The sequence below is a fragment of the Trachurus trachurus genome (genome assembly GCF_905171665.1).
Source record: "Trachurus trachurus genome assembly, chromosome: 15".
Classification (NCBI taxonomy): Eukaryota; Metazoa; Chordata; class Actinopteri; order Carangiformes; family Carangidae; genus Trachurus; species Trachurus trachurus.
Window position 1 is genome coordinate 14,736,415 of NC_139906.1, and position 72,089 is coordinate 14,808,503.

The window sequence follows — 72,089 nt, forward strand, 5'->3', positions numbered from 1 at the left end:
AAAGAGACTTTTTCACCAACAGCCAACATGACCTCTGTCCGAACATTAATGCAGGTGGCTGTACAAGAGGATCTTACCCTACACCAAATGGACGTAAAGACTGCTTACCTCCATGCTCCGATGGACTGTGAGGTATATATGGAGCAACCTGAAGGTTTTGAAATCGAGTCAAAAGCAGGAGAACACTTAGTGTGTAAACTCAACAAATCACTGTACGGTTTAAAACAGTCCGGGCGTAACTGGAACATGTTACTGCATGAGCACCTTACAGAAAATGGTTTTGTACAAAATGATGCTGATCATTGTGTCTACAGCAAGAAATCTGAAAATGAGAAAGTGATTCTGTTAGTGTGGGTAGACGACTTAATCATAGCAGCGAGTAACAACACCCTACTCAGTGATGTCAAAGAAATGTTGAAGAGAAGGTTTAAGATGAAAGATATGGGTCCACTTAAACACTTCCTGGGTATCAACTTTGAACAGAGTGAGGGAGAGATCAAAATGACTCAAAAGAGACACATAGAGAAAATGTTAGCAAAGTTTGGAATGTCTGAATGCAAACCAAGATTCACTCCGTGTGAACAAAAGTTAAACTTTGACAATGAGGGTGAAATTATTGACTCAACAGGATACAGAGAGATAGTAGGTAGTTTGATATACATTATGACATGTACTAGACCTGACCTGAGCTGGGTTGTCAGTAAACTATCACAACACCTAGCAGAACCCAGGCAACAGCATTGGACTGCAGCAAAACACCTACTGAGGTACTTAAAGGGTACTATAGATCAAGAACTACACTATCAAAAATGTGAGGAAAACCTACAGCTTGAGGGATACAGCGATGCTGATTGGGCAGCTGATAAAAACGATAGGAGAAGCACAACTGGATACAGTTTCAGCTTGACTAAGAATGGTCCAGTTATATCTTGGAAGAGTAGGAAACAGCCAACTGTGGCACTATCTACCTGCGAAGCTGAGTATATGGCACTAGCAGCCACTACTCAAGAAAGTATGTACCTTGTACAACTACTTAAAGGGATAGATAGTAGTAACCAGCATATACCAGTCAAGATATATGAGGATAATCAGGGAGCGATAGCTTTATCTAAGAACCCAGTATGCAGGCAGAGAAGCAAACACGTAGATATAAAGTATCACTTTGTACGGTCTGCACACATGGAAGGGAAAATATCAATAGAGTATTGCCCTACTACAGACATGGTAGCTGATGTATTTACAAAGCCAGTGACAAAGGCTAAACTTGAGAGGTTCAAGGAGTATTTGTTTGGAGAGTAATGTGAACTGGAAAATGTGAATGTTTTTTGAAGTTTTCAGAACACTGCCAGTATGCAAAATGTTTTATGTTGGGGTTATATATACTGTATGTATATATATATATTTGTTTATTTGCATTTGTTTATTGCTATAGAGAGTTATAAACATGTCCTTGAGTGGGAGTGTTAAGCATATAATAATATGAGTAGCAAAGCCATGTTAAATAAGTCACGCAGTGACGTCATACGAGAACAGATGTACCTGCGAGATTACGATGTTGTTGTGAGCATGCGCAATAAACGGTCAGTGAGTGAGTTCTTCCGGACCAGAAAGAAGCATGGTTGTCTGTCCATTTCTCCCGTGAATAATAACTACTTTGGTGACTGTCTTACGATAGACTGCTGCAGAGATGTCTAGTAGTGCTACAATCACAATTCGGCATATTTAAACAAAACCAACCACAACTACCAACAGTCACAGCCCTTCCACTCTGGGCTAATATGTTATCACATGTTCATTTATCAAAGTTAGAAAAATAACGGCTTTAATCCCTGAGGAGCTATGTTAGCTGCAGCTGCAGCTGCATTCACCAGCAGCCTATGCAGTTATCACCATCACATTCAATGTAAAAACGTTTTTTACTTTGTTTTGGACATGTCTCAGAAGTGTAGCCAGCCCCAGGCTAATGTTACTTACCATGTCTGCCTCCACTCGCTCATCATCGTCGGGTCCTCCTCGCTCGTCTCCCGGCGCAGCAGCACCTGTGGCTGCTGGGGGGTGGGGGGGTGGCGGTGGTGATCCCCAGCACTAAAGATCCGTCAATTTAGCAGCCTCCACTACTCCAGAGACTCCGGCTTTTTGATCGCTGTTTCTCAGCGCCACCCGGGCGTTTCTTACACTAAATACATTTTCAAGTTAGGGAACAGTTTCGAAGACGTTCACTACTCTTTAACTGGCTCAGCAGCAGCAGCCCGTCCACCGGCCCATTGAGGTCCCGCCCCACCCTGGTTCGTGTAGTGATTGACAGCACTGTCAGGGCTCTCTGAGCCTGTCAGCCCATGATTGATTGACAATGACAAACAATAGACCAATAATATGTGTCGATGCTGGCACACACGGCTAGCCCTCTGTAGCCTGGCCCAATTAGAAAGAATTTAGAAAGAAAGAAAAAAAAACACAAAAAAAACACAGCGGACCGGCCAGGCCGGCCCACATTGGGTCAACGGCCCACCGGGCATTGCCCGGTATGCCCGATGGCCAGTCCAGCCCTGATGATTAGTTCTTTCAGATAGGTTGGAGCTTTATCATTAAGAGCCTTATAAATCAGCAGAAGGATTTTGAAGTCTATTCTAAATCCTACAGGAAGCCAGTGGAGAGAAGCTAAGGTGAGAGAGATGTGCTCTCTCTTCCTAACTCCTGTCAAAACCCTCGCTGCGGCATTCTGGACCAGCTGGAGACTCTTTAGAGAGTTTTTCGGACATCCTGACAGGAGAGAGTTGCAGTAGTCTAGCCTAGAAGTGATAAATGCATGCACTAGTTTCTCAGCATCACTCTGGGAGAGGATATTCCTTATCTTAGTGATACTGCGCAGATGGAAGAAGGCGGTCCTAGTCACGTGTTTTATGTGGGAGCTACAGGAAAGGTCCTGGCCAAAATGACTAAGCGTCGCTTGTTTATTTACTTTAAATAGTTTTTTTCTTTTTTTTATGAACCAGAAACATGATACCAAAGACGGTATAGAGCTTTTAACTGCATCTAGTGATACGGTTGAAAACGCGGGGTCAGCCCTATGTTCCCACAGCCCAATGATCCCACAGCCCTATGTTCCCTCATTTCTAAGAATTTTTTTTTCACTGAAAATTTTGAAAATTAGGCCCTATGTTTCCTCAGGTTTATGTTGCCTCATTTCTAAGATTTTTCTTATTTCTAAGAATTTTCTCAAAATGAAACTCTAAGTCAAGTCATTTTTATTTTAAAGGGATGATTCGGAGTAATTTCAACCTAGGGTCCTTTGCACCATGATCTACAAACTTTCTAATGCTTTGTTTACCACTACTAACACTATTTGTACTACTGTAGAAGTTTGTTGTCTAAATTGCACTTACTCATGGAGGTGAGTTTAATTTTGGTATAAGGGTTTGTCACTCAACCCTATGTTGGAGTAGCGATGTTGGAAGGGGTCCGCCCTGTGTTCCCAGGGCCCTGTGTTCCCAGATTTAGCTAAAAGCTACATTACATCTGTAGTCAACTGCTACTGGATAATAGGTTGGGTGTAATTGACTACCAAATTGGGAGAAATGGGGATAAAATCTGATGCAAATTGATCATTAAGGAAATGTGGGAACATAGGGCCTAATTTTGGAAAGGAAAAAAAAAACCTAGAAATGAGGGAACATAGGTCTGTGGGAACTTAGGGCTGAGGGAACAAAGGGCTGAGGGAACATAGGGCTGTGGGAACATAGGGCTGAGGGAACAAAGGGCTGAGGGAACATAGGGCTGTGGGAACATAGGCACGCTCCCGAAAACGCGGGAGCGTGCCTATGTTCCCACAGCCCTATGTTCCCACTGGACTCTCTCTACCTATCTTTTTTACTAAACTTAACCAAATCTTTTCTTCATTGCCTAAACCCAACCAATGGTGGGACCAAAGGGCTGTGGGAACATAGGGCCTAATTTTCAGTGACAACAAAAGTTAGAAATGTGGGAACATAGGGCTGAGGGAACATAGGAATGACCCCGTTTTTAATTATGCTATTAAATTCAGCATTAAAGATACGCTTTGCTTTATAGCTGTGGCTTTTTTTGTGTGTCGTTCTCAGGTATGTTTTGCCCGGTGTGTCAGTCCCACCGGCAGCGGGTAGCGCAAGGATCATCAACGAGAATTTTCATTGAAGCTCCTTGCACAACGTATAGGCAAGATGTGCTAAATGCACATATTGGGTCTCTATACCATCACACTAGCATTGAGATGGCAGCAAGCAAAAGTAAACAATAAATTATGTAAATATATTACACTGACTAATACTAAATATCTATTATGAAATAACTAATAGCTTGTTTGTGTTTCATGTTCTAGGCTTGTCAATCACTGAAGCCTTTGAGCCAGTGATTAACATGGAGCACGCGGCAATAATTGGTGAGTTTAAATGCCTTTACTGGCTGCTAAAACATGAAATTGCCCACCATACAAATTATGGAGCCTTGCTTGATCTTGCCAAATTACTTGGCTGTGACGACTTCTCCAAACTTAAATTAAAACGTAAATTATTTAAATGTATATTCTGTGGTGTTGACAAAGTTTTCAAAACACTATAAATGTTATGTGTTATATTTACTATTTCTATCTTTTTTTTTAGATTGACAAAAGAGCCAATTATAGATCCCACAAAATTGTCGATGAGATGTTGGAGATCCTGGCCAGTGTTGTGGAAAAACCAATTCTAGAGGCTATCAGACTCTCTACTGCCATTGGCCTTGAGGTGGATGAGTCCACAGATAAGTCCATGACCAGGCAACTGGATATACATATTAGGTGCTTCTACGGTACTACTAATTTTACAATGAATATAATCTGACTTTATGCTGGATAAATGAAAATAATATTAATAAAATATTTTTTAGGTACCTGGACAGAGAAGGCCAACTTTTTTTTGCCAGTTTCTTGACATTGTGCCACTAAATGATGGGAAGGCAGATACCATTGCAGATGCCATCCGTGAGGTGATCACAGTCAAAGCCATACCAACAGATCGGATTTTTGGTTTGGGGACAGATGGTGCTACTTTTCTCCGCCAAATTTGGGATCTATCAAGCCAAAACCTGACGGGGAAAAGTGCGGACATTTACACCCATTTTGACCCTGGCGTACCGTGATTTACACCTTTTTTGAGGAACAGAAGGAATTGGCGACACCGTTGCTGAGTCAGAGAACTGCAGTGAGAGGGAGAGAGGGGCGCAGAGTACATTTAGAAGAGCACAGTAGGATTTTTTTAAGTAGTAGGCTAGTGGTAGTGGTGGACCATTGATGCTGGCAATCCAACCCGCTCTATAATAACACTAGGCTCTATGTTAATTGATGAACAGTGCGGATTGAGGATTTTGCTTTTTTGCTTATACACACTCTAGTGTGACGTCCGACAAGGATCAAACCCTCCAAGTTTAAAAACACACCGGCAGCAGCGCACACTGATCTGCAGCCTAGACTGTTATTATTCTGTCACCTGAGTTAACGAGGTGCACGTGTATTTGGAGCTGACGAGAGGAGAGAATAAAGAGTGAGACAACGCGGCCCTGAGGAGGAACTGTGAAGGACTCAGCTGTAATGGAAAATGACCTAAACCGAGTCCAGTAGAGCTGTAACTGTGTAGTGGAAAGGCGTGCAAAGTAATGGTATCCTGGAAATCCTGCTTTACATTGTTTTAACATCTAGGTAAAAAAAAAAGAGAAGCTTTTCAGGGATAAAGGGGCAGATTACATTAGATTATTCTTCTTTCTGCTCCCTTTTGTTGAGATTTGGGAGGTTTTTATTTTTATTGTAGCGTATTAAAATGCAAGATCATTTTTCTGACAGGTGGAGCCTATATTAATATAAATGCATAGTGAACGGTAAGAATGGAGAGTTGGACTAATGCTAATAACTAGTCCAGTTCGAACTAATGAGGACCTCCCATTAGTTCGAACTCTCATTACTCCGATTGTCGGACCAATGGGAGTTCGAACCAATGGGAAGTCGGACTAATGGGAGGTCGGACCAGTGCCATGGACCCCGAACCCGCAACCTCCCGCACCGGAGGCGACGATGCTGGGGTCCGCCCGCTATTCCGACATGTCTCTATTTAGACATCCCGCTATTACGACATCCCTCTATCTAGACATGCCGCTATTCCGACACTTTTTGGTACCGCTATTCCGACACGTCATCTTTTTTTTCTTTTTCTTTTTACAGCTGTGATACCCAGGCGCGTCTCTCTCTCTTTTTTCTTTTCAGCATGTCTATCACCGGTTTGATGAGGGAGTGATGTTCTTAATCTCAACAACTAAACTATCAAGTCACACACAAAACTGACACACACATGATAAACAAACAGAACTATGCTGCAGTTTGTTTGTCAAGTTAACCTGTCACCTTCAGCACCACAGACAGCGCCGCGGATGAGCCGCAGAGAAGCTGCAGCTGTGAGCGTCTGGGCTCTGGGCTTAGGGCCTGGGGCCTCATTTATCAAAACTGTAAGTAAGCAGTGTAAAACTGCTGCTACTACATTTTTTGCTTAGGCCTACGGCGAAAAGACACCCAAAATATTTACACCTTTTTCAGATCTATCAAACTGTGCGTGCACAACTCTCCGCAATTTCTCTTTGATAAATCACACTGGACCCAAGAATGGTGCGCACGTGAACACACCTCCTATTTTGCCACCAGAACGCCTAGACACAACCATATGTGGTCAGCACGTGCATATTAATTAGCCATGTGCGCTCTGTGGAGCGGCTACAAAGTGACGATGCTAACGGCTTCGCCAAGAGGTTGACAACCGCTTGACAAATTGGTTAGCACGTCTTTTATGGGGGAGTGAGTTTACTTCCGGTACCGCTACTGCTCACAACCTGTCACTTCTCCTTTGGTACCTCGTGACTGTGGCACAGGCCTGCGGACCTCCGTTACTTTTTCCCAGTCTTTGATATTTAATTGACTGTCTATCCGTCAATATGACGGAGAGATGGTGATGATTAAGGAATTTTGATTTTGAATTTTCAGTTCGATTCTAAGATGTTTCTGAAACACCAGTCTGATACAAAATAAGGGCGCTGTTGAATTAAATCACCGCGGTAACATGGATCTAACGCATACGGGTTGAAATTAAATGTGTGACGGCCGATAATAAAAACATAATTGTTCTTCTCACTACATTTCCTGAGTCTGACTTCAGTTCACCACCACACCGTCTGTGTCACCAATTCCCCTTTTCCTCCAAACCATGCGTACGCATGGCTCAGAGTTTGCTTAGAGCTGCGCACATTCTCCCGTCAAGTTTGTTTTTTATAGATCACAACCTTGGCGTGGAAAGTCACGTACGCCACTTTCAGCCCCGTTTTGTGCGTACGCACTTTTCTCCACCTAATTTGGGATCTATCAAACCAAAACCTGTCGGGAGAAAGTGCAGAAATTTACGACCAGTCTGACCATGGCGTACCGGCATTTACACGCTTTTTGAAGAACAGGAGGAATTGCCGACGCCGATGCAGAGTCAGAGAACTGCAGTATGCGAGGGAGAGAGGAGCGGAGTACACACTGTTTGAAGCTTTTTCATACAGTCTATGTCATTTATACTAGTTTGCTCCTTAATACTGGCTTTATAAAACAAATTTTGTTTTCTTTTGATATCATATTGATATTTTTCCCTTGCATGTAGGCTACACCTCTTCCACAACCAGTCTGGAAAATAATTTTTGCGCCGTGCGTGAGTGTTAAAGGGATAGTTCAACATTTTGGCAAATTGGCCCATTGAAAATCCCATGAGCCTCCGTAGCGTAGCTCTGAGCAGCCTGCTGCTCCGCTCCGCCGTTCTAAAAATAGCTTACACCAACAATTAAAGGTAACGAACCTACTGCTAAGACTATAGGGATTATGGCAATGGGCCAATTTGCCAAAATGTTGAACTATCCCTTTAAGTAGCCAGACTGGAGACACACACACACACAGCGCAGCAAGCCCAACAGGAGGAACGTGTGGCAGCGTTGATGGGCTCCCCGACCATCATGGGGATAAGAGGCGGTGGGGACACTGATGAGCCTGAGCTGGATGACGGTAAGCAAGTTGAGACAGTCTGCAAAGTGCAACGTTTGTTGTATTTTATTAGTATCACTTATACTGGGTGCCATGCAAAACAAAGTAAAATAAAAATACCCCCCCCCCCCCCCCGAACAGCCAGGTCCAAGGGGGGAGAGGAGGGAGAGCCCACTTGCTCAGCTCCACCACGCGCTGCTCCACCACCACGAGCCCGGTTCATCACCCAAGAGGTTTTGGACAGGCAGGACGAAATATGTCAGTTGTTAGGACATATAAACAATAACCTGGTTGCAATAAATGACACACTAAAAACAATAAAACCATTAACATTAAATGTTGTGCTGTGTTTCTCTACTGACCGTTTTTAAAAACGCTGAATAAAGTTCTCTCTCCTCTGCACAGCTCTCAGGTGTGGCTGTGCCGGGCAGGGCTCATCTGGCTGTGCTGGGACATCAAATGGCACGCGGTGCCATAATGATGTCACATACCTTTTCGGGTGTGTACAGCAGGGTTCCCCCTGCTGCACCCAGACAGCCATCTGCCCTTCAGTAGCCCGATGCAGCGCTCCACTGTGCCCCGTGTGCACACGTGCGCAATGTTATATCTGCGCTCCTGCTCAGTTGCAGGATGGGCCAGTGGAGTTAAGAGGTACACGGTTAGGGGATAGCCTTTGTCACCTAGTAAACGATGCACACCAAATGTTAGCATTGTAACTGGAATACTTGTATAAAAGTACTTTAACCGCTAGGCTACTCACCAAGGAGATGACTGTGGCCCTGCAGTGCGCCCCTCTGAAGCCGAGTCCCCACGCTGCTGTTTTGGAAGATGTAAGAATCGTGGGTGCCCCCAGGCCACCGGGCTACCACATTCAACAGGGAGAGGTTGGCATCACAAATGACCTGTACATTAATCGAATGGTAACTTTTGCGATTCACGTATGTGTAATCGTTGTCTGATGGGGGCTTCAGACGCACATGTGTGCAATCGATCGCACCGATTACATTAGGAAACCATAAAAGGCTCTTTTAATCACAGTTTGCTGAGCATCCGCATACAGGAAATTAATGTACTGCCGTGAGAGGGACTTTATTGCCGCCAGCACTGACGGCATGGTTCCCGTTGAAAGGTCCCGGTGGCCAAAAACCCCAACGTGGAGAGCACCTGCACCGGCACAGGTATAGCACAGGAGCTACTGAGACTGTTATTATTCTGTCACCTGAGTTAACGAGGTGCACGTGTGTTTGGAGCTGACGAGAGGAGAGAATAAAGAGTGAGACAACGCGGCCCTGAGGAGGAACTGTGAAGGACTCAGCTGTAATGGAAAATGACCTAAACCGAGTCCAGTAGAGCTGTAACTGTGTGGAAAGGTGTTCAAAGTAACTATCCTGGAAATCCTGCTTTAACATAGGTAAAAGAAAAAAAAAAGATTTTCTGGGATAAAGGGGCAGATTACATAAGATTCTTCTTCTTTCTGCTCCCTTTTGTTGAGATTTGGGAGGTTTTTGTTTTTATTGTAGCTTATTAAAATGCAAGATAATTTTTCTGACTGATTTATTGCCCGATGCCATGTATCCAGGGTTCAAACTTAACTTTTTTGCTCACTGGCCAACTGGCTAGTGAGCTTTAAAAATCTACTGGCCAGAAAGATTTTTTACTGGCCAAAAATTATGTATAGCTGTTTTGTATATTTTTCATTGTGTTGAACTGTTATAATACACTCATAAGCATTTTTAACACATATCATAGCTATTAGCATTTTTGTGTGGAATAAAGGAGTCAAGTTTGCCTTTTTTCCCTAAAAGGTTTATTTTAGGGATGCACATGGTTAACCGTTTAACCATTAACCTATAACAAGAACTTGACCGAATAATACTATCAGTTATTTATATATATTTATTTATTAGCTCCTTATGTCGTCAACTCATGGGGGCGTGTCGACATGTGCAGACTTCCACTGCCTTCAGTCATATTTAGTAGCTAAAAGTTTCACAGGAGGACTGACACTGTGCACCATGAAGGAAGATCAGACAATAAATGTAGCTACACGGACATAGATGTGCATCACCTGTAATAACGGCGCTGCAATAAAAAAAAAAAAAAAGACGTGGCAGCTCTCCTGCAGCTCCACAGAGGAGCTGTCAGAGGAGCTGCTGCTCCTCCCTCTTCAGTCTGGTGTTTGGCTGCACTTTCAATAAGAGAAGTTCCATATGAGCGCGATCAGCTGAGACAGAGCACAATGGATGTGGCATTGATCACATATCGCAGCGCACATGTTTATTTAACGACAAAAAAAAAAAAAAAAATTGGAGCGAATTGACACATTAGATATTTATTGCTGAATTATATTAAACTACATATATTTGGTGGGCATATTGCTTTACAATAGGCTATTTGACAGACCACAATCGATATAACTGCATTTTCAACCTATATCCAGCACAGATCACTGAAGAAACATACTGTATTATGATATAAATATGGACTCGAGGCAGATTGATACTATCATCAAAACTTACTGAGCATTAAGTAAATGACTGCATCAATGAATAATATTCACAGACACCTTATCAACTCAGATCCTTTCAGTTCTGATTCAGTGAGACTGTTCTATTTCTGTAAATAACCCAAACTTTAACAGACCTGCATCACTTAATGAAGAAAATATTAGGCTAATATGTTTTATTTATGAAGAAACACACAACTCCTTTGCTGCTGCTTTACTGTAACTAACAGCACCATCATGAAAATGATTCAAACTGTGAAAAATAACTGATCTGATTACAAGCATTACCATTGGTGGATGGAGGCTTCAGACGCACGTGGCTACAATCAGTCACGGTTGCACCTTTCACGTCAGAATGAGATCGCCAGCGATCTCATAAAATGCTCTTTTAATCACAGTTTGTTAAATTTCAGTGTTTGGGAAGTTATGTCATGATGGCGCTTAGTAACCAGTTATGACGTGATTCGGCTGACGGAGGGTTGTGAAACACCGGCTCGGTCCCCGGTCCCCCGCTGACAGGTCGGGGTGATCAGAAACTCCGCTGTGGAGAAAACCTGCAGCAGAGCGGCTCCTCTCTCTCCTCCGCCGGACCTCCGGTGTCTGACAGAGAAAGAGACTGAACACTGAGCAGCCGTTCATAACTGTCCTGGAGGAGATCTTCTACCTGGAGGAGGTTTCTGTCTGCGATGTGTAGGCTACTGCTCCGCGGGGCGTCACTGTTTCAAACAGCTGATTAACGCGCATCAATAAACGCATCTTCTCTCTTCTTTTTTTTCTTTGTGCACGTCGCGGGCCGGATTGAGATGGTCCACGAGCCGGGTCCGGCCCGCGGGCCGTAAAATGCCCAGGTCTGAGATAGAGGGATGTCGTAATAGCGGGATGTCTAAATAGCGGGCGGACCCCCACCTGGTCAGAGCTGGCATGAGATTTGTGCGTACCGTACGCTCACGCTCAGATTGATAAATGCCGATCCATGTGGTGAATTTGGTCTACACCCATTTTTTTGGTGTACGCAAGTTTGATAAATGAGGGCCACTGACTCTAAGGACCCCGGAATGTAAACATAGCTGCCCCGGGCGGCTGGGTGTAGAGGGCACGCTCTCCGGGGGGGGAACCGCCAGAGGCGGTTCTGGTGAAGAGAGCCCTCCCCACCCAGTCCTGCTGCTCCTCTGGGAGAGTCTGCCTTCAGCCTGGAGGCAGCAGCTGCAACCATCAAACATCTCTGTCAGCGGCGGCAGCACTTGCCTCTCGGTCCCGGCCCAGCACATATGCCTGCAGGCTGTGTAGTCTGGTTCCTGGCTGCACAGACATGGTCCTCACCCACTGCACATAGCTACAGAGAGACACGGGGACAAGACAGAGTCAGCCGACTGATCAACACAGGAGGCTGTGATGGCGGCTGCGTAGCCGACATCGTTGGCCAGGAGCCACCTGAAGGTCTGCCCCCGGTACTGGCCAAACTGCAGCTCGCTCTCACTGAGCACAAGTTTGCCGCACCGGGGGTCCCCGCCTGCCTCCTCGATACGGCCTCTGGCCTCCAACCTGACCGCATCGGGCTTCTTCACCTGAGCAGCCGTGGCTGACCCGCCCTCCTTGTCCCCCCGGGCCTGGCCGCTTCAGGCGAAGGATGGAGGGTCAGGTCGGAGGCCACCGACGCCACCGTGGCCTGGCGCCGGAAAATCGGACGGTAATCCATCCTAAAAAAAAAGAGTGAGAGCTGAAAAACAACATGACAGAGGGGGCCAGGATCCTTTAATAACAGTCGGTGGCTCCAAGCAGATTAAACACTGTGACAGCACTGCCTTTAATGTGTGTCTGCTTTGTGAAACCTGTCATGCACTGTGTTGGGACAGTAACTTCTTCATATGTGAGTGACAACCATCAACTACAATACTTTTAACTGTTACTGTACATGAATAACAAAAGAAGCAAAATCCAATGTAAACATATCAAATGTGCTGCATCACACCAGAAGCAACCCTAAGCATGTCAAATACAATGTAAATATGTAGCGAGTGATGCGTTAATCGACGTTTTGTGTAACCTTAAGCGTTTGAACAGAGGGTTAAATAACTTTAAGCGCAACAACAAGTGACAGTGGCGTTGGTGGGTGGATGGGCGACAACACAACTTGTGTAGCTAGGGTCACACTATGACAGCACTATCTTTAATGTGTCTCTGCTTTGTGAAACCTGTCATGCACACTGTGTTGGGGCAGTAACTTCTTCATATGTGACTGACAACCACCAAGTACAATACTTACTGTACATACTTACGGTTACTGTAGGCTACATGAATAACAACAAAAGCAACGTTAAAAAAAACACGTCAAATCCAACGTCAATATATCAAATGTGCTGCATCACAACAGAAGCAACGTCAAACATGTCAAATCCAATGTAAATATGTCAAATGTGCCACGTTATTACTCGACTTTTGGTGTAAAGTTACACGACGTTTGCACAGAGGGTAAAATGACTTAGAGCTAGCTCTAGCCTAGCTATCGCCGCACCGTTGGCCCCGAGTCCAACACGATGAAAATACTCACTCGGTATTACCAAAGTCCTTCTAGGCATACATATAGAACGTCTCTGGTATTATATCTGAATTATTACAACGTTGTCGACCAAGACCCCGCTAACTAAAGTACCGTGAAGTTGAACCGGAGCACCCGTGCGGCAGCGAGCTGAGGACAGAGCGCTGTCTGCCGGAATACGGATAACGAGCGGCCGGGTGCTACGGTAACGGGGGAAAACATTCATTTTGCCGTATATATGTTCAATTTTCGTTTTTATCCGGTTCATATGTGACACATTTCATTTACTTACGTTTGTTTGTCGCGCTGACCAACAAAAACAACAAAGTCGCTGGCTGTCTCGCTCGCTCGCTTGCTTCTCCGTCTCCTGACGCTGAGTGACTGTCAGTGCCCTGCCTGCCAAAGAGGGGGGCGTTGCCTAGAGTGTGTCCGGCCAATCGGCCATGTAAACAGTTTGGTGACTGTTCAGCGTGTATGTGGAGCAAGGCGGGACCTCTGGATTACGGCACGGCCAATCTGCGAGGAATGCCCTCTGGCCCCGTTCATTGTCTATGCGGGTCCCGGGAGCCAATGGAAGTACGCGAAGGTGTGCTTTGGGCCAATGAGGAGCAGGTGTAACCGATAGGTTCTTTTCATTTCATTTCACCAAAAATCACTTTATTTTACAACTGTTAGTTTTAATACATGTTTTTCTTTAATATTCGGTTTTGGGGGCTTTTATTTTGTTAGTTTTATTTTGGTAACGTAAACCTTCCTTTCCGTCAACATCCTGTGCACGTCGCGCCGTTTCTCTCAGTCTGGAAAATGGCTGATGAGAAGAGGTAGGGGTAAAACGTGCTAGTGCTTAAAATATTTGTTAATAGTGTGAAATGTATGTTTTCTTTATGTTTTAACCATGCGGTTTTAAATACCATGGTTCTTTTTGAGCTACTTGAGTGAATGGGTATAGTATGTGTGCAGTTGTGAGTGTATTTTGCACGGCGCTCCGAGTGACGGTCGTGAGTCTAAACTAAGCTAGTCTCTCATGCAGTTGTTATTCCTCCCCTCCTCTAGAGGTGTGTGAGACTGAGAAGAAGAGTGCTGTGCTGTACTAACAATAATATTGCTGTACGCAGGTGAGCTCCCATTTGCTTTTGTGTATTTTTGTAATTGCATTTGTAATGATTTCACATTTCTTATTCACCCTTTTGGTGTTGATGTTCATATGTGTTCTTATTTACTTACTAAAATATTGCCAGTGGGTCATGGGGGGTTGTTTGGTGATTGTATTATGACTATGAGAATGAGATTAGGAGTTACACATGCAGTCCCGAAAATGGCTGATGAGAAGAGAGATGTGTGAGACTGAGAAGAAGAGTGCTGTGCTGTACTAACAATAATATTGCTGTACGCAGAATAAATCTCCCCCTGCTGGCCGAAAACGAGAACTGTGGTCCTTCTTTCCTCAACAACACAACACAACGCAGACCGGTTACACAGGCTGCAATTGTGGGTGAAGTACGAGGAAGGGGAGGGTTACATGCTGCCATTCCGACATGCTGCCACTCCGACATATAGCCATTCCGACATTTTACTATTCAGACATGTCACCACTCAGACATACCACCATTCCGACATGCAAACGTCATGCCATTCCGACAGTTTCGTCCCGCCATTCCGACAAGGCTTTAATTTCCATAAGGAAATGTGCGTTACTCCGAGCGGCGGTTAGGTGTATGTGTGTATGTTTTTTGTTTTTTTTTCATGTTTTAAGACATGTGTACAGATGTGATACAGTCAGTGGAAGCTTAATAAATAAACAAACACAAAGTCTCGCCATGTACAATCACACACTCCGATGTCAGTTTGTAACAATTTCCCTTACAATAAGGATATAAGGGGAACTGGCACAACTGCTGCAGGCGGATCTAGGCTCACGCTACTGGTGCGTCCAGGGAAGCAATAATCAAAGTCGCTACTTAGAGTCTCTGTATTTCACTGAACTCAAAACGCGCCCATCACAGGCGGCATATAATAAACAATTACACACAGATCAACAGAACCCGAAAGCCCCCCCCCTCCCACTGTCCATTAAGTCCGAGTGGGAATGAGTGTGTGTGTGGGTGCGCGAGCGCACTGTCACTGTCCGTGCCGGCGTGTATGTGTGTGTGCGGGGGTGCGCGAGCTCACAGTCAATGTGTGTGTGTGTGTGTGTGCGTGTGCGCGTGGCGTGCGTATGTGTGTGTGTGTTGGTGCGTGGTGAGGGTGAGTGAGAGAGAGTTTGTTTGTCCTACTGTCCACACGGGAGAGACGCCGCGGCTCCTCCGAGGTGACCACCAGTCCTCTCCCTCGTCCCGCTTGGCTGAAAACGGGCTGTGAGGTGTCCAAACAGGCCTTTATGATCCACAGGGTAATCCACCAGGAAAAATAATCCACTATGCCGCCTCTCCTCCCCTCTCACCACGTCACTTCTCCATTTAAACCCTCGGTCCCACTAATGCACTTACGCATTACGCACACAACTTACAGCAAAAAAGAAACATTCATTCATTCATTAAAGGTCCGCACGTCCCAGTGCGCAAACCTTCCCTGGCCTAATACACAATGAAAAAAACCTGGGGAGCAAACCTGCAAATCAACTACCCCAGCTGGCCAGGCAAAACCCAGTGGATCACTACAAGTTGTTGCAACTTTTGGGAATTTACTCCTGGTAAAAAGGCTTACAAACATGGACCAGGACGGCTCCATAATACGCACAAAAATCCAAAGGAAACGAAAGGTAACTTTAAAAAAAATAGCAACAGCACGAAGTAGTCAAAATATGTGTTTTACGCATGCCCCTGTGCGTCTGCAGATCAAATTGTCTATAATTAAACTTGGAGCCAGACCCGGCCAGGCTACAGGAGAGATCAAAAATATGCAGGGGTCCGGGACCCCCATGAGAACCACTGATCCTGTTGGACGTACTGTAACCACTGTGATACAATAAAAACAACATCACTGATCTGATTCACCGGCGTAGCGGTCCCTCTCTCCATTAACTCTCTAGCTCTCTCGACCACAGCTGCAAACTAAGTAGCACAGCGCCAATAATAATAATAATAATGCATTTTATAATCAAGATGGATGTGACAAGGGCGTTGACCAGAGTCAAAGTGCTGTTAGAGGAGAGAGATGGGCAGGCAGGGAGGCGGTGATCATTATTAACCTACACATTTAATGACCTTATGTCGGAATGGCGGGACGTTTCCCTGCTGAAAAAAACAGCTTAGACCAGCTTAGGCTGGTCAAGCTGGTTTGATGGTTGATGGTTTTAGCTAGGTTTTGGTCAGCTGGTTTTAGCTGGTCAAGCTGGTTTGATGGTTTTAGCTAGGTTTTGGTCAGCTGGTCTTAGCTGGTCAAGCTGGTTTTAGCTGGTCAAGCTGGTTTGATGGTTTTAGCTAGGTTTTGGTCAGATGGTCTTAGCTGGTCAGGCTGGTCTTAGCTGGTCAGGCTGGTCTTAGCTGGTCAGGCTGGTCTTAGCTAGGTTTTGGTCAGCTGGTCTTAGCTGGCTGGGCTGGTCTTGTTTGGTCAAGCTGGTTTTAGCTGGGGGGGGCGTTGCCTAGAGTGTGTCCGGCCAATCGGCCATGTAAACAGTTTGGTGACTGTTCAGCGTGTATGTGGAGCAAGGCGGGACCTCTGGATTACGGCACGGCCAATCTGCGAGGAATGCCCTCTGGCCCCGTTCATTGTCTATGCGGGTCCCGGGAGCCAATGGAAGTACGCGAAGGTGTGCTTTGGGCCAATGAGGAGCAGGTGTAACCGATAGGTTCTTTTCATTTCATTTCACCAAAAATCACTTTATTTTACAACTGTTAGTTTTAATACATGTTTTTCTTTAATATTCGGTTTTGGGGGCTTTTATTTTGTTAGTTTTATTTTGGTAACGTAAACCTTCCTTTCCGTCAACATCCTGTGCACGTCGCGCCGTTTCTCTCAGTCTGGAAAATGGCTGATGAGAAGAGGTAGGGGTAAAACGTGCTAGTGCTTAAAATATTTGTTAATAGTGTGAAATGTATGTTTTCTTTATGTTTTAACCATGCGGTTTTAAATACCATGGTTCTTTTTGAGCTACTTGAGTGAATGGGTATAGTATGTGTGCAGTTGTGAGTGTATTTTGCACGGCGCTCCGAGTGACGGTCGTGAGTCTAAACTAAGCTAGTCTCTCATGCAGTTGTTATTCCTCCCCTCCTCTAGAGGTGTGTGAGACTGAGAAGAAGAGTGCTGTGCTGTACTAACAATAATATGCAGGGGTCCGGGACCCCCATGAGAACCACTGATCCTGTTGGACGTACTTAGCTAGGTTTTGGTCAGATGGTCTTAGCTGGTCAGGCTGGTCTTAGCTGGTCAGGCTGGTCTTAGCTGGTCAGGCTGGTCTTAGCTAGGTTTTGGTCAGCTGGTCTTAGCTGGCTGGGCTGGTCTTGTTTGGTCAAGCTGGTTTTAGCTGGTCTTGGTTGGTCAAGCTGGTCTTAGCTGGTCTTGGTTGGTCAAGCTGGTCTTAGCTGTTCAGGCTGGTCTTGGCTGGTCTTAGCTGGCTGGGCTGGTCTTGGTTGGTCAAGCTGGTCTTAGCTGGTCAGGCTGGTATTGGCTGGTCGGGCTGATATTGGGTGGTCACAAAGTAGGTTACTGCAATTCAAATAATAAAAAAATAAAATTCAACTGTCACTCATAATGTCACTCATAATAATGAGGAAAATTTGAATTTTGGGTGGACTATCCCTTTAAAGTTAAGAATGTATAAAATACAGTTATAGTAAATAATCAGCAAGATGAGAAAGATTAACTCAAAACAATTTATTAACCAAAACAGAACAATAGAGCTTAACCAACAGAACAATAGAGCTTAACCAACAGAACAATAAATCTTAACCAACAGAACAATAGAGCTTAACCAAGAAGACAAGGCCTAAATAAAAAAATAAATAAAAAAAATTAATTTCTTTGTTTTTTTGTCCTTCCTGTTGATGTCCATGATTTTTTCTGTTAAATAATGTCCAACTTGTCTCCATCTCTTGTCTCTCTCCGCAGGCTCCAAATGAAATGTATCCAGGCGCCTCCGGAAGCACTCTTGATTAAAAATAAAAGTGTATCAGGCCATGACTCGAATTAAATGTTTGCCTTACATTCATTTGAGTTTCAAAACAATGAAAAAGGATTGATAAGAGAAGAGGGATTCATTTATTTCATTTAAGAATTCATATTCAGGTCGGGAAATATTTAGAAAATTGCCTACAGCTTATTAAAGCGATGTTCCAGCGTAAGTGTAAGCCATGGTCAAACACACCGTAACACCGAGTCAGACCCCCCCTCGAGAGATCAATTTACCCGACCGCTAGATTTCCACCAACTTCAGAAAAGACCGCACTATCGCCACACACGGCGCTGTACGGATCCACTGTCCAACTGCAAAACGCCGCTTTTAGCCACAAATAATGCTCAGAACTGCACCAAACTTCATGAATAGTCCATACAGGGTCCCAGCACGTAGTACGAGCCGTCAAACATCTGCTAGCTTTGCCTGTTTTCTTTAACTCCGCCGCACTCGGTGATCGACTCGTCAGGGCTTCCCCACCAACAAGCGGCTCCAGGAGGAGAAGTAGGTGAGTTGTATCAGCTAAAGAAAACAGGCAAAGCTAGCAGATGTTTGACGGCTCATACTACGTGCTGGGACCCTGTATGTACTGTGGATGAAGTTTGGTGCAGTTCTGAGCATTATTTGTGGCTAAAAGCAGCGTTTTGCGGTTGGACAGTGGATCCGCACAGGGCCGTGTGTGGCGATAGTGCGGTCTTTTCTGAAGTTGGTGGAACTCGAGAATCTAGCGGTCGGGTAAATTGATCTCTCGAGGGGGGGTCTGACTCGGTGTTACGGTGTGTTTGACCATGGCTTACACTTACGCCGGAATATCACTTCAATGGTCTGACTTAAAATATATGAAAATGTGCTTCACCTTACCTTTTATTATTCCCAACTTTGCGGGTGTCAGTGGGGGCTTGGCCTCGGCAGATTTGGTGGGGCACCCTTTTCCGCTAACACTCCGTCCCTTTAACTTTGTGGTCCCCCAAATTGCCACAGCCAGTTCTTTTACGAATATGGAGTCCTTTGTGGCACAATTTATCCTGCTCCATGTGTCCTCGTTGAGCCAAATGTCAGCACCAATGTTGATCTGGAAACAATAATAATTAGATGCATTACTGCTACAGTTGTCATTTTGATCCTTAAAGGTGTACAGAAATGGCCGTTTGTCCCGTTTGTCGCGCCGAGTTGTCACGAGCAGCAAAACGACTTTACCCGAGTAAGGTAAACCGATTTGATTGGTCGTTATTGAGCGGGCAGGATATTCAAAGCTTGGGGCGAGTCCAAGCTCCATGTGTGTGCGTGTTTAGACGTTTGAATGACGGATGACAGATCCAATATCAGTGGCTTTTGAATCGTGTACAGCAGGGGTCTTAAACTCCCGGCCCGCGGGCCGAATCCGGCCCGCATCTTGACGTAAAAAGTAAATTTAATTGTCAAAAAAAAAAAAAAAAAATTAATTTATTTTATTTTTATTTTTATTTGTTTGTTTTCCACAATTACAAGAATAATTTTGCGTGTAATTTAAATAAAAAAAAAACCCAATAATAAATAAATAAATAGAACGGGAAGTGCTGGCGACATGAAAGAGAAGCGCAGAAGAAGAAAAGGTAAATAGTAGGAGAAGAAGAAGCAGAAGATGTCGCTCTCCAAGCGTAAGAGGAAAGTGGATGACGAACACAGACAATTCCAAGAAAGATGGACATTACAGTATTTTTTTGTTGAGTTCGGTGGAAATGCCATCTGTCTGATATGTAAAGAGAAACTTGCCGTTCATAAGGAATATAATCTCAAGCGACATTACGCGACTAAACACGGAGAGCAGTGTGAGAAATACAGCGGAGATGACAGGAAAAGGCGAGCCGAGCAGCTTCAAAGAGGACTGTTATCCCAGCAAGAACTTTTCCACAAAGCTGCTAAGGAAAGCGATGCTGCTGTCCAGGCAAGTTACGTGGTCAGTGAATTGATCGCCAAGGCGGGAAAGCCATTCACCGAGGGCCAGTTTCTGAAGGACTGCATGCTACGAGTTGTTGATATTCTGTGTCCCGAAAAGAAAAGCCTGTTTAACAACATGTCGCTGTCGGCAAACACTGTGGCAGAGCGGATTAATGGACTTTCTGATAATATCTATGAACAGTTACGTGACAAAGCAAAAAGTTTCACTGCATTCTCTGTGGCACTTGATGAAAGTACTGACGCAACGGACAATGCTCAGCTTGCAATTTTCATCAGAGGTGTAGATGACAGGTTTGAGGTGACAGAAGAGTTGCTCAGTGTGTGTCCGATGCACGGCCACACTAAAGCGAAAGATATATTTCAGCAACTGTGTGACGCGATGGAGCGGCTTGGTCTGCCGTGGAACAGGCTGGTGGGCATTACAACCGACGGTGCGCCGTCCATGACCGGCAAAAAAAATGGACTGGTTGCGCTGGTTCAGAGAAAGTTAGCGGAGGAAAAATCTGACCCAGCGATCGCGCTGCATTGCATTATACATCAGCACGCGCTGTGCAGCAAATGCTTGAAATTTGAACATGTCATGTCTGTCGTCGTGAAATGTGTGAATTACATCAGGTCCAGAGGATTGCAACACCGCCAGTTCCGTGCCTTTTTGGAAGAAATCGAAGCCTCGTATGGTGATGTACTGTATTTTACTGAGGTGCGGTGGCTCAGCAGGGGGAACGTGCTGAAGAGATTTTTTGAGCTAAGAGCTGAGGTAAAAAGATTCATGGAAGATGGCAGACTGGATGTTCCTGAACTAGATGATCCAAAATGGATAATGGATTTGGCATTCCTTGTGGATGTAACACAACAACTAAACATCCTGAACTTAAAGCTGCAGGGTCCTGAGGCCTGTACTGCGAAGCCAGTTTAGTGGGTTAGCGAGGTATGTTGAGTGTAAAGCCAGCCTCTCCTGTACTGCGACGGTGGCTGTCTTTTAACGAGGCTAGATCACCATGGTAACTTATGCTTAGCTCATAACCTGGTCCCGACCAGGTTATGTTCCGAGTTTAATCATAAAACCGGCTATAAAAGCGCCGCTGTTTCACTATTTTAACTCATTTACAGCTGCGTCACCTTTACTTTGAAAGTCCAGTGGAGCTGGATCAGAACGGAGCGTTTGTATGGAGGGAGAGATCAGCTGATCGCTGCTGTTGACTTTCTCTCTGAGCGTCTCCGCTGAGTCTCCGCCTCCTCACTCGTTGAGCTGAGCGTCAGGAGCTCATTATATAGGCCTATTAGACTATAGCCTATATTTTACTTTTATATACAGTCAGTCACCACTGATAGAAGTTGTTCGCTCGCAGCAGGACAGATAATCAGATGGATAATCGGTAAAGTTAATAATTTCACTTAATGTGGCCATGAATAAATTAATTCCGATGTGTCGCCTGTTATATTTCAGTGTTGCCCAAACGCAAATCTTGAATAAGTCTCCGCTGTTTTCACATTTAAAAAGGTCTTTGTTTATGAGATTTGCTTGTAGCTACAGCACCTAAAAAAAACCTCACTGTAACCTATCCAGCCTCGCTTCCAATAAAACACACACTCGCGTTATAATTGCGATCAGTGAAATATATAACAATATAAAACACAATTTAAAATGACAGTTGATGTTGCTCTAGTTTATATGGATAAAGCTTCATATTTAAAAGTAGCGCAAGAGCTGTCAGAGAAATTAAAAGCAGCTCCTCTCTTGTCATATTTGCAGCAACACTGTTGCTTCAGGCTGTGATCGTGCTTTTTTTTAAATATCGCTCATAGTTCAGTTCAGTTCAGTTCAGTTCAGAAAACTTTATTATCCCCCTAGGGGGCAATTTGTTGTACGGCAGGCAGAGCAACACCAAAACACAAACAAGTCAAATACAAAACAAAAACAAAACACGTGCATTTCAGTCACAACAGTAAGACTCCGGGCACCAGTGCCTCGGGGGGGAAGGGGAGGGGCAGGCTCACAGTGACTGATTTATAAAACCAATAGTGGTAGGCACAAAAGTATTCTTAAATCTATTCGTCCTTAGCCTAGGTACCATGTACCGGCGGCCAGACGGCAGGAGCCTATAATGGGAGGCCAGCGGGTGAACAGGGTCGGACAGGATCATCCTAGCTTTCCTAGTCGCCCTGGCTCTGTACAAAACAGAGAGCTCCTCCAAGCTTGTCCCTGCAATCCTGCCACACATCCTCACTATGCTACTGAGCCTATTTTTATCTTTAGCAGTGAGGGACCCAAACCAACAGATAAAATACTCTCTCCATTAAAACAATTGCACTCGTCTTGGCTGAAATCAGCCCGTTGTGGATCAATTTCGTGCGGAAGTAGAATAATATGACGTCAAACGCCCCCTTTTATGTGAACGCGCGCAGAGCACAAAGCTGAGAGCCGGACTTGACTAATAAAGTTGATAACCACCGCCACAGTACCGTTTAGCTCTGATTGCGGACTTGAGGGTTTGTTGAGCTGCATCTTGAGCACAAAGCCTAGGTATGTTGAGCCTCCTTCGCAGTACAGGCCTCTGGTCAGCTCATCACAACAGCCTATGAGAGCGTGAAGGCCTTCTGCACAAAACTGAGACTGTGAAAAACTCAACTGTCTGCAAAAAACCTGTGCCATTTTGCTGCATGCAGATCTTTGGCAGAAGAGGGAACAGTATTCAGTGGTGATCAATATGTCTCTGCTATTGAAAACCTGCAGCAAGAGTTTGATGAGCGATTTGCTGATTTCAAGGCTCACTGTGACACTTTCCAGCTGTTTGCAGACCCCTTCTCAGCTGATGTGGAGAGTGTCCCCAGCAAGTTGCAAACTGAACTCATTGACTTACAGTGCAGCAGTGAACTGAAAACTAAATTCAGAGAGGCACAGGGAAAAGCAGACAAGACTGGTGAGTTCCTCAGAGAGCTGCCTCCTTCATTCCCAGAGCTGTCCAGAGTTTTCAGTCGTGTTATGTGCCTTTTTGGGAGCACATATGTGTGTGAGAAGCTGTTCTCTACAATGAACTTTAATAAAAGCAAGTACAGGACAAGGCTTACAGATGCTCATCTTGAGGCTGTACTCAGAGTTTCAACTGCAACGTCCATCAGAGTAAATACAGCTCAGCTATGTGGACAGAAGCGCTGCCAGGTATCTGGCAAGAAATAAAGCGCAAATGGACTCAGAAGTGTGTGGTGAGTTGAGTGAAATGTTAAAATTGGTTTATTGAAGGTAAAAATTGCACTAACTGTTAAAATGTGCAAAGCTGGAGTTCTTTTTTGTGTTGTTATTTAATATGAAGATGAATGAACATAAGTGCTGTCAGTTCATGAAAGGCTTTGATTAGTAATTTAAGAATGAGGCCAAAAACATTTGCACTTACTGTGAATTTAATAGTTTTGTAATATTATCATATAATATTTGAAAATTAACCCCGTTTTCTGAAATATTTGTGATTTTTTTTATACTTGTCTCGAACAAGTGGCCCCCCACTGAGATGGCAGTGCCAGCAGTGGCCCCCAGATCATTTGAGTTTGAGACCCCTGGTGTACAGGCTGACGTATAATCCGTGCGCCTGCATTGTCCAATGCGGGAAAAAAATACAACAAAATACAACACTTTCATCCCGGATTTACTCAAAAATAGAATTTTGCACAAAGTTTGGCCTCCATCGTCTGATAGATGAGTTTTTACACTAATTTTATGACCCAGAGTGGGCTCAAATTCAGTTTTCTTTTCTGTACACCTTTAAGGGCAAATACCAACATTTTGGGAAAGTAGCTTGTTCAAAACCTTTTAATTAGCTAGATAGCTCATTTGAAATTGAACCTGCTTGCTTTCTCCCTTAAAAGTGCCAAATGCAATGATGGTATGTCAGCTTAGTTTAGAAAGGTTTTAGACAAGATCATTTCCCCAAATGTTGGTTTTCTCCTTTAAAGTTGAAATGAAGCACCCAGCCAATTTAACAAAAACCATTAAACGGATTTCCATTGTGCTAAAAATCAGGCAAACTAACACATTAAAGCATTTGGGAGAAAGTTAAAAAATTGCTTTTTTTTTTAGATGGGGTGCAGCCATCTTGTTGTTCGACAGTCAGTGACGTCACGGGGTTGGTTGCCTCCGCTGGCTAACAGCGAAAGACGGTGAAAATGACAGCTGAAGACAGAGACAGTAATACATGACACTGAGGCACTAGAAGAAAAGACACAGAGGAGACCACTACTGTATTGCTCCTTCGTGTGACAACTAGTTTTACAGTGTTAAAAAATAGGGGGAAAAAACACTGCTTTCATTAACTGCCGCTAAAAAGGAGCTGTCAACAAAGACTCCTCTGCAGCTGATCTGGGCTCCAGGGTCTGTGATCATTTCTTAAAGCATGTTTACATCCAGAGGAAAAAGTAGATCATTCACAGGATCAACCGACAACATCTTGCAATTTTATACACTATTAATGTTGATCAGGGTACTATTTTATGTACACCCACAATGATCAGTACATTGTCATTTACCTTCCCATCTCTCTTCTCTAGGCTGGTTGGCTCTGTGTCGGATTGTGACCGACTCTTAGGTGGGAGAGAAGGAGGGCTGACTTGTGGGGAGCCAACTGGCTGGCTGAGAACAGGCTGGGAGCTGACTTGTTGGGGGACTGTCTCAGCGATGGCTGGCTGGTTGAGAAACTGTGGATCTGACAGAAATAAAAGACACTGTGGTTGTAGCTTTCTCAAATGTATCAACAACTTATTCTTTATACTCTCACAAAACATCAGCAAGCATTTCTCTGACAGGTAACCCTCCTAGGTATCTTGCACAGTAACAATTTGGACGTGATTCATGTACTTTGCTTTTACATCCTGTGAGCGGCCCCCAGTTGATGACTCATTTCTAAAGGTACCAGAGGAGGTGTGTCAGGCAGAAATGCCCGGCCTGTATTTCCAGAATGGTTGTTGTGCAAGAGGCCTATTGCTAATTCAGCATTTTTTTTCAACGACTTACTGTCGGAGAAGGCCCGTCGAAGAACCTCATCAAGGTTTCCCTGTAGTGAAAGGTTTGCTCTTCTGTATACCTCCAGCTCCTTCTCCAGCTCCTGTGTTTTTTGTTCATATTCTGTACACCTAGAGAAGATACAGGAATTAGTAATTACTGCTGGAAATGTAGTTAAAGGGGATTTATGTTCCTTTAGCACTTTGGACCCTATTTTCCCATCTACTATTCTTTAAATGCTTCAGTACAAAGCAATTGCCGTATTGGCATATATTGAAAAAAGCTTTGGAGCTGCAGTCCCTCGTACTGGAGCAATAGCAAATACTGAAAATCCCACCACTGATTTAAATAAAAATAGATGGTAAAACAGGGTCCAGGGTGCTAAAAACCATAGTTCCCCTTTAAAAAAATGGAAGTTATTTATTAACCTGACTCTGGCCAGATGTATTTGCTTCACTCACACATCTAGGCCCTCGGTCTGACAGCATAATTGCAGGCACTAAGGGCAGTAGCGGTAGATGTGACTGGATGAACCAAACGGTCCATCCCAGGCTACATAATAGATAAATCTCTTCAAACTCTACCAACAGCGATCAGGAGAAAAGCGATAACACCTTTTCCACCGTCCTATGTTATAAGAGTCAGGTAAAAAAACAATACCCAGTAAAATCAGGGATGTGATTTGCCAAGGACAAAAAAGCAGGAAATTATACGGACCCATAGCGCGACACGGCAACAGTACAGCCATTACACACTAATGTATCAAACAGAAAACAACTAATTTAAGGAGAAAAAAACCTCCAAACAGCATGTCAAACAATAGGTGCAGATATTATTACAATGACATAATTTTCATCATTTTGATCAAATGTGTCTGAGAGCGAGAGAGACCAGAGAGCCAGTGGCAGGTGGAATTACCACTTGATACTGAACTTATTTAAAAGGAAAACAAACATAGTAGGCTACTTAGCTCCATTTTAATATTTAATGATGGGGAAAAAAAAGGTATTGAACCATTGAAACCTTCCAGCCAGATGTGTGGTACATGTCTAATATTTTTTGTAGCCAAGTAAATAATAATAAATAAAAAAAGCAGATATAATAATAGCTACTGACTGGGGTTTCTATCATTGTAGGCTAATGGCAAGAACGGCTGGAGTGTTAAAACTTAAACTGAACTCAGACCTGGTCTAGTGGGGAGCTGTGGCTGGAGAGCCCCCTTTACAGCAGGTAACACACGCGCATGCACGCACACACACCTGTTGCTGTGCTGTCTCTCTCTGTCCCTCGGCTCTCTGGACTGTTCTGTTGGGCTCTAATAAGGGCGCATGGACGGTCCAACCCGTCCGGACGCGCTGGTTCGAGCCGGGTTCGTGCCGAGAATATGACTCGGCGAAGCCGGGCTTTTTTTTTTTTTTAACGGGTTCGGAGAGAATTAATGCTCATCGTAAATGTAAACACACTATCGTCAGCGCGTCACGCCCAGCACCACGCCGCTCCAACAAACACTACCACGGCAAAACAAAAAAAGAGAGAGAGAAAAGACTACCGCCGCTACGTCTTTTTGTTAGCCTACGTTACCGCTCTATGGTCAATATCAACACCTATGGCTGTGTGGGTTAAATGGTGGATAATGGCCGTCCGGCGATCCCTGGGAATATGTTGTTAGAACTAATATCACAGCACTGAGTGCAAGTTACTCAACTTTTCAACAGATGGATGAAAAAACACTCGAAACATTTCATTACCTGCAGGTCTCTCCGTGGTGTCCTCCTCAGACAGGTCAGATCCTTTTAAGATTAAAACAGGAATTAGGGTCGACACACTACCAAAATTCCAAACTTCAAACCAATTCAACCTCTCAAATGGCCGAACAAGATATTCACACCATTGTTGTTCAACAAACTGTAAATTAAGAAGGACAATGGTCTCCCTGCTCAATAATTATAATTTTTCACACCTGGGCTCATAAAGCCTTTTGAAAAAAAACAGGAAAGCTGCTGCAAAGAAGAATTTAGAAAATACAATTGGGCAGAGAAGCAGGACATTCCCTCTTCTACTTTCACCAGCTCCCCTCGCCCTCCTCCCCATGCACAATTTTTTTTAAACACAGCAACATGAACAAACTTATTTCACAGATAAAAGTAATTTACCTGGAACAAAATCCTCCAATGTCCTCTTTTTTTTGGACCTTCTATTTAGAAGGACGTCCTCCTCCTCCCCAACATCCTCAGCCTGGCTGGTTAGGTTATACTCGTCACGGAAAAAAACTTGGATGCTTCCTAACAAGTTTTTAATCACCAATAAGGTTAAGGAGGTTTCTTACAAAATCATACATAAATATTATCCAGCTAATCATTATATGCAAAAATTTAATAAAAAGGACATTAATATTAACTGCTCTTTCTGTAATTTGCATCCAGAAACAGTTGTTCATATGTTCTGGCTTTGCTCTCACACGAAAAAACTATGGGCAGACCTTAGCAAATTTATTATTGACTCTTTTACAATAGATTTTACTTTACTTTGGGAAAATGTTGTTTTTGGTTTCCATAAATATCCCAAGAAAGAAGGAAAATGTTACTTTTTAATAAATCTGTTTTTATTTTTCGCAAAATTTCATATTCATAAAAGTAAATTTTCTAAGAAAACCCCTTGCTTTTATGTTTTTCAAAAAGAAATGGAACTTTATTTTAAGCTAATCACCAAATCAGCAAATGAAAAGGCAATTAAAACCATAGACCTTTGTAATATGTATAACCTTGTTGTATAATGAACATTACCCCTGGCACATGTTCTTTGTATTCTCATTGTATACTGTTCCCTGTATACTATTTGTACTTGTCAGCTATTTGTACTTGTCAGCTTCTTTTAAATAAAGCTGTTTAAAAAAAAAAAAAAAAAGGTTATACTCGTCACATTCACGAGCACTTTCTGCAAAGAAATCTGCATTTAATGGACTATGAAAACACAGGCTGTATTATTAATATTAACTCTTGACTGCCAAAGGCATGCTTTTTTTTTTAATTTCAACTCCATGCTGAATGTCTTATCCTACTTCTCTGTGAAGATGTAGATTTGTAATATAAAAGTATAGCATATTTATCCCCGCTCACGGAGCGGTGTGGGTGTCTGACTGCAGCACATCGCTCCATGACACTCGGTGGTGATAGCTTTGGGCCGCAAGCGGGGCTCATGGCAGCATGTTGAAGCTCCCCAATTATCATCAACACCTAGATCTGGTCTAAAGCGCTGTGTCTGGGCTACAAAAATCTGTAGTAACTCAAAGTAAAGAAAGAAAAAAGGCTGGAGCCTACTGTGTGTCAGTAGCTAAATGTTTTGTCTTTTGTCATTATTAAAAGTCATTTGTCAGTGTTGATTTTGTTGTTTACAAGAGAAGAACTGTACAGATGTTGAGGTGTCATTAAAGCAAAATATAATGGAGCCAGTTGTACTGGTTCGCCTGAAAATGACAGCTAACACTAAAACCTAATCTATATTAAACCACCAATTTCTCAAGACTGGAACAAGCTAGAAACAGAAACAGTTTTGTTTTTGCTGACAAGTGGAGACTATCATCTTTCATTTGATGGGTTGTATATTAATGTAGTAAGAATACATAATGTTGGGTGAACAAAAATCAGTCAAAAAGCTGGAAAATGCCTGGCAAGCTGTAGGAAGCTGCTGTATGAATGGCTGACAGTCAAAGAGTTCAGCATAATTTAAAAATGAGAAAATTGAGGTGTCTAACAGTTTAATTTTTATCAAAGTGTAAGAGTTTACCTGCGACAATTTTTTTTTTCAGTAGGATGAAGGTGTCCCAGTCCTCCTCTGGCACAACCTGATTTGTAAAGCAGTGTTTAACTTTCTTTTTTGGCCACCTCAAAGTTTTAAGAGCGATGTCTGTCCAGACATCCGGGACAGTTCCCTCCATTTCTTTGCCCCCCTCCAACCAAACTGCCTTGGTGTACATCTTCTGCAATGGAAGGATAAAAAAAATTATAGATTAAGTCTGGGGCAATTATGTTTATGAGGCATCATATATTAATTTTCAAGTCATTTCAAGTCAACAATTGCTTGAACTGAAAATTAAGAGATTAAAGCAAAGACATATTGAATGCAAACCTTTAGGTTTAATGTTCGATGCCATGCCGGAGAGGAATCAGGACAGATCCTTTTGAGTAGGGTAGGCAGACAACCTTGCGAATGAGGTCTTTTTCTTGAACTACTTTCCTTTTGTAGGCCTGACCCTCTCTCATGTAAACAATGTTCAATAACTTCGACTCACATGGCATGTCAAAGAAGTTAGCAGTGTGCCTCTGTTTTACCTTCCTACAAACTACTGTGCCATCTGCTCTCCTCTCTTGAATAAACACAAAGTTATCATCTGCCAACAGGAAGCAACTGTCCTTCATTTTTGTTGAAATGTACATTTTTGGCCTCTCAGGTTTTGCACTGGCAGTCCTCTGGGAATGTTGACTTTCAATTATGCGTTTTGACACCTGTGCTAATGGGTTTTGGCCTGACCTGACAAGTTTTTTAATCTGCTGAAGGTGGTTTTCAAATGGAAAGCAACAGATGTCATTAAGAGAGCACTTGAAATGAGTGACATCTTCGTGAATATGTAGCAGAGCGTGCACATTGTAAACACTGAATGTTTTGCCATAAAGTGTGGGGCAAGTGGCCACAAAATGCCTCATCAGTTCAGCAGAGTAATCCAAGTATGTAGCTCTCTGTGTGTCATCGGAGTCCAACATAACTGATACTGCTACTGTCTGAGATGTCACATTTCTGTCTAACAGACTATCTACAAATTTTGGGGCCTCTGGTCAGATAGACCAACATGCGCCTCACAACTCCCAAGCAAACTGCATGCATGTAGTCCAAAACAAAGGCACTTACACAGGGAATGCCAGCAGCAATTAAAGGACTAGCCCTTGTTTGATGGGAGGCGTATTCTACACGGCTAAATGCTGCATCTGTACGCAAAGTAGAAGTAAGTTGATTGAACACAACCCTTCTTTCAACATATTGGCCCCTGACTATGCATCTCTCACAACTGTCATAAGCTGTATGACCTTTGATGCATTTTAGATATGCTCTGGCAGGAGCATCACAAACAAAGGTGTGAAGGTTCACCGCATACTTTTTGCCATTACACGTTAAGCCATTGTCGTTTAGGTCTTTGAACTCCTCTAAAAAGTCTTTGAGGTAATCTTCGAGGGGTTCTGGTTTACTTTTCCCACAATACAGAGCCACGACGAAGGGAATGCAGTTGCTGTATTTAACCAGTATTGGCCAGAACTGGACCTTACTACTTTTAAAAATTGGTAGTCCATCAATGTTAACATCCAGGTTGACTGAGTCATGTTGTTGCCTGTAAGTAGCATCTTGCATCAGTACTCTAGAAATGCCCCTCTCCAAGCCATAGTAGATGTACTGTCCATTGCATTTTAACTGACTGTCAACAGTTTGTGGAGTGCCTTGCAATGTCCGCGCATCCTTCGGAAGTACATGTCCATGTTGATTAAGAATGTGCAGCAACTCATTGAGGGACCGATGTGTGATGTGGTTCCTGACACTCCACTCTCTCATGTCATCACTTATGTTTGTGACTTCAAGATGTGTTTCCGGATTTATAATTTCCACTTCAGAATCAGAGTTGGACATTCCAAAGTCTGTATCAAAGTCTGAGTCACTGGTCTCACTAGTACTGTGTCCAAAGTCATCAGGCAAACTCGGCTCCTTGCTGTCATCAGTCACTTGGTTGTCTTCACTGTCAGACAGAAGAAGCTCATTGATGTCAGCTTTCCTCTTTCTCCACATTCGTAAGTATGCCATCTGTAACCCACAACAAAGTTTAGTAGAAATTGGGGTGCAACAGTACAGGTAGCCCACGGTACGATACGTACCTCGGTTTTTGGCCACGGTTCTCGGTACGGTTTCGGTATGTGTTTTGTGCAGAGAACTTTTTTTTTCTCCCAAAATATTGTTTATAATTTATAATATTTCTAATATAGCTCTCCCCTCTATCTCTCTCTCTCTCACACACACACACACACACACACACACACACACACACACACACACACACACACACACACACACACACACACACACACCTGAACTGTCTGTGAACAGTCCCTAGCTCCTCCCTCTGCACACTCCTTTAGTCTTTCAGTACATGGTGAACACTCTGAAGCCACTTTCAAACAGAGATCGCGCTATATTGCCGTCATGGAAGACGTCACTATGCTGCAGCCACAGTCTCTCACTGGGAAAGAAGGAGTTAGTCTATTGTGTTTTTTTTAAACAGCCTTTCACCACCTCTCATCCCTGTCAGTCAACTCCTGCTCGACCTCGGTCTCTCCATCGCGCGCAGGCGCGCAGGAACGCGGACACGCGACCATACACATGCGGTGTGCATGGACAGAGTCCTGCTGGAACTCTAATAAAAGTTGTGCTAAATCGCGCTAATAACTAATTAATTTCCCCCGCGATTGCGATCAGCGACCGCTCATGCCGCCGCCTGTTTGTTTTCTTTTTTCTTTTCTTTTTTTCCCTCTTCTGTGTGTGAGCTGCACTTTCAGTGTGATGGGGGGGAGTCACTGTGAGTGTGTGGAGGCTCAACAGTGATTGGACATCGACTCGCGGGGGCGGGCTTTCGCCTTAAACGGCCAGGCACACACATACACGGCACAGCTGTCTGTAAAGCAGTAAGAGCTGATGGACGCTGAATCTGAAATACCGCGGTCCAAGAGTGTATTGCACCGCGCAGGCCGTACCGAACGGTTCGGTATTTTACCGAGAACCGTTGCATCCCTAGTAGAAATACACAACATTTCCTCTATTCACTCCAAAATAATGTTTACTTGGGTGGGTGGCCTAATAAACTTTCAGTTTCCCACCAAATGTATTTAGAGGGGCAGACGGACGCCCCACACTGCCAACCCAACTCCCTCTCAATTAAAAAAAAATATTTTAGTATTTTATTAACTTTTATCAAATACATACTAGGGATGGGCATTTGAAGAAATCTTTTTCATCGATCGTCGGGAAAATTAACAATCAATTATCGATTTAATCGTTAATATTAATATTCATATTTAACAACAAAATGCGTGCGGCTATGGCATGTGCCAGTAATCCAGGGCAGTCCCCGTGAAGGAAGAAGGTCAGACAACCATGTACACGGACGTCTGTGTGCTTGTGCTGTGTTGGGACAGCGCCGGTGATTTGCATTAGCAGCATGTGTTTTATAATTATTACTCCAACACACCGTGAAGCGGCGCTCTGATCAGCTGAGCACAGAAGAGAAAGAAACTCTGCAGGATATTTAGGCCTCCCTTAAGTTTCATTTTAACCGTTGTCAAACATCTTCGGACTAATTCAAATGTTAGATACATGACTTGTAGCTTGTAACTTACAGAGAGAGCAAGGCTCCTTCCACACCGCTGCTGCTGATCAGAGCGGGCGTCTCTATTGCACCGAGACCGCAGCACAAACCCGTCTCGTCATATTCATGAATTATTTCACTTTTAAACCATGTAGTAGTAGTAGTAGTAGTAGTAGTAGTAGTAGTAATAATAATAATAATAATAATAATAATAATAGGCCTGTATAATAATACTTATAGAGTTTATTGGTTGTTAACTTGTTATGAAAAAATATAACCAAGATTTATTTCTCCATGACAACCTCTGCCCTCTACATGATCCTTTATAATAAATCGATAAAACATTTCCGTGCTCGATAAAATTCTTATCGATAAGTAATCGATCATCGATTAATCATGCCCATCCCTATTACATACCTATAATGCACAACTGTGACATTAGCCTACACTGATTCATTAAAGGGGCCATATTATGCAAAATACACTTTAGAGCGGTTTTCTATCAATAATATGCATCCCCGGCCTGTCTACAACCCTCCCTGGTATGAAAAAAGTTCATCCACTCCTTTTTTTGCTTCCTCCGTCTTTAGAAAACGTGTGCAAAAACAGGCCAGGTAAAAAATAGTCTGTCGGTGACGTCACCGACAGACTGGACGCCACCCCCGGGGTTCCTTATACGTCCTTTACACTCCCCCTGGGCCCGTCTGGAAAAACGTGAGCTCCGCCCGGTGAGCCATCTCCTAATCACGGACAGTCGCACCCCCGCACAACATACAACATAGCAACAACATACCAATCACCTTTGAAAATGTGCATTTCTACATCCCACAAAAAAGCAAACACAGCCCAATACATATTCATTTAAACCAGGGGTGGCTGAATGTTCCTTTATTTTGAGGATGTCAATATGTTTTTTCTGTGTAAATATGTTCAAGATTCAGTTTTACTGAAAGTCACGTAATCCAATGGGGCTGCCAGTCAATGACATCACAATATGCAAATTAGCCCGTTTCAGTTTTGCCGGTGCACCCCCGGTGTCTCCCCACTTTCTCTCGCATGCGCACGCTCGCACCTGATTCACTTATCTACCGGTAAAAATAAATGTGATAGTAGGAAAACTGGTCGCTCGTGAAACGGCCCGGACACACAGCCTGTGAAACCGCAGTGCGCTGGAGCAGAGGCAGTATCTGATCCTTCAGTTAAGTGTATTTACGCGAGCCGCAAACTCCGTCTGTCAAGCTGGATAGACCAGGTTGTACCAGACGGGAAGTCGGGCACAGAAAAGGTGAAAGAATCCGGTCAGTTTTCAAAATAAAGTACCGGTAATCAACTGATGATTAATTTAGCTGTTGCTTGTCCATCTATAAATACGTGTCAGTTGCGTCTGCACATATCGATACAGAGCTAGGGACAGACCTGTGGAGTCGCATTTGACCGGCACGAAGAGAGCACGAGAAGCCGCTGCCCGTGCGACCAGCAGGCATGCAGCTCTGTCCTTGCGCTACACACATTTGTTCATTATAATTTTTATGTTTCATATTCTAAATATTTAAGAAAAACACAAAAAACACACAACCAAACATTTGAAGCAAATTATATTAAAAAATATAGACTATTAAATTTTTTTTGGGCTGAATCCCCGAATCATCATTGAAAACAGCGACACTGAGCTTCCGTAGCCTACCGTTTCAATCAAAATTCCACCTCAAAATTTATAATGCAGAAAAAAAAACCTGTAGATGCAGGCAGAGATCAGAGATGGTGCTGAATTTTTCCTTTTTTTTCTGTGACAGACTGTGGTGGGCCCAAACAAGAGTGTCACAACACCACTGCATCGCGACTCGATTAAAGGAATAGTTCTACATTTTGGAAAATTGGCCCATTGCCATAATCCCTATTGTCATAGCAGTAGGTTCGTTACCTTTAATTGTTGGTGTAAGCTATTTTTAGTAAGGCGGAGCGGGGCAGCAGGCTGCTCAGGAGCTACGCTACAGAGGCTAAGGGAATTTCTTGGTTTCCCTCATCAAACTCATCAAATACACAACCCAGCAACTCAAAAGCGCTGTCGTGGACACGTTGTGAGCTGCACAACCACCACGCGATGAGATAATAATGGAACAAAAAATCTTGACTCGAATCGAATCTTGAGTTGAGTGAATGGTTACATCCCTAACTCACAGTGGTTTGTATGTGCCCGCGACCGGGCTGATTTTAGAAGGGGGAGGGGGGTGAGCGCGAGAGAGTGATAGAGATTGTGCTGTCCAACAATGTGGCTCCACTTCACATTACAACCTCACAGCATTATCACTTATTTAAAATAGAATATCTACTCATCCGTTGCAATATTCTGTTTGTTTTTTTGTAATTGGCTGTAGATTATCTCAGTTTTCTGTTTGCTTTTCCACTGCTAAGGAGCTAACGTTAGGTCAGAGCCACACTCCCCATACAGAAGCTGCTCCTGTCTTTGCTGCTGCTAACTACAGCTAACAGACCTGGACATTAAAACAACTGTGTTTACATCAACTATACACTAGTGTAGATAAACTAACTAATAATGGCATCGATAATGTGTTTGTATATCTTCACACTGGTCCTGTTGCTCATGTAACCCCCCCACCAGCCCCTGGAGGAACCAGTTCTTAGCTCTAGCCCAGCGAGGAGTTGGTGCTTAGAAACAGTTATAAGAACCAATAACCGGCTCTTAAGCGATGGAAAAGCAAAGAACCGGTGCTCGTCAGGCTCTGGCTCCGAACCAGCACTCGATCCCAGAGTTTTGGGATTTTGTATTTGATGAGTTTGATGAGGGAAACCAAGAAATTCCATTAGCCTCCATAGTGTAGCTCTGGGCAGCCTGCCGCTCCGCTCCTCCGTTCTAAAAATAGCTTACACCGACAAATAAAGGTAACGAACCTACTGCTATGACTATAGGGATTATGGCAATGGGCCAATTTGCCAAAATGTTGAACTATCCCTTTAAGAATTTTATGGTTTTGTCGGAATTAAATTTAAATTCTTACCTCTGGTCCTGTCGAAAGTAACGTTGCCTCGCGTCTGCCTCTCCTTCTCCTGCAGCTCCTGCGTGTCGTGTGCACAGGTACACAGGGTGCACTGCAGACGTATCCATCCGCGCGATGAAACCAACTTTTGTGTCCCAAATTCACAAGAACTACTTCACAGCGGATGACGATGTGATAGTCAGTCCACAGGGCGCCCAACAGATTTTACAAACAGTTATTTAGGCTAATTATAATTAATTTGAAAAGGGTGGAAACAATTCATCAATGGTCTATGTTCCGAAAGAAACACAAAGGCCTAATGCAAAAAATGATTTGAGCACAAAGTCCCAATTGTAAGACACGGGATAAAACAGAAAAACATGCATCAATGGGCTCTATGCACAGCTTCACTACTTTCTGAATTTAAGTCAGTTCTTTATCCCATCTTATATTATTGGATCAATCCAGGTGTCTGACCACTGTGACTACTCAGACACACCTGGATTAATCAGCTGGTCCAATAATGTATAATAGAAAATAAAGAACTGGCTTAAATTCTGGAAGTAGAAGCTGTGCATAGAGCCTATGAGAGACCTAAAATAATAAGGCCTTATGAGAAAAAATAGCCTGTATCATTTAAAATAATACTTTGATGGAGTCTTCGCAGACCTACTGATATTTATTATTACTTAAACATGAAGAATAAGAAAAAGTGGTCAATAATGGACAAAATAAAATTAAGACTAAATTGGCTATTCAATAGGGGTGTGCATTGGCACTGCCCTCACGATTCGATTCGATTACGATTCAGCAGGTAACGATTCGATTCGATTCTCCGATGCGTTGCGATGCATTGCAATGCATCAAAATTCTACTGCACGCAACACGGCAAATTTTTCATCAGTCATGAGATATTGAACAATTGTACTGTGAGTTTTATGTTGGGACTACAGATGGAAATTAGCCCTAGTGGCTAAATCTGGTACAACCATCTCTTCTCTGTTTTTGATTAATGGTATTGTACACTGTCCCGTAATAATAAACTAAACTAAACTAAACAACAGATTTTATCGGCTGCTATGTGTGTATTATCACTCTCCTGTATCTTTGACATGTCATTCAATAAAATAAAATTGAATGGTACAGGGTATTGGATATTTTCAAACCTGAAAAGGAAAACATAAATCACTTCTAGGGCTGCCCCAAAAAAATTATCCGACCAAAATTTCATTGGTCGATTGGTCGCAGGAAAAAACAAACAAACCTTTGGAGCCGTCTTGTCAATATTAACTCAAAATCAATATGACTGAACTATATGAAAGACTATGGGGCTTTTATTTTGAAGGGCCAGATACAGGAAGTCGTGACACTTTTTGTTTTTGTTGTTTTTACACGGCACGGCAGGTCTCTCTCTCTCTGCATCAGAGACCATATTTACGTACAGGTCAAGGCCTTCAAAAACGTAACTCATTGTAACTCATTTTGGATGTCTATAGACGTCCAGAACTGGGCCAGACTGGACATATAGGGCCCTAGTTTCTTAGACCGAGCGAAGTCTAACCTCGGCGCAGCTTCGCCACGCCAACGGGGCGTGGACCAGGTCCTTTTCGCAAGATTGGTGGGCCGCGCAGTCAGACTTAGACCAGCGTAAACCCTCCCCTCGTCCCTCCCACCGGCGCAAACGGCAAAGAGGGAGGAGAGAGGGCGGGAGGGAGACAGGAGGAGGAGAGAAAGGCGTGGAGTGGGTTTGACACAGCCGAGTCAGATCTTCACCAATCAAAGGAGCTCCTCTCCTCACCTTTAACTGCGCGGCGGGTGATGCGCGCTGCAAGTTTGTCATTTTATACTTGGACATGGACGGAGGAGACAGCGACGCCAGAGGCCGAACCTCTCCCCGGAGGAAACAGCTGTGCGGTCCGGAGGTCCGAGCTCAGAGTGACCAATAATGAGTTTACTAATATACTTAACCAGGATTGATCTGATACACTGAGAACAGCTGCCCAATGTAAGAAACAACAACTAATAAACTAATAAAGAAACTCACATTTATTCAAACCCTGTGTACTGTAAGCAAGATGAGAGGTGTAGCCTACACTAATCACAACATAAACAAACACCATGAAATCAGCGTAAAGGACGCGCTCTCTCTCTCTCTCTGTCCTCCTCTCTCTCTCTCTCTGTCCGTCTCTTTTTTTCTCTTTTTTTTCTGTGATAGAGAGTATACTGTAGTAGGCTATATACTGACTATCTGATACAGAGGCTGTTGTGGTGGACTAAGAGAGATGATGATTTGTGTTTTGTTTTTCATTACGGCTGCCTGATGCGGTCGCTCGCTCTAATGAATTAATAAGTAAATAAATAAATAAAGCGATCATCACAAGGGCAGAGTGGTATCTCAACACGTCAGTGACATGCAGTCATCCACCCTCAGTCCTGCTTGGGACATCCACAGCTGCTTTTCAGTGCCAGTTCGTCCCTGCTGTGTTAATTCAGGTGGAGTTTCCTTTATGCGCCGACAGCCTTTGATCTCTGCTTTGATCTGACGTCAGATGTGACGGGACAATCTATATAGATATAAATTCACTGTTGATTCCATTAGTTGCATTAAATAGTGGTTATTGTGGATATTTATTGCATTGAAATGTGTCTGGAACTGTGGAGATCTGCCTGTGAGGTCTTGGTGACGTGTGTGCACTGCAGGTCAGTCAGTCAAACTTCCACTGCACCTGCTGCGCTCCGCCCTGCGCTGAGAGTAGACCTGGTTGGAGGTGGCGAGCTTTCAGCGCAACCTCGGCGAGACATTTTCGCACAAAACTTCCACTGCACCAAGCTGAATCTGTGACGCCTCCCCCTGCTGCGCGGCCACGCCTATCTCAGCGCAGCGCGATCTACAAATCTCCCAATCTGACTTTGCGCTAGGCTGCGCTGGTCGAAACTTGCATTAGACCAGCTGCGCTACCTTGCGCCACCTGCGCTGCGCCAGCAAACTAGGGCCCATAGTCTCAATGTCATATATCAACTAATTCTGGCTGTCAGATTGACGTCCAGATCAAGGCCTTGCAGGACGTCTAATTGTAACTAATTTTGGTTGTCTACAGGCGTCCAGAACAAGGCCAGACTCGACATATAGTCTCAATGTCATATATCAACAAATTCTGGCTGTCAATAAGATGTCCAGATCAAGGCCTAGCAGAACATCTATTTGTAACTCATTTTGGTAGTGTATAGACGTCCAGAACCAGACCAGACTGGACTTATAGTCTCAATGTCATTCATCAACTAATTCTGGGAGTCGTGTAACGTCCAGATCAAGACCTAATAGAACGCCTATTTGCAACTCATTTTGGTTGTCCATAGACGTCCAGAACCAGGCCAGGCTGGACGTATTGTCTCAATATCATATATCAACTAATTCTGGCAATCATATAAACGTCAAGAAAAAGGCGTAGCATAACGTCTATTTCAAACTCATTTTGGTTGTCTGTTGACGTCCAGAACCAGGCCAGACTGGACATATTGTCTCAATGTCATATATCAACTAATTCTGGCTGTCAAGTTGACGTCCAGATCAAGGCCTAAAAGAACGTTTAATTGCAACTCATTTTGGTTGTCTGTTGACGTCCAGAACCAGGCCAGACTGGACGTATAGTCTCAATGTCAAATATCAACTAATTCTGGCTGTCAGCTTGACGTTCAGATCAAGGCCTAGAAGAACTTCTGATTGCAACTCATTTTGGTTGTCCATAGACGTCTTGAACCAGGCCAGACTGGACATATTGTCTCAATGTCATATATCAACTATTTCTGGCTGTCATTCTGACGCCCAGATCAAGGCCTACAAGAATGTCTATTTTCAACTAATTTAGGTTGTCCATAGACGTCTAGAACTAGGCCAGACTTGACATATTGTCTCAATGTCATATATCAACTAATTCTGGCTGTCATTTTGACGTCCAGATCAAGGCCTAGAAGAACGTCTAATTCCAACTCATTTTGGTTGTCTATTGACGTCCAGAACCAGGCCAGACTGGACGTATAGTCTCAATGTCAATTATCAACTAATTCTGGCTGTGATTTCGACGTCAAGATCAAGGCCTAGAAGAACGTCTAATTGCAACTCATTTTGGTTGTCTGTAGACGTTCAGAACTAGGCCAGACTGGACGTATAGTCTCAATGTCAAATATCAACTAATTCTGGCTGTCATATTAACATCCAGATCAAGGCCTAGAAAAAAGTCTAATTGCAACTCATTTTGGTTGTCTCTTGACCTCCAGTACTAGGCCAGACTGGACATATGGTCTCAATGTCATATATCAACTAATTCTGGCAGTCATATTTACGTCCAGTTCAAGATCTAGAAGAACGCCTATTTAGAACTCATTTTGGTTGTCTATAGACGTTCAGAACTTGGCCAGACTGGACGTATAGTCTCAACGTCAATTATCAACTAATTCTGGTAGTTATTTAAACGTCCAGAACAAGGCGTAGCAAAACGTCTATTTAAAACTCATTTTGGTTGTCCATAGACGTCCAGAACCAGGCCAGACTGGACATATTGTCTCAATGTCATATATCAACTAATTCTGGCTGTCATTCTGACGCCCAGATCTAGGCCTACCAGAATGTCTATTTTCAACTCATTTTGGTTGTCTATAGACGTCCAGAACCGGGCCAGCTTGGACGTATTGTCTCAATGTCATACATCAACTAAATCTGGTTGTCAACTAAACGTTCAGAACAAGGCGTAGCAAAACGTCTATTTTTGACCTATTTAGGCTGTCCATAGACGTTCAGGACTTGGGCAGACTGGACATATAGTCTTAATGTCATATATCAACTAATTCTGTCTGTCATTTTAACGTACAGGTCAAGGCCTTGCAGAACGTCTACTTGTGACTCATTTTGGTTGTCTATAGACGTCTAGAACGTGGTCAGCCTGGACTCATAGTCTCAATGTCATAAATCAACTAAATCTGGTTGTCAATTCAACGTTCAGAACAAGGCGTAGCAGAACGTCTATTTTTGACTTATTTTGGTTGTCTATAGACGTGCAGAACCGGGCAAGCCTTGACGTATTGTCTCAATGTCATTTATCAACTAATTCTGGCTGTCATATAGACGTTCAGATCATGGCCTGGACGGGCCGACGTGATTTCAACCTGTCTTGGACGTCCATGGACGTTGCTTGCTCAGTGGGGAGAGGTGCAGGACTGTCTGCTTCAGTTTAAGCCATTTGTGTGTGAATTGACAGCAGTAAATGACAAACCCCCACCTCTATTGGTATTAGGGGTGTCAACGTTTACAATTTTTTCTACACGTGTAACCGGAGATAGAGAGGAGACGGAGGGGTGAAGCCAGTTTAGTGGGTTAGCGAGGTTGAGTCTAAAGCCAGGCTCTCCTGTACTACAAAGGTGTCTCTCTTTTAACCCGGCTAGATCACCATGGTAACTTATGCTTAGCTCATAACCTGGTCCCGACCAGGTTATATTCAGAGTTTAATAATAAAATCGGCTATAAAAGCGCCGCTGTTTAACTATGTAACTCATTTACAGCTGGCGTCACATTTACTTTGAAAGTCAGTGGAGCTGCCGTTTACTTTCTCTCGTCTCCGCCTGCAGATGTTCAGCTGAGGGAATACGCTGCTCAGCTGTTGAGCCGAGCGTCAGGAGCAAGTTGATAAACTTCATAGTACCGTGTTAACTCCGGGGGGACTGCGGGGCTAGAGGTTTTGTTAAGCTGGAACATGAACATGAACTAGCTATGCCTCCTTCGCAGTACAAACCGGAGGAGTCAGTGTTTTTTTTCCCCTCTGCCTTTATTTTGAAAGGTCAGCTGGAGAGAGACGGGTAGGCTACGCGGAGATAAAGTGAGGGGGGATTGACACGCAGTCCATTATTATCTGAAGCTTTCAGGCAACGTTATCACCCCTAAAAAATACTATATTGGTGAGAAATGAAGGAGGAGGAGGGAAAAAAGGCGTGTAATCGATTATTGATTTTTCTAAACGGTTATGATTTGTTATCCATTTATTTATTTATTTACACGTGTAGATGTTAACACCCCATAATTGGTATTTATCAGTACAGTATGACACCAGCAAGATTATAGCAAGTTGATGAATAAACCTGGGGGCTTGAGACCGATCCTACCGATCACTGCCAACATGACGCCGTGGTTGTTAAATGTTAAACCGTATTTATCCCGGTCGGTAAAAGTCGGAGACGAGCTACGGTTAGCATGGCTAACACGGAGCTAACGGCCAGCTAACGTTAGCCGTGTGTAGCAAAGTGAATCGGTTATTCACATTAACTCTAAAATTAACTTGTCTTGGACGGTGACAGTCTCATGTTCTCCAGTCAAAACACACAGGAGAACACACGGGAAAGTAGTTTTATTTTACTTTCTGTCACTGAAAACATGTTTCAGACCTGATTTAACGTCACGATTCATGCTAAACAGTCATTCATAATTCTGGAATATGACTTATGTAAAAGATTCACAAGAAATTAGTACTTTTTACTTACACTTGAACAGCCAGAGGCCATCTTTCGTCTCCAAGCGGCGCAGTCCGGCTAGCTTCCAGCCTCTCGTCCAAACAGCACGGGCTGCCTGCCTGCCTGCTGTGCGCGTTTTAATGACATAAACACCCCTCGTGGGGGGAGACACTCACGTGATTGGCTGTAAAGGAGGGAGACATCTGATTGGCTACAGACAACCTCCTCATAGAAAAAACGCATTTGTGGATCAGAGTCACGTCAGGGGAGTCTCAAAAGTTTCACACACAAATGCAGGGAGGTTTACAAATTAAAAGCACTTTGTAAATACAGGTCCAACAGTTCATATATGAATGTAACAAGCCCCAAATGCGTATTTGATGAAGATTGCAAATACTTTAACATTCATGTATTTGTGATTATTTTTTAGATTTGTGTGTGCATTGGAAATATGTTTATGAATCTTACTTTTTATATGTGGATATTTTTTACTTACATATGAAATGAAACATATTTGTGTGTGCATTGAAAATGTATTTGTGTTTTGAGTCACATGTATATACAAATCCCCAAATACATTTGTGAAACTTTTTTGTGCATTAATGAATTTCTGTGTGCATTTATGAATTATGAGACTGTTCTAGCTCCATAGGACTACAACTGGTCAGATGAAACTAGTACGAGAGCCTTACTTTCTGACCATGTATATTCACACAGTTTGTCTGCTTACACCCAGGCTCTACAAACACTGGTGCGCTTATCATGCCACGTAGCAATGGGACTTGTCGCTCAGGCTCATTAATATACTGCACAGCTGAAAATATTGTTGCGACCCCGCAGTAATGTTGTTGTTACGATGTTTAAGTTGTGTGATTTCTGACTGACTGTGAATGTGTACGGGCAGGTAGCGTATGGTTGGATGAGAAACTGAGGGGCCGGGGTGAGTGTGAGGAAGACCTGTATGTGTGTGTGTGTGTGTGAGTGAGGAGGAGCAGAGGAGGAAGTGAGAGCTGTCAGATAAGTTTGTGTTATGTTGTTGTAGTTAAGTCGGGTCGGACGCTACAATATCAATAACAACGTGTGCTTAACATCGACGTCGGACGTGAAATAACCGCGGAGCGAAGCCAGTTTCCTTTCGGTGCCGTTAACAGATTGTGCCAGATGCGCCAGAGCGCGCGCCTCTGTGCCAGGCTCGCGCTCTGCAGCGGTTTGTGTTTATTCATCTTAACAGAGCGCGTGAGAGATTAACCACACACATTCACACAGGCTACACACACATACGGGCTACACATACCCACAGACACACAGCTGATGGACCGAGGCGCGGCTACTGGTGGCGTGCTCCCCCAGTGGTTGCTCAACCTGGAATCGGCGCCTATGAGTCCATAATCGCGGTGCAGACGAGTGAGTTTGGAGCTAGAGAGGAGAGACCTTCATTATCGCTGCTCTGCTGCGTGTTTGTGATCGTGGGTTTGGATCTTTTTTTTTCTTCAAATGCCTGGAAAAGGCTCAACTGTCTTTTTGACATTTCTATACTGAACCGGGCGTAATCATCACTAGCGGTAGTGTAATAGGCGCCAGAAATCAAAAAGAGACAGATGACATGACGTAAACGACAATCACTGGCTTTTACGTTAGGCTTTCAGTGATTGGTTTAACAATCAATGAACTCAGCACGTTTAGCCTGTTACAAACAACAAGCGTCTTTATCACACCCCCTCAAAATAAACTAAATTGCTTCTTTTTTTTTCACCTATGAAAAAAATTGTACGCACAGTGCGTACAGGATTCCGGCTGGCGGCGCCACTGCTGACATTCATGCAGTTTACACGTTGAATAGCACATTAGCAAGTTCTTTGCATTTTATTACAGGTCTGTATTTATGACTGTTGTTTTCTGCTTTGTCCAACAGCTTGCCATTTCCCACCACATCCCTTTTGCCTCCACCAACTCCTCTACTGTACTCCCCATAATAAAACCAACGGCTCAAGAACCAGGGCAGAGGCGGACCTGTACTGGCTGTAGCATCCCCGGCTAAATGATGGTCGGACTCTCAAACTGATGGTTCACAATGGTTTATTCCTTGGACCGTATTCAATGTAAACACACCGTAAGAGCTATGAAAAGAAGAAAACAAAATACAGTTACCTTTACTCTTACTTGAAATTACCTTTAACTGCCTTTATCACAATCATGTAAGTTGACCTTTTATCTAATAAACTTATTGTAGACTCACAGGTTTTACTCCATGAATTTAAATATATATTTTAACTGCTACGATTGATGTTACAGTCATGAGGGAAAATTCACATTTTAACTGAAAGACAACCTCCCATAGAGTGCAATATAAAACAGTATTTGACATGAAATTAGCATTTTTAACCGTTCGTTTTTAACCCAATACACAGTTTTTAAACTTAGCAGACCTTATATAAAACAGACAAAATACGTCCTGTTGCATTAATAAAACAACCAACGACTTAGCTTATAGCTTCATCTCACTTCAATACAGACCGACACGGCTGCTCGCCGATGCTAATAGTAGCTACCGCTAACCACAATACGTTTTATGCATGAAAATATCCACGGCAACCAAACTCGAGCCGGACATAAATATAGCATGAAATGGTAACAAAACAAACCTTGTGCCCCTTATTAGCCAGGTGCTAGGGCGTTTCATGTGGGTTAGACACACTTTGCTTGCTTTTAGCATTGCAGACACACTTTTCCTTCTGCCGGTAAACTCCGAAGCACCGGATGTGTACGAGGTCTCAGCGAGACGCTTTCAAAATAAAAGCCCTGAATATCCGTCTGCTTAATGTATACAAAATAAAAGCCTGGCTTTAAAGAATGTTACTAAGTAAACATAAAAACACATTTATAAAAAATACTATGCTCATATTAAAGGTCATTTACACTGGCCACTTAGGTGCAAAGCAGCTGTTTTGATGTCATTCACTGAGGCACCTGGATGACAGAAAGTCCTGCCGTTACGCACCGCCACATGCCTGACCAGCGAAGTGCCAATCACCAGCAGAGACGGGGAGCGCTGCTGCTGCACCTGGGAGTGGGGATGCACAGAAGACCTCCGTGGGGACTTGTGGGGATGTGGATACGATGGTGGAGATCCTTGTGATGTTATCTGCTGAGGTGGCCGGGAGACGGTGAGGGACGAGCGGTGTGACGAGCCGCGGGACTTAGGAGCAGGAGTAAACGCAGGCTGGGATTGCCTGCAAGTCTTACTGCGGGGGAAACGCACAGGTGCAGATGGTGAAGAGACCTGTGGCCTGTCATCCAGGAGGGGGAAGTCAGTTACGCTGAGAACATCATATTTATTGTTAAGTTGGATGTTAAAGTGGGGGGGTGCAGGTGCATGGGAGGGGGGGCTGCTTCTCCCTTTTTTGGTGCCCACACGAACCCACTGCTCCGGATGAAGAGGTGTGGAGCAGTGGCGTCCCTAGGCTAAAACATTCGGGGCTAAAGCCCCGGATGTTTTTTAATTAGCCCCGAATATTAATTTTCAAAAAAAAAAAAAAATTATTTTTAAGATCACATCCTCAAACTACGGTTATCTTATGTTGATGCTTCGATAAAACAGTGTTTTTGGACAGGTTTGAGTAACAATTAATTATATTTTAAAAAAGCCACTACTTTGGCTTTGGCACACAAGTGGTTAACACCTCCAGGTCGCACTTGACGTCATTCACCCAAAACAGCGGCGCATTTAACTTGACAACAAATACCTGACAGCAGGCAGGTTTGACAACAGCAAGCTGCAGCTGTCTTTTGGTAGCTAGTAGCAGCTAAAGTGTATCAAGATGCCACAAAAAAGATTTCCATGTTTTCCCCCAAAGGTGGTCAGCAATCAAAAAGGTAATGGGAATAGAAATTATGTAAAAATGTATAATTTCGAAAAGAGTGTTGCAGCTGGAACTACAAGAGGGTAGTAGCTAACGTTAGCTAGCTAGCAGCTAGTTGATATTGCTCTGGTTGATATTACATGAGAAAAAAAGCAATCTGTAATTATTGGCATCTGTAAATGCAATTGTAGGGTGTGAGAATTGTGTACAGAAATAACTAAGTTTGGGCTTCTTCTAGAGGGGAAAGTTGCTGAAGTTAATGTGCTATAACATCGAACCATCTTGTTTATTTTCTTTTTCATGCATGATAGCAGCTAGTTAGCAGACAGGGATCCCGCACAGCCTGCCTCTTTTACTGTAGCTGCTAATGTGTTAAATGGAAACACAATGTGTTGTTACGTAGCTAGCTAATGTCAGTACATAGAACTAAATTCAAAATGGGTCATTCATTTGATGATCTGTGGATTGCATCGTTTTCACCTTTTTCACCAATGATGGAGAATGTCTCTATGCCTAAAAATTTCGGCGCGCGCATATATTGCATGTGTCACTCTTCCGGGCTAAGCCCCGGATGTGTCAAAATCCTGAACAACCACCACGCTATGAGATAATGACGGAACGATACGAAACGGAGCCGTTTTCGAGGTAAATACAGGGTAAATACGGAGACTGCTTGCTGAAAAACTGTCCCTGAACGCAACGCGCATCAGCGGTTTTGTATGAATTTACCTCGAAAACGGCTCCGTTTCGTATCGTTCCGTCATTATCTCATAGCGTGGTGGTTGTGCAGCTCACAACTTGTCTACAAAAGCGCTGTGGAGTTTTGGGATTTTGTATTTGATGAGTTTGATGAGGGAAACCAAGAAATTCCCTTAGCCTCCATAGCGTAGCTCTGAGCAGCCTGCTGCTGCGCTCCGCTGTACTAAAAATAGCTTACACCTACAATTAAAGGTAACGAACCTACTGCTATGACTATAGCAATTATGGCAATGGGCCAATTTGCCAAAATGTTGAACTATCCCTTTAAGGTTGTTAAAGGTGCATTGAAGTTGAAAATCCTTTTTATCTTTTAGTTGGTAAACAATGCTTACGATGCTAATGCTAACAGGATCGTATGCTAACGCTAACAGGATCGTATGCTAACACTAACAGGTTCATAGCTAGTAGCATAGCAACTCGGTTCATTGTCAAGCCTCACTCATGTTGTATTTCACGTTTATGTGTGAACCACTGCCATTTACTGTGTTTATGGTGTTATTTACCTGTGGGAAGATACTGTGCTGTAAAAAAGATGTGTTTGCATTAGTTAATATTGTGTTGATCTGATTGACCTGATCTGTAGCCTGAAAAGGAAAAAGAAAGTGTGACCAGTGTTGTTGCATATATTTAATTTCAATTGTAACATTCTGTATATTTCATTGTGTTGCAGTTTTACAATAAGAAAATAAGAAAGTCTCAGAAGATTTCAGTTAACAGCCTCAACCTGGAATCAAGCCTACGAGTCTTCAATTGTTAGCTATCTGTCTACAATACAGCTCACGTGTTATCCAGGACAGAATAGTTACTAAAAGTGTACGTACGCCCAAAAGCCAAGTTTTGCGTGCGCCAGTAAATATTCAGACTTATAAAACCCTGCGTACGCACACTTGCAGGCAAACTTCCCTTTATAAATCACAGAGTTCCTACAAGTGTGCGCAGCTGAATCCGCTTCACGTTCCGCCCTGTACACGCCCTGTTTTAACCCTAGATGGTCAATGCAAACCACCACATGAATGCGATCTGCATGTCAATGAGCCTGACGTGCTGTTGTTCTGTCGGTGTTGTGAATTAGCTGCAGGTGTGAAAGTGGCGACGTGACGTGTTGCTGCAGCTGTTAACGGCGTCAGCGGCTCAGAGCGCACGCGGTGTTGTTTTGGTGCGCTGCCCTCTCTAATGCTGGACCCGGTTCGGCACATGGTTACAACAATGACAATAGTTCTAATCTGAAACCAGTTATTAACCATTTGTCTCCCTCTCCCTCCATTCTCCTCCAGCGGTGCCGTGGTGCAGAATTACGCACGGGGCTCACCGCTGTATTATTTACTAATTAGACTGATCGATAAAACTTTGAATAATTAGCCGAATCAGTTACATTCTGAGGAATGATCAAACATGACACTTCTCTTGATAACAAGAAAACAGAATGTAACAATTGTGCGAACGATTACTGGATTTTTTTTCCAGGCTTTGAGATTTAATTGACTCTCGATACGTTATACGAACATATAGTTATTTACACCATGTATTTATCCCATGCAGCCGCGCCGTCCTCTCCTCCTCCTGCGCTCTGGGAGTGGACAATATGATGGAGAGACGGTGGTGATTAAATATAGAGAAGGAATTTTGATTTTGAATTTTAAATTAGATTCTAAGAAGATGTTTCTGAAACACCAGTCCGATGCAAAATAACGCTGTTGAATTAAATCACCGTGGCAACATAGATCTAACGCATACGGGTTGAAATTAAATGTGTGACGGCCGATAATAAAAACATAATCGTTCTTCTCAATCATCATTGCCTGAGTCTGACTTCAGTTCACCACCACACCGTCTGTGTCGCCAATTCCCCTTTTCCTCCAAACCATGCGTACGCATGGCTCAGAGTTTGCTTAGAGCTGCGCACATTCTCCCGTCAAGTTTGTTTTTTATAGATCACAACCTTGGCTTGGAAAGTCACGTACGCCACTTTCAGCCCCGTTTTGTGCGTACGCAACGGTTATAAATGAGACCCCAGCTCATTTTCTAATCCATTCATAGTCAAAGCAGTGTGTGTGTGTGTGTGTGTGTGTGTGTGTGTGTGTGTGTGTGTGTGTGTGTGTGTGTGTGTGTGTGTGTGTGTGGTAATGTCCTAGAGCAGGTGTGAATGTTCAGGAGTGTAGGGTGTGGTGGTAAATTGGGGGCTGCATGCATACCTTTTAGGATGATAATCACAGAGTATAATAGGTTAGCCAGACAGGGAAGGAGTGACTGGTGAAATGTGTGAATGTGTCAACACTTTATATTTTCCCTAGTATTATAATATAGTATTATAGTTTACCTACCACCTCAACTTTTCCTGCAGGTTATCTACAAGCTAAAACGCATGTGTGTGATTTATACATAAACATTTGTTTCACATTTATTTTTTCCATTTCAGAAGGACAGATCCTTGATACAGTGTGCTGGATGTGAGTGTTATCCAAAATGGATAATGTGATGTGGACATGATGGTAGATGACACTGATGCAAGTGATGCAGAGTCAGGTGACAATACCTGTGGACAAGTGGACAAAGTAAACCAACCAGGCACTTATTGTCCAGTCAATGTGGACACTGAGTCCCCACTAAAAAAACACACCATGCTCCATGACTGGTATCACTAGTAATATGCATATTGGTCCCAATAGTATTCCCTCCAGCTCTCACAGAAGATGTACTTTCCCTCCATACACCATTGGAATACTTCTGGAAGTTTGTGTCTGAACATATTATTTAAACTCTGACAACAAACACAAATGAGTTCAGTGTTTAAATGAATGGAAGATCAAACACTAATGAAAAGGAAATGGAGCAAGTGGTGTGTTCATCTTTGCTTTCTGGGATTATCACTGCAAACAAACATCAAAGTTCATGTTTTTGTAATAAATTACTATTTATAAAATATGACTGAGTTAACTTGGAGGAGGAAATATAGAAAACCAGGGACATTATTTGGAGGGCAACCGGTGGATACTTGTTTGGGTTAGTGTAGTCATGATACCAACATTTTGGTACCGGTATCGGTACTCCGTTGGCCCCCGTAAAAGTTCCTGTAAATGGCCCTGTGGGGGAGGTTCCTGCAGTGGAAACACGCACCAACGGGGCATGACCCCGAAGTTCCTGCAATGGTAACGCGCCTATAGTTGCTCCTCAGCAGGGGCGGGGTCGTCATATCACGTCGTCTCTCTCTTGTTTCTCTCCTCTCGTCAGCTCCAGACTCACTCGTCTTCCAGTGACGACGCTCTGGCCAATCAGGGGAAGGCAGGGGAAGTAGCAGGTAGGAGGGGCTGGGGGAAAAGAGGATAAAACCCATTAGAGCCGTGCTGTACCGTACTGAGCTAGTGGAAAAGCACCAAGAGGAGGTCCCGTCTGACCACGACCAGGATGAAGGAGGAGAACCTGGACCGGGAAATTAGTGACCTGGATCAGAACACGACCAGAATTAAGGAGGAGAACCAGGACCAGGACTATAACATGATGAAGGAGGAGAACCAGGACCAGGACTACAACATGATAAAGGAGGAGAACCAGGACCAGGACTATAACATGATGAAGGAGGAGAACCAGGATCCGGATTTGTTTGGGCAGACTGGGACTACGGGGGAGGAGCAGGACGCGGTCCACCAGGACAACGAACCCTCCGGTCCGTCCAGTTCTGGTCCACAGGTCTGTGTTTCTGTTTTCAGTGGGAGCGAGTTGTTAGCTGCTAACTCTATATTATGGTTCACTAAAAAGTCTAAAACCTAACCTGCCTACTTTATTTCCTGCTGTAGTGCTGTTACGTCATTTTATTAACTCACTGAGTGCCGCGCTCCTTTCCAAAGTTTTAGTCAAGTGTACCGGCAATTTAGACCATTTTTGTCCATTTTTGTAGAGCCACAGCGTGTTCTATATTATTGCCACCAACACATCAGCTCATTTGAAAAGTGAAACTTTCTGCTTCAAATGGCCACAAACCGTTTGTTTCTACGTGCCTCCGTTCCTGAGAAAATTCAAGCTAAACATGGCTTGTTTTCATCAAAATCCCTTTTTTTCTACAGCGTCTTTTATGAAAGGTGCTCTGTTTGTGCCTGTCGCTCTTCTGACACTCGCATTTCTGGATCAAAGGGCTCATGTAAGATAAATATATACAACAATTGTTGTTCTATTCACAAAACCACCATTGGGGGCGGGCGCCACTAAACAACAATAACACAGACGCACTGTGCTGTGTCACAGCCTCTCGCGGTCTCTCGGCCACAGCGGCTCGGGAACACCGGTCCCACCGGTGGTCGCGGTCCTTCTGTGGTACGGGTGCTGGCAGCCTGCTTTGGCCCAGAGACCATCACATTTTACCGCGGGAGGACCTTGGGGAGGACACGGTGTTGCTCCAGATGAAGACCGGGCGGACTGTCGGCTGAGAGCTTCCTGTTTCTGCTCCGAGCTGCTGGAGCCTTGCGGGTGAGAGCAGAGCAGCTGCTGCATCCACATGCAGAACTCTGTTTGCAAAAGCCGAGTTATGATAAAAACTTCCAGATCATGAGCTGTCATGAGACTTTGATCGTCATCTATTTCAGTTCTGCTCGTCGTAGAGTCCCCAAATGTACACATAAGGTGTGTTAAAGCAGTACTAAAGAACTTTCAGTTTTGGTTGAGTTTGGCGGCGCCTGTGGACCAAAGCGGTAGTGTTTTGCCTGAAGGAAGACTCCATTTCCCATGAACACTAGCGTGAAGCCCTGTAAATATCCTGCATTAAAATTAACAGAAGACATCAAAACTAAGTTTCTGTTTCCAGTGGATCATTTCAAAGTGAAAACACAAACATAATCCATTGCTAAAGTGCTGTTTTGCCTGTTCCCTCCTTGTTGTGACTCGCAAAAGTGAAAGTGAAACTTAGTGAGAGCAGGGTTCCTACCATGCTCCTCAAAGTTGCTTAGTGCCAGTGAAAGAGATACAGACCCCCTAAGGTCATGACAGAGGTGTCATTCAACTTGTTGTAAGTCGATGTACCATCACAAAAGTTATGAAAATATTTTATGAAGGTTGAAAAGTTCCTTAGTGTTGGTTTAAAGTGTCTAGTTTCATAATTTTTTTTTTTTTTAAAAGAGCAAAAAACGTAAAATTACGTTTTTGGCACTCAACGCATGGGAACAAAAAACGAGAAATGGGTTGGCGCTCAATGAGTTAAGTTTTAAAATATTTTTTCATGCAAATAGGTAACTGTTTAGATCCCCAATGTGCGGTTAGTGTATCCAAACGCTGTTTGCTCCAACGAGAGGCTTCACCCGTGTGAGCAGCGGCTCGTCAGGTGGTCGGCCGGCCAACCTCCGTCGTCATTTCGGGGGAGAAAACAATCGCTTACGTGCATCAACTCCTGAATGAAACTGCGACAGTCCACTGTGAAAATGAAAACTATAGTTGCGTAGCCAGGGGTGTCAAACTCAAATACGCCATGGGCCAAAATTTTTAAGTTGGGTACAAGTCAAGGGCCGGACTGGTTGTTGTATTGAGAACTTATTGAATTATTAATTTGAACTGGAAATAATTTGTATTTACAGATTTTTATTAATTAAGATTTTAAAAAGGAACACAAATGTCCGTCCATCATCCATCATTGATTGATTCTCTCTCTTCCTGTCTGTTGCCATAGAAACAGGACCACACCAAGTTGAAACCACACAGCTGCAATGGGTGTGGGAACACGTTCAGGACCTCAGGTCTTCTCAACACTCACCGCCGGCGTCGCCAATGTGGACAGACGGTGTACAGGTGCGAGCAGTGCGGCACATCATGTGCCGACTTGTCCAGACTGAAAATTCACCAGTGGATCCACACCGGAGAGAGGCCATACAGCTGTGAGCAGTGTGGGAAGGCATTTACTACCTCCAAACATTTAACGGCCCACCGGCGCGTCCACACCGGAGAGAGGCCGTACAGCTGTGAGCAGTGTGGGAAGGCCTTCACTACCTCCTCAGAGTTAACGTTCCACCACCGCGTTCACACTGGAGAGAGGCCGTACAGCTGCGAGCAGTGCGGGAAGGGGTTCACTACCTCTGGAAATTTAACAGTCCACTGGCGCATCCACACTGGAGAGAAGCCGTACAGCTGTGAGCAGTGTGGGAAGGGGTTCACTACCTCCGGACACTTAATGGTCCACCAGCGCGTCCACACCCGAGAGAAGCCGTTCAGCTGCGAGCAGTGTGGGAAGAGGTTCACTACCTCCGGACACTTAATGGTCCACCAGCGCGTGCACACCGGAGAGAGGCCGTACAGCTGCGAGCAGTGTGGGAAGGGCTTCACTACCTCCGGACACTTAATGGTCCACCAGCGCGTCCACACCGGAGAGAGGCCGTACAGCTGCGAGCAGTGTGGGAAGGCATTTGCTAACTCCAGTAGGTTAGCAGTCCACCAGCGCGTCCACACCGGAGAGAGGCCGTACAGCTGTGAGCAGTGTGGGAAGGCCTTCAGCCAGTCCCACAACCTGAAGAAACACCAGCAGCTCCACAGCAGCTAGAGGACGGGACGCTCCGGTCCTACACCTGAGCAATTAACTATTATTTTCATCAATCAATTAATCTGTTGATATGTACATGATTAATCGATTAGTTGTTTGGTCAATAAAATGTTGAAAAATATCAGCGTGTTCCTCAAACCACCAGATGACGTCCTCAAATGTCTTGTTTTGTCCACAAACCAAAGAAACCAGAAATATTCACATTAAAGAAGCTGAAATCAGAGAATTTTGACTGTTTTTTTCTTTATTAACTCTTAAAACTTAAAACTGGGGCAGCACGGTGGTGCAGTGGTTAGCACTGTCGCCTCACAGCAAGAGTGTTCTGGGTTCCTACCTGCCGTCTATGTGTAGTTTGCATGTTCTCCCCGTGCATGCGTGGGTTCTCTCCGGGGGGATCATCCCTATGTTCCCCGGGTTTTTAGAAAAGGGGTTCTATGTTCCCCAGTCCCATACAAAGTGGGGAACAAGTGGGGAACTTTTTCTAAAAAAGGGTCCTATGTTCCCCGCTCTTCCCCAAAAGGACCCGGGAAACATGCAATTTTTGTACCCATACCTGGAAGAGAAGTTGTGAGTGACTTGGCATATTTTTGCCTATTTTTGAGTGAGAAGTTAAGTTGTGACTTTGAGTGAGAAGTGTAGGCTAATTGTCCCATTGGTTGGGTTTAGGCAATGAAGAAAGGAGTTGGTTAAGTTTAGTCAAAAGACCAGGTAGAGGCTAGTGTGACTGGTGAAATGTGTGAATGTGTTAACATTTTATATTTTACTCAATTTCCCTACCACCCCAACTTTTCCGGGGGACGACCCCCATTCCGACGGTCTGCCAGTCCGAAAATTCCTTCCGAGGGGCCGCTGTTCCGAATGTTTTTTATTTTGAAAATTGACCGGATTCTCTCGTGGTTTGGCTTCCTGCCCGGCTTGACACGATCGTGCCCCTGCTGAAAAATAAATGTCCTTGCTCTGTGCTTTGGTTGGGTTTAGGCAATGTAGAAAGGAGTTGGTTAAGTTTAGTAAAAAGATCAGGTAGAGGCCAAGAAAGTCTCTGCTAATATGCAGCTTCTCCGGGAGTCGAAGCCTGATTTCCCGCGCCGGAGGCGGATGCTCTATCCACTGTACTACCAAAGCGTTCGCTGCAATGTGTGTACCCAGTGCCTTAAACCTTTTAATGGCGGACTATTTTCAGGGTCGGAAAGGCACCCCTTTTCCATAAATAATTAAGGGCCGGCATTCCGACACATTAAAGTAAATGTTCGGAATGGCACACTGGAACCCATTTCTGCAGTGGAACAAAAATAGTGAGCGAGAGATAGGGACAATACGACCTCCAGCTTCTGTAGTTTGTTACACTCTAGGTTGGTCAGTGTGGCCAGGTTGTGCTTCTGTCTGGCCAAAGTGGCATTCACAGCCTCCTGGTTCCGTAGGTACCATGAGGTCATCGAGAGCGTCGAATTCCATCTTTCAATAAAATAAAACAAAAACTGCATTAGTCCCACAGGAGACTGTACGTTTTGAGCAGCACGTTGTACATACAGTAGTTGTACTGAACTACACACACACAAGAGATGCGCGAATAGGCAATTATTTCATACGCAACCGCATCACAAATGTCGTCATCCACCCGCACCAACGTTTTTTCAAAACCACACCCGCTCGCCATCCGCCCGTTGTTGTAGGCCAATATCTAATATGGATGAGGGGGGGTCGGGCCTTATGAGTTTCACTTCTGCCACGCGCTGCTGTCATGCAGTGCGCGCCTCTCTCTCTCTCTCTCTCCCCCAATAACGGGAAAAGAGCGCTATGCGGAGATGAACGGAACGAGCCAAAAGCCCAAAATCTATTCCTGACGTCCGCGGCCGATATAAAGTCGATAGGTTTCATTCATCCATGTTTTGACAGACACCACAAACAGCCAGTGATAATGAGTTGTGCCGCACCGACAGTCATGTGGCTCAGCCAGCCAGGTGACACACACAGCACAACAACACACAGCACAGCGCAGCGACATGTGCAGGCTGCTGCAGCAGTGCATGTCAAATAAAAGGGACTAGGGTTGCACGGTATACCGGTACTAGATTGGTACCGGGGTACTAACGCATTTAAAACGGTACCATACTGCGCTTAGATGGGACCGGTACTTTCATTCTGCGCCGCCAGCAGCGGTGACGTCGCCGCGTGAAGTCGCCGCATTGTAATTTGAGCCGCGAGGAGCGAGAGAGGGAGTCACAAACGAAGCAAGGTGCTTTTTATCATTACCGTTACAGCGCCACCTGTCCATGTGCCTGTGTTTGTGTGTGTGCGCCGCGCGCGCGAGAGAGACGGCCGCCACAGCCTCGTTAATAAGTTTTGTTTTTACCGCGGATCACCACTGGCTGCATGCTCTCTCTGTCTCTCTCTCTCTCTCTCTCTGTCCACCTCTCTCTCTCTGTGAGTGAGTGAGCACGGCGAAGCACCGCTACGCAGAGATGAATTAACGGAACGATATTGCGTTGATGGGGGTGGGGGGAACAGAATCAATTTGGTCTACATATGGGAAACAATAGGTGTATGTTTGAGTAACATGAACATTTGTGTTTCATTCTATAAACTACTGATAACAATTTCTCCCAAAAATTACAACTGGTCAAAATAACAAAAAAAGATGCAGTGTTTTCAGACCTCAAATAATGCAAAGAAAACAAGTTGATGTTCATTTTTAAACAGACATTTTTTAATTTAGGAAGAGTTCAGATTAATATAGATGGAATGTTAATCCTGCAGCAGCAGTAACTGTTTACTGATTTCCTGTTTTATGGTCCAAAATGTTTCTATTAAAATAAAGCCAATAATGACATTTTTTGTGTTCTCTTTTTATGTGGAAAAGTACCGAAAAGTATCGAAAAACATGTTGGTACCGATACCGGTACCAAAATGTTGGTATCGTGACAACACTAAAAGGGACACAGCCGAAAATAAAATAAATAGGCTACACATAGTTTTTGAATTGTTTTTGCGCATGTTTTCATACAACGACAAAAAATGAACACTAGCGTATTTCTTGATTACTATAACGAATTATTTAAACAGTGTGAGGGACGCAATCCTCGGTGCATCCGGTTAGTAGAGTAGTAGATCAGGTTCCACATGTGTTTGCGTGTGCAATCACGTTTGCACACGTTTTAATACACGCAAACCTTTAGTAAATCCGGCCCTAAAACTGTAGAAAACTAAAATAATACACTGATATTGTTAAAATATTGCAAAAGCGTGTTTTAACATTTTATCGTGACCTAACTTTATGCCTTTTGGAGATCATTTTATCATTACCAGAAATTTTGACCAGGGGTGCCCAAACTTTTGCATGCCACTATGTTTGTTCTTTGTTCTGTGTTCTAATGTAAAGTGAGCATCTGTTTACCAAATAAAATGCATTATTATTATTAATAATAATAATCCTGGGTAGGGCCTCAGTAGCACAACATTTATATTCATCTACTCTGTGGATTATGCCCTGAACAGATCCTGATAGAGCTGGAGACGGCCTTACTGGACGACAAGCCTCACTGGTATCCGCTCCAAACCCACGATGTCTCATCCATACCGCTGCCCCGGCCCTCCCCGTTCCTGCCCCGACGACAGGCCGAGCCTCCTGGCAAGAAGCTGCAGCGTGAGTCTGAGATTACGTGTGTGCAGCATGTGCATGAATCCGTTTGTCAGTATATTCCTATATATATATATATTCTATTTCCTGATCCTCTGTGTGTGTGTGAGTGTGCGTGCATGCTTGCATCAACATGTAAGAGAGAAAAAGACTGTGTGGTTTATTATCAGTGAAATCTAACATGTATGAAGATTCAAATGTTTTCATCAGCCTTCCCTAACCCTGCCCTTTGTACCTGGATGTGTGCATGCGTATATGTGTGTGTGTGGTATACACATCTGTGTCTGTGTGTGTGTGTGTGTGTGTGTGTGTGTGTGTGTGTGTGTGTGTGTGTCTATGGCTGTTTAGGTTCTCAGCGTGTAACAGAGCCTGAGTTTGATGAGGTTACAGCAGTAGTGTCTAAAGGTGGGTGGGGACCGTTTCCAAGTGTTACAATGCAGTGTGTCCCAGAGCCGTGTTTTCATTTGTGGTGGTGTTCTGGTGCATTCATTAACAGCAACATCAGCAGAAAAAATGAAATACTGATATTGTGTTGATGACACATATATGATAATATCTTGTAATAATAATTGTACTTTTGTATATTTTTGTACAATTATGTGTGACACTCATGAGCTAATTCAAAAAAAAGGGACAAAACACAACTTGACATAATTATTGATGTTGTTTTCCAATAGTCAGCAAAGATGATTATACGAAGATGAGACATAAATCACAAAGTCTCTCTTTGACCCAGGGGGATCCATATCACAATAATCATTTTAAAAAACACTGTAAAAAAACAAAAACAAAAATACAGCAGAATAGAAATAAGAGAGAAAAATACAAGTAAGAAAAAAAAGCAAAGCCTTCCACAATGTTCAATGTCTAACATACAGATATGTTCGGGAAACACCGTCAACTTTGTAGACAACATGTTGAAATAGTAGAAAGGTAGAGATCATACAGACTCCATGCTTCTGTCTCAGATGAGTCTCATCTAAAATAAAGTTGAATTTCCAAAATAAGACAAAGCACTGCCATGTTGAAACCCAGCTGGTTGTTTGTGTGTATCTGTGTACCGTAAAAGTCTGAGTCTTTGTCTCCGTACGTGAGGGTTGGACTGGTCTGGGCTTTGGATGAGAGTCAAGTTAAAAAGAGATAAAAGGAGGGATGTAAAAATATATCACTCTCACCAAGTTTTTGTTTTACTTAAAGCAGATATCAGCTTCACGGCCGTTTCGGCTAATGCTGCGTTCAAGGCAGGCTTTTGAAACCGTAAGTTACAGCTTCAAGTCACAACTACGACTTGGTAGCGTTCCAGGTAACCCGTAGCTCGTGTTTTTACCATCCTGTTGTCTGTGAAAGTTCCCTATAACGGCCACTCGTAACTTCCGACCCGTGAACTCGTACCAGATCGAACTGGTATGACTTCACAGGAAGGAAAAACACAAAGTACGAGTTTCTTTGAACGCACCATGAGTTAGCAGCCCCCGCCCTTGTCAGGCATCAATTGGTCCTCGTGCTACGTCACCACATTCACGCGCATCCCTTGGCTGCACACACAGCCCTTCATGCCGTTCTCTCTCCTCATTGGATAACACTTGTATCCCACAAGGAAAATTTTCTCCTCGGGTTACAGCAGAGCAGAGTGACGGAGAGACTCGTGTTTAGGCTGAAATACTTCATGTAAGTGATTGCTGACGGAAAATAGGACTATTTAGGACTTATATTAACAAAAACATTCCACTGATATCTGCTTTAACATGCACGGCAGGAATACATGAAAAAGCTCACTAGCACTTTGTGAAGTGAAGCTAATGGCCCACACTGAGTTTGGGAAATGAAACCAGTGACCTTGGAATCACAACAAAACCCAGACACAGTCGCTCAGATCTCTTCAAGGCTGATCAGCCTCTTTATTTATATTTTTATCTTCAGAGATTAGTTCTGCCACAAACCAAAAAAAAGAAGATTTTTTTACTACACTTTAAAAATACAGCACACAGTCATGAAAAGTGTGTTGCTATTTTTAGAATCATCTTTGAATAGCCTGTATCCTTGAGGCAGATTGTTGTGTTGTGGTTGCTGTGCAGTAACTTCAGTGCTATCAGGCTGCAAGCTAACATGTTAGCATATCTAGCCTATTATTAGTAGTCATCTAGAATAGTGTAGAATGGGTTTACATGTCAGGAGCTAGGAGGCTACTAGCATGATGTCATACAGCAGACTACTAGCTAGTGTTGTAGTAAGACCACCTGACCTGAGGCCAAGTCAAGACCAAGACTTTGAGGGGGTCGAGACCGAGTCAAGACCAAGACCAAGACCAAGGGGGGACGAGACCCAAGTCCAAGACCGGGACCAAACCAATGCCAGACCACTTTCAAGACTATAACTGTATCCAGTAGCAGTACTGATAATAGTCCTGTGGCTTGATATTTACATTATTGCTCAGCTAAAAAGAAAAGCACATTTTATATCAAATCTAAACCATATTTAATTGAAACAAAGTTTTGACTGAACAGAAGAACACAGCAACACACAACCTGCTGAAGTCTCTTCCTACTGGTGACACTGGTGCAACCAAGTCTTTCAGATGGTTACACAAGCAGATACTTTGTAGAAGTTTGAATTCTCTTTAAGTTATTGAACTAGATCACATGAAGCAAAGTGAGCGAGAAAAAATCAACAACTGGATCTAAACCGAGACAAGACAGAGACCTTGAAAATGTGGTCTCAAGAAGACCGGTCTTGAGACCAAGACCGGTCTCGAGGACTACAGCACTACTACTAGCTTCATTCTTCAACTATTGATTATGAGCCTTTACACAAACAGTTAAATTGTAGATCATTTGTCCTTTGGTAAGGGATGTGGTGATTTATTTATTTTCACAGGAACCTCTCAGCAGTGGTCCTGTGTCATTCAGTCCAGTTGAATTCCAGTGATCCGCGGTGGACATTTGGATTGTTTTGGTGCCATTTAACTCGATAAAGTAACTGCATTAAAATGTGGGACTTGAAAAAGAAAACTTTGGAGCTTTGTTATTCAAGCTTAAGGATGTACAGCACACTTCCTCCTCAGCTATTTAGCTTTTTGTGCTCTGATGCTAAAAATAATTCACTCTCTAATACTATCACATGGAGAGCCACGGTTTGACAAATGCATAAGTATCTCCTCTTTTATTTGTCATGATTAAACGCATTGATTCAGTTTTTCCACATAATGTTAACATCTCTCTGCACTCATTCACATGTATTTATAATGTGTGTATGTGCATGGCCTCTTCCACCGAGCAGCAGACGGGCGAGGCAGGGAGAGGCAACGGGAGTCCTCGTCCACTCTGGAGGTGCCAGACCAGCAGAGGACGCCTGCACATCACGTACGATCCCGCTCCGTCTCCCCGCACCGCGAAGAGCAAGGCCGCATCCGGTCCAGACCACCCAATGTCCCCGCCCAGAGGTGAGACCTGGCTGGAGACAACAGGACATGAGACATAATGTAACACTCCTAATCTTTAGAGTGTGAACCATACACTTCATCTTAGGCTGAGAAATGCCTTCAGAACCAAAGTTTGACCCCTCATCATCATATGAACTCAAATATGGGTTCATTTGTGCTCACTTCTCTGACGCCACAATGAGAAAGGACTGAGAGCATTGACTGTGGTGTGTGGCACCGCCTGAGGTCTGATGATGATTCCTCATATCAGCCTGAAAACACAGGGCTACTTGGAAGAGGTAAAAGCAACACAGGAGACAGAGAGTTTGTTGGAAGGAAGCAAACAGTCCATCTACTAATGAAATGTCTGTCTGATGCAGAACACACCGTCCTGCCAGCGCTGCTTTTACTGGCTCTGCTTTTACTGGCCCAGCCAAATGAGTCCACCAAGAGTCTGCTAAAACACCACCTGACCACAAAACCTCACAGAAGTTTCTTTCTTTCTTTCTTTCTTTCTTTCTTTCTTTCTTTCTTTCTTTCTTTCTTTCTTTCTTTCTTTCTTTTTCTTTCATTCTTGCAGGAGTTTGGATGATGAGCTTCCTCACAGTCGTCGTTCTCGTTCTCCAACCCGTTCCTACGACGCTGCCAGAGGTCGCCACCAGGAGGAGGAGTACCTGGACGACAGGTGTGTGTCTGATGCTGTCTGTCTGTTCAGAGTTGTTTCATTGTTGGTCAGACAACTTTGTCTCTGTATGTTACAGCTGCTCACTTGTGCGTGGATGAAACAATAACTCTTTGTGCAGATCACTGTTAAGTATGAATGACTGTCATGGGCAAACCAAACTTTATTTTATCAAGCAGTTTAAATTATTGTCTTTCATTTACCATTTACTTTTTTGTCTTTCATTTTCTGTGTGTGTGTGTGTGTGTGTGTGTGTGCGTGCGTGTGTGTGTGTGTATAGCAATCAGCAACAACCTCTCTTTCCTATTCACCCTCTTCTTCCTCTGCTCTTCTGGTTTTTTGACTGTTGTTAATTTCCTCATGTGTCATCCATCCCCATGGTAACGACAGTGAGATCATCATGATCCACCAGTCAATGCGAGGCAAAAGTGCTGAGTGCCTCCACACCAGGTAAAACCAGCCAATCATGACGTTTGTTTACATTTTGGTTCTGGATTTGGGATCTGGATCAGTTGTGTGTGTAGTGTTCACATTAACATGCTTGTTGAAATGCAGTCATTGAAGTTATTATTTACAATGAGTGATGAGATTTTTATATGTTTGAGTATAATAATGCAGTGTAACCTATCTTGTTATTCTTTTTGTGTGATAACCTCAGGAGAACATCATTTCAGTTGTTTAAATGTTGTGCGTTTGTTGGGGGTTTAAATGATCACATATTTTGTCCTCCTCTAAGGAATAAGACAAACCAGGGCTATGAACACACTCAGGCTTATTAGTGGGACAGATTTATTGTTGCTTTGTTGGTTTTGGCTGAGGTCTAAAAACTCAATTAGCTCCAGCTATATAATTGCAGGTAAAATGAAGTGGGCCGTCTCCTCTCTGAAGGATGCAGCTGTCAGCTGTTGTACTGCCTCAGGTCCACTAGAGGGCAGCACAGGACCACGCTTGTACTCAAGCTGTGATGCTTCTGAGCAGATTTCTACACAACAGCCAGGCCAACGGCGGCTTGTTACTGTAGGATGCTGCTCGTCCACTTCCTGTGTCACAGAGACGGTCTTTAATTTCTACTGGACCAGTGATAATCTGCCAAGCTCATCACTGCCACAGTTTGATTTAAATGAATGATAGGTCTTGCCTCTGCACTCTGTTCCCACATCCTGAAACAGCTCCACTAGGGGTGTAACGATACAAACATCACGGTTCAGTACGTACCTCGGTTTTGAGGTCTCGGTTCAGTTCATTTTCGGTACAGTAAGAGAACCAAATGCAAAACATAAATTTGCTTGTTGTTTATTAGGAATTTTTCTAAACCAAATGTACATGTTTTAGTCAAATGTAAATATTTTACTCACCCACTAATGTTATGTTGTAGGTACATTGTCCCTGATACAAATACACTTATTAAACTAAACTAAACCATTATACAAAATATGAAAAAAATCTAATACTGTTGTAAAGTGCTGCCTAATAAGTTCAATAAATTATTCTCAAATTAACAAAACATATAAAATAAGCCTTACAATGAATAAAATATTCACAAATAAACAAAACGTAAAATATGATTTAAAAAAAACTTCTCAACACAATTTTTTTTTTTTTTTACATGTAAAGTGCAGCACCAACAGTTCAAGCCAGTGACGGACTGACCATAGGGCAATGTGGGCAAATGCCACAGCGGCTGGCTGACGATGCAACCGTTGGAGAGATAGAGATAGAGAGAGACAGAAAGACGGAGGGACGGACGGACAGAGGGACAGGCAGACAGACAGACAGAGAGGAGATAGGAGCCACAGCCCCCACCTCCACCTCCACTCCTCCTACAAGCAGGAAGGCTCTTCAAGCCTCTGTTTTCTCGCTAGCGGCAGCAATAGCGATAGCAGGACGTAAACGGGCTGCACGTGTAGCTGCAGGCGGACTGTAAACACACACAACTTCTGTACCCAAACTCACCCCTTCTCAGCGCTGTACTGAACCCAACACCCCGTACCCAATCGGTTCAATACAAATACATGTACCGTTACACCCCTAAGCTCCACATATCAACACACTCATCATTGGTTTATCACATGTACTGCAGTCACCTTCACTTGGTTCTGAGGCTGCTGTTGAAGCACACAGCCGGAGAGGTAAATCCTACTCTGGAAAGCACGTCTGTATGTGTCATTTTCCAGGCAGAGAGATAATATTATCTCTATGCAACTACACCTCTCTAATAGAAACATGAGCTGGATACACCCTCTGTTTGGACTGTATACACACACACACGGATGTGTTTGAAGGAGGACAGTGTTTTGAAGTGTCAGTTGAGATGAGAAGCAGCTTTTGATGCTTGTATATCTGTTGTAGCTACTCACACTGCAAAGCCACAGACGCTTAGCCAGTGATTTTTGCAAGACGTGCTCTCTAACAGGAAACCTGCTTTACTTTGAAAGTATGATAATAGACTTCAATCCACCTGATGGTCCAAACTAAATACAATCTTACCACACAGTATCTTCAATTAGCTAAATGACATATAACTGTAAATATAAAATCACTGGTTAAGTGGGGTTTTCTTTGTTCTTTTGCCCTGTGGAACTTTTTTCTGTTGTCCACATGCTCCCACACACCTGTTTTTCTTCTCCTCTCCCTGTTCCTCCTGTTTTCCCTACTTGTGTTTGCTACATGCCAGAGATGGGGACTCGAGTTTGCGACTCGAACTCGAGTCGCACTTAAGTCGCACCCACAGAGACTTCAGACTTGACTTGGACTCGTGCCCAAAAGACTTCAGACTCGACTCGGACTCGTGTTTTGAGACTCGTGAACAATCTTTATTTTTTTGGCTCGTGCCTTCCTCCTGACAGGACGACCGACGACCTTTTTTTTTCTTTTTCTTTTTTTTGTTTTGCCGTTAACACCCCACTAGCGGAGCAGCACCACATGGCCGGTAACGTTATTCAGATGGAGGTTAGATCTTCATATTGAACTCCTACAGAGTGCAGCCAAACACCAGTGTCTAAAGAGAGAGGGACAGCAGAGCAGAGCTCCTCTGACAGCGCAGTCAGCTGCGGGTGAGTGACAGGTGACTGTGAAGCTTTTTTTTTCTTTTTAATAGCGGCACCGTCCATAGCCTACATGCACAACGCCCCTTTGTTGTCAAACTTTCCTTCACGGGGACTAGCTGCTGAATAACTGGCACATATCAGGCTACTGTAGGATAAATCATCCTGTTTATTTATGTTTTTGCTGCGAAATATGACTGAAGGCTCGTATGGAAGTCTGTACGTGTCGACACGCCCCCATGAGTTGACGGAGCTAATTAAAAAAATAATAACAACGATGCGGATCCAGAAAGGTTTTGCTGCACATAAAGATGTGACTATACCATCCAGATCTAATGACCTATAATTAACAGCCTAAATCATTTTCCATGTTGTTCATCTGGGTTTTCTGAATTCAACAAAGCAAAAAAAGAGAAAAGGCCAGTGCAGAGGGGCAGAGCAGCCTTGATTCTTTCTTGACTCAGAATACAGTTTCCTTTAAAGGAAAGCTTTCATTGTGTGTTTTCTTCATATTGCATTGCAATATCCTGTTTAAAGTGATCATATAATAAACAACTACTGTAATCAATACTGTATAGACAAAGGAGTGATAATAATAGCCTACAGTAAATGCTTTGAATCTCTTAGATATAGCTGTGCAGTATCCTTAGTAGACCGGATAGCAGCAGATGATAAAGGGTCATTACAACCAGAAGAGACAGGAGACTTTTATTTTTTAGAGACTTGAGACTTGACTCGGACTCGTGACCAAAGACTTGAGACTTGATGAAGTCTCACCCCTCAAAGACTTGAGACTTGACTTGGACTCGTGACCAAAGACTTGAGACTTGACTTGGACTTGCAAAAAAAGACTTGTGAACATCTCTGCTACATGCATGCTAACATCAGGAGATCTACTAGGCACAGTAACACACTGCCACCTAAGATGCCACTTTTGTTCAACGGCATCCACAAACACACAACCAGGTAAGTTCATAGATTAGAGTTCAGTGTACAGTACTTCCAGAGGTGAGATAACCTCATTCAAAGTCCCATTGAAATATAATTATTATAATTATGCTACTATAGACAATTACAGCCTTGGTATTGAGGCTTTTTTCACCAATATCATACAGGCCCATGTCTACAAAACACAGAGCTGTGCTTTATGAAGTCACACAAAACTGACTGACAGACAGCAATTTAGTTTGAGTTTGTGATCAGTTTTTTCTACAGTGCAATATTTAGCCTCTGACACTGTTAGTGACACTTAAAGGGATAGTTCAACATTTTGGCAAATTGGCCCATTGCCATAATCCCTACCTCTAATTGTCGGTGCAAGCTATTTTTAGAAAGGCAGAGCAGAGTCGCAAGCTGCTCAGAGCTACGCTATATAGAGGCTCATGGGATTTCTTGGTTTCCCTTATCAAATTCATCAAATACACAATCCAACAACTCCAAAACGCTCTGGTGGACAAGTTGTGACCTGCACATTCACCACGCTATGAGATAATAACACAACGTTACCAGACAGAGTTGTTTTAGAGGTAAATTCATGCAACACAGCTGATGCTCGTTCCCATCAGGGGCAGTCTTTCGGCAAGCAGTCTCTGCATTTGCCTCGAAAATAACGTTCCATTATTATCTCATAGAGTGGTGAATGTGCAGGTCACAACTTGTCCACCAGAGCGTTGTGGAGTTGTTGGATTGTGTATTTGATGAGTTTTATGAGGGAAATCAAGAAATCCCATGAGCCTCCGTAGTGTAGCTCTGAGCAGCTCGCGGCTCTGCTCCGCTGATCTAAAAATAGCTTGCACCGACAATTAAAGGTAACAAACTTACTCCTAAAACTATAGGGATTATGGCAATGGGCCAATTAGCCAAAATGTTGAAGTATCCCTTTAAAATCATTTTAATCTCATTACATTTTTTTTTAACCATGACCACTTCATGATCTGCATGATGTCAATACTCCAACAGATTCCTCCAGAGTTGTTTAAGATATAAAAGATATCAAATGAACAGGACTTTGACTTGTGTAGCTCCTTCCTCCTCCTGGCTGCATCACCTGTGTGTCTTTGTCCAGAAGACAACAGTGCAGCAGTGCACATTTTTGACAGGACAATTTGTGTAAATGATGCTTGACAGAAAAGTTCAAATGGACTATTTTCACACCTCTGCTCACCTGGCCAGATTATCCAATGTTAGGCCTTTTTCAGTGTACTGCCTTTATTTATTTATTTATTTATTAGAATCCAAAGTTTGAGATTCCATTACGAAATGAGTAGAATACCTGATTAAAATACATATAATTTCATATCCTATCATACATTCACAATAACATCTGTACATAGTATTGTACAGTATATTCAGTGCACTTTGTACAAGCACTTTTCATTTGTTTCAGACATTTAACCAATAGAGAAGCAATTAATCAATTTTGTAGTTAAATCTTGTTAATATTACAAGACACAGGATATAAGCTGTACATATGTATAGTATAGATGGAGTCACACGGCCGTGCAGAGACCAGTGGGCGTCTCTTCCTGTGAGTATGTTCCACAGCAGCAGCTTCACAGACGAGTTTCTCAGTTTTTCTCTCCTTTGTTTCCTTTCATTTGCAAATGCATGCCGCTGTTGAAAAACCCTTTCGTCTCGTGACTAGCTCCACGCTGCCTGCATGTCGAAAGACGAGCTCTGTCACGGGATCGCGAGTAGTCATGGCAACGCGCCATTCCATCACACACCGTGTTGTGATGTTCACAGATGAGGTGACAGTTAGGTAAGCACACGCACACACGGATTATCACTGTTAGCGATGAAACCAGCCAGAGTAAAGCTCCCAGGTTGAGGGAGACTACCCCCCACCCATTCTCACACCAGTCAGTCAGTCATGGTTCAGTTCTCAAAGAAGCATCATGATTTTGGGAATCTAACCAGACTTTCTTTTTTTAAATGTTTTTTTTTTCTTTTTTTTCTGTTTGTCCATTGTTTTTCTCTTTGTGTTTGTTTCTGTCCTCTCCTCCTGTCTCCTCTTTCTCTTCTCCTCCTCTTCCTCCATTGGATGGCATTTTGTGCTGTGGTGCCTCTAGTGATCTCCAGCCTTCTCTGGACAGGGTTAGGAGTGCTAGCGCCAACTGTCTGACTCCAGACAATCATGAGACTGAAAGGTACCAGCCTCTGACCCCAGCATCCTCTAGTCCTCCTGCAGCTTCTTCCCTGGTCTTTGTAGTTTTCTTTCCCCCCTCCTACACAGGCTGATGATTCTAAACCCTCCCCTGCCCCTCACTCCCTCCCTCCCCTGCTCTACACCACTCTTCTAGTCTGCTGTTCCACCCAGCACTTCCTGTGCTTTGCCACTTTGCCACTCAGGTTGTGTGTGAAGGTGCAGCGATTTGTAACAATATATTAAGGATTTAGTGACATATTCACCATGAAACTAGAATTACAGTTCTTACTATACATCTTGGTGAAACATTTTCATGTCAACAATACAGACTTTGCTCCCATGTGGTTAATACAAGTAATACAGTAGTGTAGCTGCAGATAATCTGCCATTAGATTGTTTGAACCCAATATAATGGCGCTGCTGTCTATTTGTATCATAATGTACAGTAATAGTCAGTTTCCACAACACTCTTGAAAGTCTTATTCACATGTGCATCAGATCAGAAACTCTTTTTTTGAAAGAAACAAAAAAAAAATCCTGTACATTGAAATTGATTTAGTGAATTTTACCTGGAGTTTTACACCAACAGAAGTAATTACTGGTGATCAACAATTCTCTGTTCAGTTGATCAGGTCACCAAATCAACTGTTGGCAGTGTAGTTTCAGTGTGGTTTGATGGCCAGGACCAGGATTAAAGTCATTACTGTTATATTTCTTGTCCAAAATCACATTATCACATGAAAAATGGATGCCAGCAAGACACCATGACACCTTTATTGACCCTTTTATTGAACATTTAGAAGTTGTGAATGTGATTGACCACTTGATAACAGAATTGGTGCACATCTTGTTACTGATCCTCAGCGCTCTCCTTTAGTCAACGTCCTTTATCTTAACTCGCTTAACTTCACAGCAGCCAGTCCTCAGCACTAAAAAGTATTAAACCAATAATTTGTCTGCTTCTTTACTTCTTAGTAACACCAGTATAACTGTTTACAGTCTCACCAAAATATACACTTTTAGACTGAGATATGAGATTAACATTCTTGGTCAACCATTACCCACAATGTAGTTCAAATATCTTGAAGGATAGGTTTGGATTCTTGGATACTTGAATTTGAATGCAATACTTACATGACATACAGTGGCAAGAGGAAGGGAGCTCATTGGAATGACCTGCATTTTTATTTTTTATTTTATTTTTTATTTTTTAAAGGTCAAATTTTCATCTCAGACAATCTATTTTAACTAATAACTTACAAATGATTGCATTGATCTTGTCTTGGTATTGACATCATTCAGAAATACACAGTGTAGTTGAACCTCCTGCCTAATGCTATCATTTTAAAGTAACTGGCAGGAATTGTCAAACCCTGGTGTCTAATCGAGGAAATCAGATTGGAGGTGTGGGATAGAGCTACTTTTGCTCATAAATAAACCGAGTCCCGGTCAGAACCCAGACCTTAATCAAACAGAGATGCAGTGGAATAACCTACAGAGAGTTAAGTACAGTAGGTTACTGCTGACAAAGGAGATTTTACCAATGTTTTTAAGAGTTACTTATTTCCTGCCAGCAGTAAAGTTCAATGGGTCAGTTTTTCCTACATTTAGATGAGGATCAGATCACAGTTTATGACCAATTCTGGCAGAAAAGTCATTCCAAAGAGTTCACTGACTTTTTCTTGCCACTGCATGCTGAAGGAGTTGTGGTTCGGTCTGTACTCGCCATGGAATGACTTGGTCCGTTTGGTGGGTATCTCCATCCTGGACTGTAGGTTTACTGTAGGTTTACTGTTGCTGTCACTGTCACTGAAAATAAAATAATAAATGGATTTTATGCTTAAAAAATTATAACTATATCTAACTATATATTATAACCTAACCAGTATTTTCCCTGAGGGATTCATGGACACCAAAACAGATTTAAAAGCAAATTGAACATTGGACTTAAAATTTAAATATGTATTTATAAGGGTCGTCTGGAAGTAGACAACTGTAAGTTTTACACTTTGGTCCACTGCCTGACGTGGTCAAAAAGAGGCTTTGGCAACTTTTCACTGTGCATGCCTGATAATACAGTAGAATAGCATGGCTTTCTGGTTTTGTAATGGCTTACTGATTTGGTCATATGGGTGATATATTCTGTATGTGTACACATAGAAAATCTTTCTCACATTCCCTGCCCCGGAGACGTCCGGCAAGCCCCAGGATTCTAATTCAACATGCTTCCCCTGAAGATGACAGGTATCCTTTCGTGGAACCCCAACCGCTTCCTCCTAGAGCTTGACTTGTGCCTTCAAATCCGACGCCATTACACGAAAACCTAAAGGTTTTTTTTGTAGAACTATGAGAGGAGAGAGATTTTTTTTTCTTTAAGCCAGTGTGTCACCAATTCACAAAGACTATTTCTCTACAATGCAGAGAAACAGATCCTCTGAAAAGTTGACTGACGTCCCCCGGTTCAGTCGGGTCTTATTGGGTTCAGGCAGATGTCAAGCTCTACTTTGTATTTGCAGCTAACAATAATCTTTTTACAGCAGAGTATCCGCGGGGTCTTGAAAAGTATTAAAAGGTGATAAATCAATTTTGGGAAAATTAAGACCCTTAAAAAGTATTAAAAAGTATTTTCAGGACTTTATAAAGTCTTAAATATTTTTTTCTGAATTAGCTGTCCAAGAGTTTGAGTCCTAAAAAACATTGTAAAAATGTGTGAATTTATTCATTTTATTAAAAAACAAAGATGAACCGGTGCATAAAAAAGAAAAGAAGATTGTTGCTTTTGTTTTTTTGAGAGTGGAGCTATGTTTTTTTTTTTTTTTGATAAACTTTGCCTTTGATTTATTATCCCAGCCTATTTTGAATTCTGTTGTATCATAGTGGTCTATAGTCTTTATCACAAACTAAAACTGTTATTACGTTAAAAGTGTCACTGATGTAAATGGTTACAGCTTGAAGTGGTGGTGAGGTATTGAAAAATATTGAGAAGGTCTTGAAAAAGTCTTAAAAAGGTTTTAAAAATAACTTGAAGATTCCTGTATATACCCTGTACAGACTTCTGATATCTTTGTGAGTAGCTGGTAGTGAGCTTGCAACCTAATCTTCTCCAGCTTTCTTTTCTGATAAAGTGTAGTGTGTGACTTTATCTTGTACCATATGAAACAAGTATTTAAAGGGACAACGAGGAGTTTCTATTCGGTTATAAAAAAGTCTCACGTTAATGTGGATGAATCTCCGCTACCCACACTTGTTAATGGGCCCATTTTCAATAAATATATCGTTCTGTCTCTATCGTTATTTTGTTATTATTAGTGGTGGCGGAAGTACTGGTCGAGCCGACCAGCGTTTCCTTCGTTGCGAATCATGAGAATAACGCAGCCGCATCGCCGTTTATGGTCGGAACTACGGTGGTATGTGAACCTCTTTGAACCTCTGACTTAAATTATTGATGAATGAAAACATGAGTTCGTCTTGCGCCCGGTCAAAGAAATGTACGGTGCGCGCGGAGGCTCAGAAATGTAGTGTGAAAACGCTTCGCTTTTCCAAAACTCCTCGTTGTCCCTTTAACTTAAGTTCACCAAACAGAGTGGCTGTGGCTTGTTTTTAACATTTCAAGTACCGTACCTTTAAAGAAAAAAGTTGAACATTTTGGGCATATATGCTTAAACATCTGTTATGTCAGTTACTTAAATGCACTTATTTAGAACTTAGTTAGAAAAACCTGTCAGCAACTATCCTTTACTCTCAAATACAATGCTTCTCAAACCCTTTCAGACCTAACCAACATTAACTAATGAAATGCTACAGCGTCAGTTATGGTGTTTACATTAGATGTTAAACCTAACAATTCAATTCACTCTTGCCTGTAAAATCCATTGTAGGAGGGTTTGATTGATTTTGCTTTAACTGACCCAGACTAAAGCCACCACTCCACACTCCTGTCCATCACCTTTGTTTGAAAGCTCATGCCTCCAGGGAACTGGCTAACCGTTAGCTTTACTTTTTAAAAAATATATATTTATTTAAGGTTTAACATATTACAAAAAAATATTATACAGATACAAAGAGCAGTTCACAAAAGATTACGAAGAAGCATAGAGTACACAGCATAAACAAAGCACAGACTTACACAATTACACAATAAATACAACAAATTATAAGTTTAAAATGTCCCAAGGTAGATTGTTGTGTTTGTCCAATGTTTTTCTTCTACGGAGTTCAGTGATGATATTGTTGAATACTTGAGTGCTGTCTATGTAGATCTGTTTGAGAGTGAGTGAGCATCTGGTTGTCCATAGTTTATGGGTTATTATGGCGATGATGAGTTGAAAAAGTTCTTTCTGTTTGGGGTGTATATTTTCCTGAATGAGTCCATATGTAACAGAGTTGAAGTTTATTGTAAATGAAAGTCCCAAAGGTTTAAAGGGATAGTTCACCCTAGAATGATATTTCGCTCATTATCTACTCACCCTCATGTTGACTAAGGGCTGGAAGAATTTTCAGAGTCCACCGTCCCTTCTCTGAGTTACAGGGGGTCTTGGCGTAGCAGTGAATTTCAATGCAACGGTTGCAAAGGGACACCGGAGCTCTTCGTAAAAAAACACACACAAAAAAACATCCAAATACCTCCATGATGCTCGTATGTAATGTCCGTCTTGTGCTGAAGCCCCAAATTGCGTAATTGTCCCGAAAAAAAATTAAATAAGTCTATATTTTAAGCTTGTTTGTAGCGGAAGCTTCTCGTCTTCTTCTTCTTCTCCTCTTCCTGGTCCGTCCAAATCTCGCGTGATTTGCGCCGGCGTCAGTGCGGTTACTGCGAATCACGCGATATTTGGACGGACCAGGAAGAGGAGGAGAAGAAGAAGAAGAAGACGAGAAGCTTCCGCTACAAACAAGCTTAAAATATAGACTTATTTAATTTTTTTCGGGACAATTACGCAATTTTGGGCTTCAGCACAAGACGGACATTACATACGAGCATCATGGAGGTATTTGGATGTTTTTTTG